Raw genomic sequence first — 58,850 nt, forward strand, 5'->3', positions numbered from 1 at the left:
TCTGGTATCATCCTAGTAAATCTTTTTTGCACCTTCTTCAGTACAAGTTTAGCATAATCTCTCTGCTTTTCAATTCTATCCCTCTAGAGATGAACTCCAGTACTTGGTTTGCTTTTTTTATGGTCTTATTAACCTGCATTGCTACTTTTATTGTTTTGTGTATCTGAACCCCTAAGTCCCCCTGCTCCTCCACCCCGTTTAGACTCTCATTTTCCAAAGAGTATGTGACCTCCTTATTATTCCTACCAAAATGTACCACCTCATACTTACTTATATTGAAATTAATTTGCCAATTGCATGCCTATTCTGCAAGTTTATTAATGTCTTCCTGTATTTTGTCGCAGTCCCCCTCAGTATTAACTATGTCCCCCAATTTGGTGTCATCTGCAAATTTTGAAATTGTACTTCCGATTCCCAAGTCCAAATCGTTTATGTATATGGTGAACAACAGTGGTCCCAGCACCATTCCTTGTGGAACATCACTTCCCACCTTTTGCCAGTTTGAGTAACTATCTTTAACCCCTACTCTCTGTTTTCTGTTTTGTAGCCAGCTTGTTATCCATTCTGCTGCTTGTCCCCTGATTCCACATGCTCTGACCTTAGTCATGAATCTACTATTTGGTACCTTATCGAAGGCCTTTTGAAAATCTAAATATATTACATCTGCTACATTGCTCTTGTCTACACTTTCTGTTACTTCTTCAAAGAATTCAATAAGTTTGCTCAAGCATGACCTTCCCTTTTGAAATCATGTTGACTATTCTTTATTATATTTTCAGTTTCTAGATGTTTTTCTATTACATCTTTGAATAAAGATGCCGTTATCTTTCTTACCACTGATGTTAAGCTAACTGGTCTATAATTCCCTGGACTTGTTCTGTTTCCCTTTTCAAATATAGGAATCATATTAACTGTCCGCCAGTCCTCGGGCACTATTCCCTTTTCTAATGAATGTTTATACATGTGTAATAGTGCCTCTGCTGTCTCTTGCCTAACTTCTTTCAATATACGCAGATGCAATCCATTCAAACCAGGGTTTTATTCTCTCTAAGTTTGATTAGTTTATCAATTATCTCCCCCCTTTCTATCTTAAATGTCTCGACATCTTCTTTGATCTCTTCTTCTAATGTCATGCCCATCATATTAGTCTCCCTGGTAAATACTGAAGCAAAGTAATTATTTAATATTTCTGCCATTCCGCTCATTACCTGTGAGTTTATCGTGTGTATCTCTTAATGGCCCTATCCCTATCCTGATTTTTCTTTTGTTATTTATTTTTGGATATTCCATGATAATTTAATTTCGTAGTTTCTCTTTGCCTTCCTAATTGTTTTTTGACGTTTTTCCTAACCTTTTCGTATTCCCTTTTGTCATCCTCTCCCTTTGCTGTCTATGTACTTAGTGAATTCCTTTTTCTTTAGTTTCAATTTTACCCTTATTTCTTTATTCATCCATGGTGTGTCATTACTGGCTAGTTTGTTCTTGCTTTTTAGTGGGATATATTTCTCCTGGACTCTGTTGATCACCGTTTTAAATGTTTCCCACTTTGTTTGTCAGTAATTTTTTTCCAATTTATTTTCCCTAGTTCTAGTCTCATTCCCTTAAATTCAGCTTTTTTCCAATTTATTACTTTGGTCTTTGCCTTATGTCCTTCTCGATCTTTATTTTAAACCATATTATGTTGTGATCACTATTGCCTAGATGTTTTCCTATGCTTACTTCTCTTACCTGATTGGGTTCACTTCCCATTACTAGATCCAGCAGTGCTTACTCTCTTGTTGAACTTCTTATATACTGGGTGAGAAATGAGTCCTGCACACATTATAAAAACTCCATTCCCTGTTCCCCTTTACCTACCTCTTCTTTCCAATTTATTTGGGGGTAGTTAAAATCTCCCATGATTATTATTCTATGCCCTTTACTTATTTCACACATTTGCTTACATACTTCTTCCTCTACCTCCTTTTCACTATTAGGTGGTCTGTAGTATACCCCTACTAGTGTGGTCAATCCCTTATCTTTTATTTCAATCCATATGGATTCTGTTTCCATCCTACTGTTAGTTATGTCCCTTTTTTCTACTGCCATTGTTATCCCTAATTAGTACAACTACTCCACTCCCTTCTTCCTTTCCCGTTCGTCTGATTAAGTTATAACCTGCAATATTTAATTGCCAGTCTTATTCTTTATATAGCCATATTTCAGTTACTCCTACAGCATCTGGTTCCTCACTTCGGATTATTTTGGATGCTGGGTACATTGCTGTATAGACAGTTTAAATCGTCTTTAGCAGTTGCTCCTTTTACTTTTACACTTTTTACCTGATCATTTTTCTTATTTATCACTCCCACTGTATTTATTTCAGTTATTTTATTGTTTCCCAGACCTAGAGTATTGATGGTTTCTACAGCACTGGCCTGGACTTTACTCTGGTCCCTTTTTCTTCCTCTTGTTTTATCTTTTTTACTAATATTTTTGCCTGAACCCTCCTGCGTAAGCATGAGGTTGCGGAGCGTGGGGATATAGATCGTCTCGCAAGATCATCCACTTCTGTGGCTAGCGAGGGGGGGGGTGGGGAAATATACAAGGCTCTACTTTTCTCCCAGGTTGCTAACAGCACTCCCCGGGAGAATCATCACCCATTCTGGCATTCAGGAAGGTTGACAACCCTAACTTTCTGCCCATTCTACCCATAGGCAGTGTTGGGTCTGACTATACATGCAATGCCTGTTGGTCCCAGATCCCCCCCTCCCAATCCCCTAGTATTCAGCATCTGGGATTCGATGGGATTCTGGCTTGAGTTCTGATGATTGCTTTGCTGATGGTGAATCTTTTTTTATTATTCGTTCATAGGATGTGGGCGTCACTCGCAAGGCCAGCATTTATTGCCCATCCCTAATTGCCGTCAAGAAGCCTTCTTAAACCGCTGCAGTCCGTGTGGTGAAGGTTCTCCCACAGTGCTGTTAGGAAGGGAGTTCCAGGATTTTGACCCAGCGTGGATGAAGGAACGGCGATATATTTCCAAGTCGAGATGGTGTGTGACTTGGAGGGGAACGTGCAGTTGGTGTTGTTCCCATGTGCCTGCTGCCCATGTCCTTCTAGGTGGTCGAGGTCGTGGGCTTGGGAGGTGCTGTCAAAGAAGCCTTGGCGAGTTGCTGCAGTGCATCCTGTGGATGGTACACACTGCAGCCACTGTGCGCCGGTGGTGGAGGGAGTGAATGTTTAGGGTGGTGGATGGGGTGCCAATCAAGCGGGCTGCTTTGTCCTGGATGGTGTCGAGCTTCTTGAGTGTTGTTGGAGCTGCACTCATCCAAGCAAGTGGAGAGTATTCCATCACACTCCTGACTTGTGCCTTGTAGATAGTGGAAAGGCTTTGGGGAGTCAGGAGATGCGTCACGTGCCGCAGAATACCCAGCTTCTGACCTGCTCTTGTAGCCACAGTATTTATGTGGCTGGTCCAGTTAAGTTTCTGGTCAATGATGACCCCCAGGATGTTGATGGTGGAGGATTCAGCGATGGTAATGCCGTTGAATGTTAAGGGGAGGTGGTTAGATTCTCTCTTGTTGGAGATGATCATTGTCTGGCACTTGTCTGGCTCGAATGTTACTTGCCACTTATCAGCCCAAGCCTGGGTGTTGTCCAGGTCTTGCTGCATGCGGGCACAGACTGCTTCATTATCTGAGGGGTTGCGAATGGAACTGAACACTGTGCAATCATCAGCGAACAACCCCATTTCTGACCTTATGATGGAGGGAAGGTCATTGATGAAGCAGCTGAAGATGGTTGGGCCTAGGACACTGCCCTGATGAACTCCTGCAGCAATGTCCTGGGGCTGAGATGATTGGCCTCCAACAACCACTACCATCTTCCTTTGTGCTCGGTATGACTCCAGCCACTGGAGAGTTTTCCCCCTGATTCCCATTAACTTCAATTTTACTAGAGCTCCTTGGTGCCACACTCGGTCAAATGCTGCCTTGATGTCAAGGGCAGTCACTCTCACCTCACCTCTGGAATTCAGCTCTTTTGTCCATGTTTGGACCAAGGCTGTATTGAGGTCTGGAGCTTAGTGGTCGTGGCGGAACCCAAACTGTGCATTGGTGAGCAGGTTATTGGTGAGTAAGTGCCGCTTGATAGCACTGTCGACGACACCTTCCATCACTTTGCTGATGATTGAGAGTAGACTGATGGGGCAGTAACTGGCTGGATTGGATTTGTCCTGGTTTTTGTGGACAGGACATACCTGGGCAATTTTCCACATTGTTGGGTAGATGCCAGTGTTGTAGCTGTACTGGAACAGTTTGGCTAGAGGTGCGGCTAGTTCTGAAGCCCAAGTCTTCAGCACTACAGCCAGGATGTTGTCAGGGCCCATAGCCTTTGTTGTATCCAGTGCACTCAGCCGTTTCTTGATATCGCATGGAGTGAATTGAATTGGCTGAAGACTGGCTTCTGTGATGGTGGGGATATCGGGAGGAGGCTGAGTTGGATCATCTACTTGGCACTTCTGGCTGAAGATGGTTGCAAATGCTTCAGCCTTGTCTTTTGCACTCACGTGCTGGACTCCGCCATCTTTGAGGATGGGGATGTTTGCAGAGCCTCCTCCTCCCATTAGTTGTTTAATTGTCCACCACCATTCACGACTGGATGTGGCAGGACTGCAGAGCTTTGATCTGAACCTTAATGACCAACACCTCCATATCATAAGACATAGAAATAAGTGGAAAATATGGACTTCTATTTTAATTCCTGGACCATTCCTGTCTGATTTGCATTTTCAAAATATACACCCCTTCCTGTTGTCAGATAGCTCTCAAGCTGACCTGAAGTTGTACCTCTTGTTCAACAGTGGAGCCATTCCAGGATAGGCAGAGACACTCCTCATAATTGACCTCAGGCAGGGAGATCCTTTTCAAGGGTTTCATCGAATCATAGAATCATGCAGCACAAAAGGAGGCCATTCTGCTCATCATGCTTGTGTCGGCTCTTTGAAAGAGCTATCCAATCAGTCCCATTCCCCCAGCTCTTTCCCCGTAGCCCTGCAAATCTTTTCCCTTCAAGTATTTATCCGATTCCCTTTTGAAAGTTACTATTGAATCTGCTTCCCCCACCCTTTCAGGCAGTGCGTTCCAGATTACAACAATTTGCTGCATACATTTCTTTTCCATGGCAATGATAAACGTGACTGGGAAATTTAAGGAGTGAGTGTTATTTTCTTATACAAAATGGAAGAGTGCATTAAACAAATCGTACTCCTCTTCAACAGTCGCTCCCCTTCAACTGACTTTGAAACACGGACTCACACGCAAAAAAATGTTGAACAGAACTGGTTTTGCCAGTTCCCAAACCCAAAGAGTTTTGCAAACTTCAATTGCATTTTTGAGTTTAGACTGCGGTCATTCTCGTCTCCTGCAGGGAGACTGAAGGGAGGTTTTGCATACCACCAGGTGCTGCCACATTCAGTTGTTGTTGCATATACATGGATCAGCTTGTGTTCTTTTTAAAAAGAAAAGCCATAAGGTGTGCAGCTCTTCAATGGTTAATTATAAGGGACTTTCTCAGTGTGAGAAACTGTGAGCTGTTGTTTGACCCGCCAGTGTTACATGGCTAACAACCAGCCCAATTTTTCTCAGTGCGCCTTCATTAAATATTCACGACGAGCTCCTTGTGGTATCAGTGGCCTCTATAGGGAGGCCACATCGGGTGGGGGTGGGAGGAGGTAGAAACAGGGTAAATCCTGTGCTGCTACAGCAGGTGAAAAGGCCAAGGCAGCCGTTTGGTGTCGGTAACAATATGGCTCATGGCAATGTCCGAGGCTGGTGCTTCTTCAGGGCACCAAACGCATCAATTTAAAGACTTTTCCGTTGAGGTAGGAGGCTCGGATTGAAAGGGTGCACAATAGTAGGCACCAAGGGGAGGCACGGTGGTCTTAAAACAGTAGAAGCCTTGTCCGAATTGTTTTCAGTGAGCTGTCTGTTACTGATGGGACATATGCGGAACAATTTGGGCAGAAGTAAGGGAATGCCCGTGCGAAGGAACAGCAGAATGATCTTCATACGGGACGCCTGGTAGCTGTGGAAAAGTGCTCGATGTTAACAGGCAACTAAGTTGAGCTTGTTGCCGTCACCATGATGGCAGCAAGCACGTGGCAATGGGCTCCGCTCCGCAGCACCTGCGGCCTGTCTCAAATGCCTCTTCACTGGGGCATTCTTTTCAGGGCAGTAGTAAGGTGGATGGGCTGCTGGGCTAAGCCATGAACCCGGGCTGTTGTCATTTACTTGCAACGGAACAGGAAAGCAGTGGGCAATTGTAGTAGTCCAGCCGCAAGGGAGGCAGAAGAAAATCTTGAAGACAGTTTTTTTGGAGCAGACCTGGCAATAGGCCTCCACTGACCCACTTTCTTCCATTTTGCGCTTTGGCACCATTCAAGAATTGGCGGATTGCCAAATGAAAATATAGGCTGAGGTGTCCTGAGTCTCTAAAACCCTCGTTTACACTTGCGCTTGGTTAGCTCATATTCCAGGGACTGGTGTCCATGAGCTGGCTCCACATCATTCATACTGCCAGATCCAACTTCCTTAATGTGGCTCGTTGATAGCACTCTCACCTCTGAATGGAAGGTTATAGGTTCAAGTCCCACTCTAGGGACTTGAGCAGAAAATCTAGGTTGACGCTCCATTGCAGTACTGAGTGAGTGCTGCGCTGTCTTTCAGATGATGTTAAACCGAGGCCCTATCTGTCCTCTCAGGTGGAAGTAAAAGATCCCATGGCACTATTTCGGAGAAGAGCAGGGGAGTTATCTGGTCATTATCACATTGCTATTTATGGGACCTTGCTGTGCGCAAATTGGCCACAGCGTTTCCCACATTATAACAGTGACTTCAAAAGTCCTCTGGGATGTCCTGAGGTCATGAAAGGTGCTATATGAATGCAAGTTCTTCCTTCTTTACTTTGATGCAGAGAGCTAAAGCCAAGAAATTACTGTTGCTGATTTTAGCAGACAAGTACTTAACATGTTGATATGACATTCCTCTATCTTTAATGAAAAATAAACAGTTTCGCCTCTGCACTAGCAGATAATGGCATGTCATACAAATGTGTAAATCATGCATCTACTAACATTCTCAACAGCAATTTCTTATCCTGTTCTAAATAACGGTTTATTCATTATTAGGATTGCCAACCCTCCAGGATCATCCTGGAGTCTCCAGGAATTAAAGATTAAACTCCTGAACACTGCTGCGAGCAACCCGGGAGAAAAATCATTGGGGAATTAATAAAAAAATGGTGTCTTTTTTTATTTTCTTTGAACACTCTTGTTTATGAGTTATAAAAATAATGGAGATGGGGGGAAAAGGCAGTCACTCTCACCTCACCTCTGGAATTCAGCTCTTTTGTCCATGTTTGGTCCAAGGCTGTAACGAGGTCTGAAGCCGAGTGGTCCTGGCGGAACCCAAACTGAGCATCGGTGAGCAGGTTATTGGTGAGTAAGTGCCGCTTGATAGCACTGTCGACGACACCTTCCATCACTTTGCTGATGATTGAGAGTAGACTGATGGGGCGGTAATTGGCTGGATTGGATTTGTCCTGCTTTTTGTGGACAGGACATACCTGGGCAACTTTCCACATTGTCGGGTAGATGCCAGTGTTGTAGCTGTACTGGAACAGCTTGGGAGACACAGTCTGATTACAGTACAGGGACTGTGAGGGACAGTTTGCTTACAGTACAGGGACTGTGGGACACAGTCTGCTTACAGTGCACTGACAGTGGGAGACACAGTCTGCCTACAGTGTAGGGATTGTGGGTGACATGGTCTGCCTACAGTACACAGACTGTGGGGAACAGTCTGCTCACAGTGCAGGGACTGTGGGAGACGCAGTCTGCTTACAGTACAGGGACGTGGGGGACACAGTCTGCTTACAGTACAGGGACTGTGGGAGACGCAGTCTGCTTACAGTACAGGGACTGGGGGACACAGTCTGCTTACAGTACAGGGACTGGGGGACACAGTCTGCTTATAGTACAGGGACTGGGGGACACAGTCTGCTTACAGTACAGGGACTGGGGGACACAGTCTGCCTACAGTACAGGGACTGTGGGAGACGCAGTCTGCTTACAGTACAGGGACTGGGGGACACAGTCTGCTTACAGTACAGGGACTGTGGGAGACGCAGTCTGCTTACAGTACAGGGACGTGGGGAACACAGTCTGCTTACAGTACAGGGACTGTGGGAGACGCAGTCTGCTTACAGTACAGGGACTGGGGGACACAGTCTGCTTACAGTACAGAGACTGGGGACACAGTCTGCTTACAGTACAGAGACTGGGGGACACAGTCTGCTTATAGTACAGGGATTGTGGGGGACACAGTCTGCTTACAGTGCAGGGATTGTGGGGACACAGTCTGCTTACAGTGCAGGGACTGGGGGACACAGTCTGCTTACAGTGCAGGGATTGTGGGGACACAGTCTGCTAACAGTGCAGGGACATGGGGGACACAGTCTGCCTACAGTGCAGGGACATGGGGGACACAGTCTGCTTACAGTACAGGGATTGTGGGGAACACAGTCTGCTTACAGTACAGGGACGTGGGGGACACAGTCTGCTTACAGTACAGGGACGTGGGGGACACAGTCTGCTTACAGTACAGGGACGTGGGGGACACAGTCTGCTTACAGTACAGGGACTGGAGGACACAGTCTGCTTACAGTACAGGGACTGGGGGACACAGTCTGCTTACAGTACAGAGACTGGGGGACACAGTCTGCTTACAGTACAGGGACTGGGGGACACAGTCTGCTTACAGTACAGGGACTGGGGGACACAGTCTGCTTACAGTACAGGGACTGTAGGGGACACAGTCTGCTTACAGTACAAGGACTGTGGGACACAGTCTGCTTACAGTACAGGGACTGGGGGACACAGTCTGCTTACAGTACAGGGACTGTAGGGGACACAGTCTGCCTACAGTACAAGGACTGTGGGACACAGTCTGCTTACAGTACAAGGACTGGGGGACACAGTCTGCCTACAGTACAAGGACTGTGGGACACAGTCTGCTTACAGTACAGGGACTGGGGGACACAGTCTGCCTACAGTACAAGGACTGTGGGACACAGTCTGCTTACAGTACAAGGACTGGGGAACACAGTCTGCCTACAGTACAAGGACTGGGGGACACAGTCTGCCTACAGTACAAGGACTGGGGGACACAGTCTGCTTACAGTACAGGGACTGTGGGGGACAAGGTCTACCTACAGTACAGGGACTGGGGGACACAGTCTGCTTACAGTACAGGGACTGTGGGACACAGTCTGCTTACAGTACAGGGACTGGGGGACACAGTCTGCCTACAGTACAAGGACTGGGGGACACAGTCTACCTACAGTACAAGGACTGGGGGACACAGTCTGCTTACAGTACAGGGACTGTGGGACACAGTCTGCCTACAGTACAAGGACTGGGGGACACAGTCTGCCTACAGTACAAGGACTGGGGGACACAGTCTGCCTACAGTACAAGGACTGGGGGACACAGTCTGCCTACAGTACAGGGACTGTGGGGAGACACAGTATGTGCACAGCACATGAATTGCAAGGGCGTGGTCTACTTATGGTAACTGTTGTGTAAACATTGAAAGAGAAACTCAGAACTGTAACAGTTTTTGTTAATGTTTACACAGGTCTGGCTGATGCCTTTGTACATGATCTTGAATCCACCACATTTGCCTTGTGACAGAGGGAGGTATACATCTCCAAATATCGAGTAGCAGATACAATGGGGTGGAAATTCGTTTCGGCCCATTTGTAGGCCTGAAATAGGCGCTGCGCAGGGTATGCACAGCAAAAGCCCAAGGCTCACCTGAAATTGTGCTTCGGGCCTCATCGTCATAATGCTGGTGACCTGCACATGCCAATTGAAGGCCCAGAGACAACTTGCCGAAGTTGGGCTGGCTGCATTCCTGGCAGCAGCCCTCAGTGAGGTCCTGAGAGGGAGCAGGGAGGTGATTGGGAGGGAGGGTAGTGATCAGGAGAAAGTAAGGGAGGGGCGATCGGGACGAATGCATGCCTGGACTGTAGCCGAGCTGATAATACATAGATCGTCCGTGGCTGCCTGAAGAGCCTGCGCCATGAAGTGCGGTGATCACCTTCATACTCACAGAGAGAGCAGTGCTGGATGATGACTGTGGCTGCAGGTCCTAGGACAGAGCTGCCCTATTGCATCTTTGGTGAAGCCCACTCTTATACCCATGTCCTCAGTAAGTCCTTCATATTATCTGTGCTATCTGTATATTCTATAGAGGTGGGGGTGAGTGATATCTGGTGCATCCTCCTTAAATGCTGCCTGACTCTCCTTTGCTTTTTCCTATGCTGCTCCTCCTCCATGTCAATGGCAGACAAGGCTATGCCCATGGGTAGTGCCATACTTGTTCCTGAGAAGCCCTCACTGGAGGTAGCGACAACTTCCAGCATATATGGTGTTGACATGTAGGATCCTCTGTATGTTGTCACACACAATCTGCATATTCAGGTAGTGGGTCGAAAATTGCCCGTGCTCTGACCCTGTCAGAAGCAGTGAAAAGCAAGCCCCAGGCCTGTATAGGCAGAATGCCAAAAAAGAAATCACTGCAAAAGGTGTTTCCCAGCTGCAGAAATCGTTAGTGAAACTCTCCAAACTCCGCGGGCTCAGAAATTCCTTGCTTCCACCTGTCTCCGCTGATTCAGCCGGCAGTTACACCTCATAATTCTCAGCCAGAGTGCATTGCGAGTGCATTTTCCTCTCACAAGAATTGACTTACCTCAATTATGCACCGGAAATACGCCAAAAACAGTGAGGGGGTTCACCTGCTAGCTGTGCCCATCCCTGGAGTTAGACATTTGGGATGGAGCTGGCAAATGACCAGTTCATCTGTTTGCTATTAAGTGGTGCTATTCAGGTAGAAATGCTGACCCGGAAACGCTTCCATAATCTTCTAATAGTGGCATAGGATCTTTTACAGCCACCTGAACAGGTGGACAGGGACTGAGTTTAATGGATCATCTGAAAGTCAGTACCTCTGACAATGCAGCACTCCATCAGTATCACAATGAAGCGTCAGTCTAGATTGCTCAAGTCCTGGAGTGGGGATTAAACCTACACCCTTCTGACTCAGAGGCAAGAGTGTGACCAACTGAACAAAGTTGCCATCTACGAAAGTGCAAGTTGTTTATTTTTCTGGTCCCCCTGAAGTTCACTTCCTGCGGAGGATACATAGTCACACAAGGTGACCTAAAAACAACCGCACGTGTGCAACTCGCACGCCAACAGTCTGATTTTACGTTCCCTCTGGCTGCTATGGAATCCTTTCTGCAGTAGTCCGGAATGGGGCAGATTTCACGGCACTCGGGACCTGAGTTGCCATGAATGGTTCTGCAATATAAACACTCAAAGAACCACTCCGTAAAAGGTGACTAAGGTATGAGATTTAGGATAACAGCTGCAGGAGTGTGCACCCATAAATTCCTTCATAGCTTGTAAATCTCTCATGCTAATTCAAAGGAATGTTTGGGAAGTGGCAAGACCTGTTCTGTGGAATGTTTTGTGTGTGTGTGTCTGTGTGTGTTTGCTTTTTCTCTTGAGATGTCTTAAATCTTCCATCACCACAAATTTAGATTTGGGGCAGAACAACGTATCAGTATGATTAATGTGAATCTACAAAGCAGTCTTAGCATTGGCTTTGGTAAGTATCTCTTACCAAAGAGTGTGATTTGCTAAGTCTGTGCAATTTCCTGGAACCAAGGTTCACAACTGAGCTTGTGTGGCTGCCTCAGGATGTGTGTAGAGCCCCAGTACACAAACACCAAGTGTCACCACCTGTCCAACACCCTGAGAAGGCTGAGTCTGACCACGCTGGCCGAGCAGATGCAGGACATCCCGTCCAGCTGGACCATCCCCCACCACCTGTCCCAGGTGGAGAAGTTCCTGAGGGGGAAGCCCTTCGACCACAAAGCCGTCAGACAGTGGTCGGCATGGAATGTTCTGAGATCCCTGCAGGAAAAGGAGAGGGTGGATCCAATCGGGCAGTTCCCCGACCAGACGGTCGATGCCATTTGGCAGAAGGTCTTGTCTCCAGAACTGACCAACAGGCACCAGGATGTAGCCTGGATGGTGGTGAGAAAGGCCCTCCCAGTGCGGTCCTTCCGACACACACGGAACCTCAGCGCCTCGGCGAGCTGCCCTCGAGGCTGCAGCGGGGACGAGACCATCGTCCATCTCCTGATGGACTGCCCCTTCGCGCAGAAGATGTGGAGAGAGATGTTTTGGTCTCTGTCCCGGTTCATCCCCAGCAGCTCGGTAACACAGGGCTCTGTGCTCCACAGGCTGTTCCCCGGGACACACACCGAGACAGATATCACCTGCGGCTGGAACACCATCAACTCGGTCGTTTAGTCCGCCTGAAACCTACTGGTCTTCCAGCTGAAGGAGCTGTCCACGACCGAGTGTTGCCAACAGGCACAGTCCAAGCTCCAGGAGTACGTGCTGCGGGACGCACTGAAGCAAGGTGCGGCCTACACAAAGGATCTATGGGGAAAGGCCACTGAGAAAGGTCACCCCGCTTTGTATTGTACAGAATGTTTTAGAAGACATGTACCGTGTTTTGAATTGTAATAATGGGATCATAGTGAGTATGATCTGTATTGTATTGGTTCGAACTATATCACTTGGAATTGTATCCTTTTATGTTGAACTGTGTGTATCTTTAAATTTTATGAAATAAAGTATATTTTGAAATGTAAAGAAGTGAGAAGGCTATGGGTCTGAGTCTCACATTAAAGATTAAATACACAGAGGGTGAAATTTCTTGCTGCTATTCACGTATTCCCGGTGCTCCTCCCTTACCTGCTCGTCCCCTAGTCTGCTGCTGAAGTCTTCAGGCAGAGCTGTCTTTTTTTTTTAAAGGCTTCACTCTAATTTCCACATTCTCTGACAAATTACACCCGTTTGTACACAGAATTCACGCCAATTACTAACCCAGTGGATTTGTAAATAAGCTCACCCAGAAAACCCTTGTGTGAATACCTCCAGTCCACCAGTGGCGCAAATCATTATGTAGAAATTCTAACCTCCCAAATCCAGGCTGAGAGTGCAGTGCAATATTGAGGGAGTGCGGCGTTGTTTGAGGCCACAGGTAGAATACTGTATCTTGTTTTGGGCGACTTACTTCAGGAAGGATGCTGAGGCATGGAAAGGGTGCAGAAGAAATTCAGTAAGATGATAACAGGGTATCAGAGGCTTCAGTTGTGAGGAAAGATGAGAAACTGGGTCTCTTTTCTTGTGGGATTAAAAATAAAATCGTTGGACTATAACTTGGTGTTGTAAAATTGTTTACAATCTTTTCATTAGAGCAGGGAAGGCTAAGAGAAGATCTAATAGAGGTGTTCAAAATTATGAGGGGATTTGATAAGGTACTTTGGGAAAAACTTTCCCCTGATTGATGAGTCAGTAACCAGAGGATATAAATTTAAGATCATCACCAAAAGAACAAAGGGGTGATTAGGAGAGATATTTTTATGCAGAGGTTTGTTAGACATGAAATGCCCAACCAGAAGCAGTGAGGGAAGCAGAATCCAGAATAGCTTTTAAAAGGGAAGTTGATAAATATTTGATAAAGTAAAATTCAAACGGATACTGGTATTGGGCAGGCAATTATGATGATGTGCATAGCTCTTTCAAAGAGCTGGCAGAGGCAGAATGGGCTGAATTACCTCTTTGTGCTGTAAACGTCTATGATTCCAGGCGTGGCCCTTCAGAGGTGCCGTCTGCTTGTTCTGGTGTTTCATGCAAATGTTAAGATATCCTGTCAACACTCCTCCCTCAACCAAAACTCCCTCGAAGTAAATTAACTGGTCACTCATCTCATTGCTGTTTATGGGATCTTGTACAGATTGACTACCATGTTTGCTACATAACAACTGCACAAAGTAATTCATTACATGTTAAACTCTTCGAGACGTTTCTGAGAGATGTGATAGGGTGCAATCTAAATAAGCTACTGGGGACCGAGACAGTTTCAATGCTCAATGAGCAAATGTTTCAGTTAGATTCATTCACTTAGTGGGAAGGCAGGATTTGATACTATCAAATTATTGTGCATGGCTAAATTTTTCTTACTTTTCATGCAATTGAATATGTAAGAGTACCTGTGAAAGCTTTACTGGACCATTATGGGGCTCTGAACAACACAGACTTGGCCTTTGTTCCATCATGTTGGCTACAATTAATTTCCGTTACCTGAAAGTTGAAGTCAGCCTCATTAGCATTAAGGGTGCTCTGGTAGTGTTTACTCAATTTTGTGGATAGCACGTTTCAGGAGGTGGTCACCCCACAGCTGCAGAGTGTTCAGACGGAGAGGGAGTGGATGGCGACCAGACAGACAGGCAGGCAGTGCAGGAGTCCGCTGGGAGTGTGGCACTCACAAACCGGTATTCAGTGTTAAATACCAGTGAGGGTGTTGACACCTCGGGGGAGTGCAGTCAGGAGCAAATCCACGGCACCGTGGGAGACTCAGCTGCACAATGGGGCAAAAGAAATGCAGTTATTATAGGGGGTTCGATAGTCAGGGGATAGACAGGCGTTACTACAACCACCGATGTGAGTCCCGCCTGGTGTGTTGCCTCCCTGGTCCCAGGGTAAAGGACATCACAGAGGGTGCAGAACATTTTGAGGGGGGAAGGGGAACAGCCAGAAGTCGTGGTCCACGTGGGAACCAATGACATAGGAAGGAAAAGGGTCGCGATCCTGCAGTCAGACTTTCAGGAGCTAGGGAGGAAGTTAAAAAGCATGAACTCAAAGTAGTAATCTCTGGATTACTCCCAGTGCCACGCGCTAGTGAGTATAGGAATAGCAGGATAACACTGGTTAATGTGTGGCTGGAGGAATGGTGCAGGAGGGAGGGCTTCAGATTCCTGGGGCATTGGAACCAGTTCTGGGGCAGGAGGGATCTGTTCAAAATGGACGGGTTGCACCTCAGCAGAGCTGGGACCAATGTCCTCCCGGGCAAGTTAACTGGTGCTGTGGGGGAGGGGTTAAACTAATTTGGCAGGGGGATGGGCACCAGGATGAAACATAAGAGTGGAGAAACAAGGTGCATGGGGGACTGGGAGGGACAAGTAACACTACAGTAAAGAATTAGGAGGAATCAGACAGGGGGCAAATGCGAGGCAGTCTAAAATGAGTTTAGAGTGCATGTCCGTAAACGCACGTAACATGGTAAATAAGGTTGGTGAGCTGTAGGCTCAAGTCGCCACATGGGACGATGATGTAGTGGCAATAACAGAGACTTGGCTCAAAGAAGGGGAGGATTGGGTACTTAATATTTCTGGCTACAAGGTATTCAGGAAAGATTGGAAAGGAAAAAAAGGAGGTGGGTGAGTGAGTGGCAGTATTGATCAAAGAAACTATTGTAGCACTGGAAAGGAATGATGTAATGGAGGGGTCAAAGTCAGAATCTATTTGGTTAGAATTAAGAAACAATAGAGGAGTTATTACGCTATGGGTGTGTATTACATGCCACTAACTAGTGGGAAGGAGATAGAGGAACAAATTTGCACGCAAATTACAGAAAGATGCAAAAACTATAGAGCAGTGATAATGGGGGACTTAACAGTGTAAAGGGCAAAGGAAGGGAGGAAGTCCTGAAATGTGTTCAAGAGAACTTTCTTGAACAGTGTGTTTCCAGCCCAACCAGGAAGGAAGCAGTGCTGGATCTAGTTCTTGAGAATGAAGTGGGGCAGATGGAGCATGTTTCAGTGGGGGAGCATTTGGAGAACAGTGATCATAATATCACTAGGTTTTGAATAGTTATGGAAAAGAACAAGGAACAATCAAATGTGAAAATGCTTAACTGGAGGAGGGCTAACTTCAGTGAGTTAAAAAGGGATCTTGCTCAGGTGGATTGGAATCAAAAATTGGTAGGCAAAACAGTATTTGAACAATGGGAGGCCTTCAAGGAAGAGTTGGTTTGGGTACAGAATAGACACATTCCCAAGAGGGGGAAAGGAAAGGCAACCAAAGCTAGAGTTCCCTGGATGATTAAAAATATAGAGATTAAAATGAAACAGAAAAAGGAGGCTTATAACGAATGTAAGATTCATAATACAGTAGAGAACCAGGCTGACTACAGAAAGTACACAGGAGATTTAATAAAGGGAATAAGAGGGGCAAAGAGAGAGTATGAGACTAGATTAGCGGCTAACATAAAAGGGAACCCAAAAGTCTTTTATAAACATAGAAATAATTAAAGAGTAATCAAAGGAAGGGTGGGACCGATTAGGACAAAAAAGGAGATCTTCTTGTGGAGGCAGAGGGCATGGCTGAGGTACTAAATGAATATTTCGCATCCGTCTTCACCAGAGAAGAGGATGCTGCCATTGTAGCAGTAAAGGAGGAGGTAATAGTGAAATTGGATAAGATAAAAATAGATAAAGAGGAGGTACTTAAAAGACTGGCAGTACTCAAAGTAGAAAAGTCACCCAGTCCAGATGGGTTACTACAGGAAGTAAGGGTGGAAATTGCGGAGGCTCTGGCCACAATCTTCCAATCCTCCTTAGATATGGGGATGGTGCCAGAGGACTGAAGGATTGCAAATGTTACACCCCTGTTCAAAAAAGGGGAGAGGGTTGTACAGAGGCCAGTCAGCCTAACATTGTTCGTGGGGAAATTTTCAGAGACAATAATCTGGGACATAATTAATTAGCACTTGGAAAAGTATGGGCTAATAAATGAAAGTCAGCAGGGATTTGTTAAAGGAAAATCATATTTGACTAACTTGATTGAGTTCTTTGATGAAGTAATGGAGACGGTTTATGAGGGTAGTGCGGTTGATGTGTATATAGACTTTCAAAAGACATTTGATCAAGTATCACATAATTTACGCAGCGAGTTGTAATGATCTGCAAAGCACTGCCTGAAAGGGTGGTGGAAGCAGATTCAATAGTAATTTCAAAAGGGAATTGGATAAATACTTGAAGGGAATAAATTTACAGAGCAATGGGGAAAGAGCAGGGGAATGGGACGAATTGGATAGCTCTTTCAAAGAGCCAGCACAGGCACGATGGGCCTCCTCTTGTGCTGTACCTACTATGATACTATAATACTATGGAGTCTCAGTACACATCCCGAGTTGTCCTTGAGAAGGTGGTGGTGAACTTCTTCTTGAACCACTGCAGTTCATGCAGTTTAATGATGTCACTAGATCAGCAAAGGTGAATGGCTGTCATGTGAATAACAAGACCAATAACTGAATCATAGAAAAGCAAATGAGTATTCTTTGGCACAATATTCAAGCACTGCACTTTCAGGTATCACATGAGACCATGTTCCTTGTCCCAGAAGCTAAGTCATTTGGTAGCATTCATACCAATTGTCTTACATCTTGTAACTCACGTTAGCACACTCAAGTCTCGCATCCTAATTCCTTGCTCCCTTCCACCTACCATTAGTATCATCCATTCCACGAATCCTGTTAGATTTTGACTGCAGGGTCTGGAACTAGAACACAGGAACAGGAATAGGCCTCAAGCCTGTTCTGCCATTCAATCGGATCATGGCTAATCTGTACCTTAACTCCATTTACCCGCCTTCGCTCCATTTCCCTTGATACCCTTACCTAAGCAAAATTTCAGTCTTGAAAGCTCCAATTGTCCCAGCATCCACAGCCGTTTGTGGGAGAGAGTTCCAGATTTCCCCTACCCTCTATGTGAAAAGGTGCTTCCTGATTTCAGTCCTGAATGGCCTAGCTCTAATTTTAAGATTGTGCCCCCTTGTTCTGGATTCCCCAGCCGAACAGTATCTATCCTATCAAATCCTTTTGTCATTTTAAATCCCTTGATTAGGTCACTCCTTAACCTTCTAAACTCAAGGGAATATAAGCCAACTTTATGCAAGCTGTCCTCATAATTTAACCCTTTAAGACCCGGTATCATTCTGGTGAATCTGTGCTGTACTCCCTCCAAGACCAATATATCCTCCCTGTGGTTCGGTGCCCAAAACTGAATGCAGTACCCCAGATGGGACCTGACCAAGGCTCTGTACTACTGAAGAATCATTTCCTCACTTTTGTATTCCAGCTCCCCTGAGCCGTTAGTTAGACTTGACCTTGCCCCTTTAATCTCGGTGACATTTTGTGCCACAAGTTGCAGGAAGTGGGAGACGGAAATGACCCGCCATCCTCCACAGAGCATCTGGGACCTGAGTGAACAGGGCAAGCAACTGTGTATCTCCTTAACTAATCAGATTGAAGGACTGTAAAATTAACAGCACAAGGACTGAGAAGGAACTGTAATTAGAGTGGGTGAATTCAACGTTAAATTCATAAGAACATAAGAAATAGGAGCAGGAGTAGGCCAATCGGCCCCTCGAGCCTGCTCCGCCATTCAATAAGATCATGGCTGATCTGATCCTAACCTCAAATCTAAATTCATGTCCAATTTCCTGCCCGCTCCCCATAACCCCTAATTCCCTTTACTTCTAGGAAACTGTCTATTTCTGTTTTAAATTTATTTAATGATGTAGCTTCCACAGCTTCCTGGGGCAGCAAATTCCACAGACCTACTACCCTCTGAGTGAAGAAGTTTCTCCTCATCTCAGTTTTGAATGAGCAGCCCCTTATTCTAAGATTATGCCCCCTCGTTCTAGTTTCACCCATCCTTGGGAACATCCTTACCGCATCCACCCGATCAAGCCCCTTCACAATCTTATATGTTTCAATAAGATCGCCTCTCATTCTTCTGAACTTCAATGAGTAGAGTCCCAATCTACTCAACCTCTCCTCATATGTCCGCCCCCTCATCCCCGGGATTAACCGAGTGAACCTTCTTTGTACTGCCTCGAGAGCAAGTATGTCTTTTCTTAAGTATGGAGACCAAAACTGTATGCAGTATTCCAGGTGCGGTCTCACCAATACCTTATATAACTGCAGCAATACCTCCCTGTTTTTATATTCTATCCCCCCAGCAATAAAAGCTAACATTCCGTTGGCCTTCTTGATCACCTGCTGCACCTGCATACTAACTTTTTGATTTTCTTGCACGAGGACCCCCAGATCCCTTTGTACTGCAGTACTTTCCAGTTTCTCGCCATTAAGATAATAACTTGCTCTCTGATTTTTCCTGCCAAAGTGCATAACCTCACATTTTCCAATATTGTATTGCATCTGCCAAATCTCCGCCCACTCACCCAGCCTGTCTATATCCCCCTGTAGGTTTTTTATGTCCTCCTCTCTCTCCACTTTCCCTCCCATCTTTGTATCATCTGCAAACTTTGATATGTTACACTCGGTCCCCTCCTCCAAATCGTTAATATAGATTGTAAAGAGTTGGGGACCCAGCACCGACCCCTGCGGAACACCACTGGCTACTGGTTGCCAGTCCGAGAATGAACCATTTATCCCAACTCTCTGCTTCCTGTTAGATAACCAATCCTCCACCCATGCCAGAATATTACCCCCAATCCAGTGATTCTTTATCTTGAGCAATAATCTTTTATGTGGCACCTTGTCGAATGCCTTCTGGAAGTCTAAATACACTACGTCCACTGGTTCCCCTTTATCCACCCTGTACGTTATGTCCTCAAAGAACTCAAGCAAATTTGTCAGACATGACTTCCCCTTTGTAAAGCTATGCTGACTTTGTCCTATTAAATTATGTTTATCCAAATGTTCTGCTACTGTCTCCTTAATAATAGACTCCAAAATTTTACCCACCACAGATGTTAGGCTAATTGGTCTATAATTTCCAGCCTTCTGCCTACTACCCTTTTTAAATAAGGGTGTTACATTAGCAGTTTTCCAATCTGCCGGGACCTTTGCCGAGTCCAGAGAATTTTGGAAAATTATTACCAAAGCAGGTACAGAAATTAGGTACAGAAAGAGAAAAAAGAGAGGGAAAGAAAGATTGGATTAAGAGAGAGAGAGAGAAAAGGGACAGAAAGGAAAAGTAAAAAAACACTTTAATTTTTTTAAAAATCTCCAACAACAATTAAAAGCTAAAGGAATGAGACTCCACAATTGTAATAGTTTTCAGTGCCAGAGAGGTTGACTGGCAGTAATTAATGTTTATCACATTGTTAAAAGGGTACTTAGACTAGAAATGACTTGATTTAACTTTCTGTGGCGAGTTTAGTTCATATCTCTGTGCAAATACAGCAACTTCATGCTGTTCAATGCATTTCAATGGCAAGGCAGGAAACAAGATGTCGTTCTCGTGAAGCTAACGGCAGAACGACGCATCTCAGACAGCAACTTTTGGATTTCCACGTCTAACCGCACATCTATCCTCACCTGAAGTTGCTGTGCGATTTGCGCATAAATAACAGTGAGCGACATTAGCCTCATCGTTATTTTGACAGCAAATTCTTGGCCATTATGACTTGTCTTTCTTGGATCCAAAGTAGAGACCTCACACTTCTCCACATTGAACTCCATTTGCCACAGTTTTGCCCATTCACTTAATCTATCTATGTCCCTTTATAACTTCCTGGTCCCATCTGAAAAATTTACTGGACCTCCTAACTTAGTGTCATCTGTAAACTTGGATATACAGCTCTGAATTTCTTCATCCAGGTCATTAATATATGTGGTGAAAAGCTGAGGCCCCAGCTCAGATCCCTGGGGAATACCACTTGTCACATCCCACCAACCAGAATACGTTCCCTTTATCCCCACTCTCTGTCTCGGATAGATAACATCCATAGACACTCCCTTATCCACCGTGTTAGTGACCTCAAAAAATTCAACTGGATCAGTCAAAGATGACCTACTCTTTACAAATCTATGCTGCACTCTCTGATCAGCTCATACTTGTCCAAATGTTTTTTTTTGTTTTTTTTTTACAACATGGAAACAGGCCCTTCGGCCCAACATGTCCATGTCGCCCAGTTTATACCACTAAGCTAGTCCCAATTGCCTGCACTTGGCCCATATCCCTCGATACCCATCTTCCCCATGTAACTGTCCAAATGCTTTTTAAAAGACAAAATTGTACCCGCCTCTACTACTGCCTCTGGCAGCTCGTTCCAGACACTCACCACCCTTTGAGTGAAAAAATTGCCCCTCTGGATCCTTTTGTATCTCTCCCCTCTCACCTTAAATCTGTGCCCCCTCGTTATAGACTCCCCTACCTTTGGGAAAAGATTTTGACTATCGACCTTATCTATGCCCCTCATTATTTTATAGACTTCTATAAGATCACCCCTTAACCTCCTACTCTGTTCGGTCACCCTGTCCCTGATGACAGATTCCAGTAACTTTCTCACAACTGTTATTAGGTTGATAGGTCTGTAGTTACCTGCGGTTTCTCTCTCCATCTCTTCCTAAATAATGGAGTGACATTTGAAATTTTCCAATCCAGTCCAAGAGATCTTTGGAAAATTATGACTATCGCATCTGCAATTTCCCCACCTGTTTCTTTTAATGCCCTAGGGTGGAAACCAACAGGTCCTGGAGATTTGTCTGTTTCAAGACCCATTATTTGCTCCATTACCATATTTTTATAATCTAATAAGTTCCTCCCCTTGACCTATTTTTAGTTTCCCTTACAGCACTGGTATTTTATCTTCTTCCTCTGCTGTGGAGATGGATATAAAGTATTCATTTAACAAGTCTTCCATTTCTTTACTTTTGATTACAGCATCACCTGTATTTAATAGGCCCACATTTCCCTTTACCACTCTCTTTCTCTCAATACATTTCTAAAGGCTTTTACTGTTGGCTTTGATGTCCCTTACATGTTTTTTCATATTTCTTTTTTGCACCTCTTAATAGTTTCTTTGTATCACTTTTTGCTTTTTACAGCTCTCCCAGTTCCCTGGATTTTGACTTTTCCTTGCATTTGCGTAAGCCTTTTCTTTTAGCTTGATACTGTCTCTTACCTCATTTATCGACCATAGATGTTTAACCTTTTGCCTTTTGCCTTGAACTTTTGCCTTTTAGGGGTATGTTCTAGTTTTGTATTGTACCAAATACTTATTTGAATACTTCCCCTTGTCTATCTGGAGGTTTACCCATTAACCAAGTTTAGCCCAGTTTAGCTTGGTCAATTCATTTCTCATCTCTTCGAAGTTTGCCTTACTTAAATTGAAAACCTTGGTTTGTGACTCTTCCTTCTCCTTCTCAAACCTAATATCAAATTCGATCATATTATGGTCACTGTTTGCAAGATGCTACCTTACAGTTAGATTGTTAAATAATTCCAGTTCATTACTCATCACATTCTTCTCTGACTTCAGCAGGTTGTGCGTTCAACTCCAGAGACTTGAACACAATATCTAGGCTGACGCTTTAGTGCAGTACCGAAGGAGTGCTGCACTGTCAGAGGTATCCTCTTTCCGAGGCCCCGCCTGCCCTCTCAGGTGGACGTAAAAGATCGCATGACTATTTCGAAGAAGAATAGGAGAGTTCTCCACAGTGTCCTGGCAAATATTTATCCTTTATTCAACATCACTAAAAACAGATTATCTGATCATTGTTACCTTCCTGTTTGTGGGACCTTGCTGTGCGCAAATTAGCAGCTGCGTTTCTTCCATTACAGCAGTGACTACACTTCAAATGTACTTAATTGATTGTAAAGTGCTTTGGGACATCCTGAGGCTGTGAAAGATGATATATAAATGCAAGTTATTTCTTTCTTGCACTCACCATTTTGTAATTTTCATTAATGATCTTTATTTTTTTAAATGTAAGAAAACACATACATAGAAAGAACAGCTAATGTGTTGGCAACACATTTTTATGCATTTTATTAACAAGTAATGGAAACCAAAAAAAAATTGCTTTATGCATATAACAGCAAGGCTAAAGTAAGGATATTCGATACAAGTCAACTAATCTTACAGCCCAAATGTAAAGGCTCAAATCTGCAACAATATATGTGGACAAAATAACAAATTGTTGTGAATCAATTAAACAAAATAACAAGTGATAGATTACCAGATTATTAAAAAAATCAGAATTAACACAGTAAGGTTATTATAAATGCAAGGGTAAGGGTTAAAAAAAAATGGGCAGATTTTTCTCTTGCATTGCGTAGGTGTAAAGACTCTCGTGGGTGAACCACATGGAGGAAAATTAGGTGGAGAAGGTTGCACTCATGGAGCTTCCCTGGTTTTCCATCCACTTGTTAATGGGCAGAGGATCAGACAGGCTCCTTTCCGGGTGTGCTATCTTTACTGACCTATTTTGCTCCACCCAGGCTATCCTTTACACCCAAACACTGTGAGAGGAAAGTCCACCCTATATCAATTGGACCACACTTCTAGTCTCTGAGGCGACAAGGTAAACCATTCATTGGGAATTCCTTCCATATTCTCAACCCTTGAGAACCATATCCACACAAAAATCTTTGGAGTGAATTGCTAACAGCTTAAAAACTTCTTGCGGAGTCTCTTGACCTTTAACCCACTTCATTAAGAAGTGTGGCATAAACAAGATACAAGCTATCCATGGGATACGGAACATAGGAACAGGAGTATGCCATTCAGCCCCTCGAGCCTGTACTGCCATTCAATTAGATCATGGATGTTCTGTATCTTAACTCCATCTACCTGCCTTAGTTCTGTAAACCTTGCCAAACAAAAATCTATCAATTTCGGTCATGAAATTTTCAGTTGACCTAGCCTCAACAGCATTTGGGGGAGAGAGCTCCAGATTTCCACTTCTCTATGGAACTTTTAGCACAACCAACCGTTACATATTAAATACATTTCATTTACCGTTGGTTCTATTGTGTAAGGTTTTAGTTATATATCAATGCTGTAATTACAGTTACAAACGAGAATGATGTAAAACAATATTAAGGAAAGAGCAATCAGCAATTTTGAGAAGGGGGCAAAAATCTTCTGGTAAGACGTTGACACAAGCTGCTTGACTTGATGTTCATGAGGAGGATTTCCATCTCAATATTGACAATATCGCATGTATCGTGTAAAGTAAGGTGGCCAAGAATGCGAAAACCTGAAACAGCGAGACACAAAAATGTTTGATAGGAAAACAATATCTTAATTAGAAAGCTATACCCAAAACAGATTTATACTATTTTAGAACTGAATTTAGATCTACATTCCATTCTGCACCTAGAGATATTCTTGAAATATCTTCCAACTCAAGAAAGCACACAAGTGGTCCAGAGGATTACCCAGTGGGCAGCTAAGCCTCACAGACCAGGCCGGTGCCAGCTTTGATCCTGTTCTCAGTTAGCTGATCTCATTTAGGGTGGCAGTTCGGGTGCTACAATTGCCCAAAATGCCCCTGTGCTCCAAAGGGGAAAAAGCTCAGGGGCATTTTGGAGCACAGGGGCATTTTGGACAATTGTAGCACCCGAACTACCTGGAGCTGTTAACTTGGCACAGAATAGGCAAGGGAAGAATTTAATTTCACCTTCAATTATGAAGAAAGAAATTTGTATGCACTTCTGTACTCGTTAAGGTGAACACTATCGTAGAATCATAGAAAGTTACGGCACAGAAGGAGGCCATTCGGCCCATCGTGTCCGTGCCAGCCAAAAAAAAGCTATCCAGCTAAATCCCACTTTCCAGCACTTGGTCCGTAGCCTTGTAGGTTATGGCATTTCAGGTGCACAGCCAAGTATTTTTTAATGAGTTGAGGGTTTCTGCCTCCACCACCCTTGCAGGCAGTGAGTACCAGACCCCCACCACCCTCTGGGTGAAAAGATTTCTCTTCAGCTTCCCTCTAATCCTTCTACCAATTACTTTAAATCTATGCCTCCTGGTCACTGACTCCTCTGCTAAGGAAAATAGGTCCTTCCTATTCACTCTATCTAGTCCCATCATAATTTTATATACCTCAATTAAATCTCCTCTCAGCCTCCTTTGTTCCAAAGAAAACAACCCCAGCCTATCCAATCTTTTCTCATTGCTAAAATTCTCCAGCCCTGGCAACATCCTCGTAAATCTCCTTTGCACCCTCTCTAGTGCAATCACATCTTTCCTGTAATGTGGTGACCAGAACTGTAAACAGTACTCAAGCTGTGGCCTAACCAATGTTTTATACAGTTCTAGCATAACCTCCCTGCTCTTATATTATGTGCCTCGGCTAATAAAGGAAAGTATCCCGTATGCCTTTTTAACCACCTTACCTACCTGTCCTGCTACCTTCAGGGATCTGTGGACATGCACTCCAAGGTCCCTTTGTTCCTCTACACCTCTCAGTATCTTCCCATTTATTGTGTACTCCCTTGCCTTGTTTGCCCTCCCCAAATGCATTACCTCACACTTCTCCGGATTGAATTCCATTTGCCACTTTTCTGCCCATCTGATCAATCCATTGATATCTTCCTGCAGTCCACAGCTTTCCTCCTCACTATCAACCACATGGCCAATTTTTGTATCATCTGCAAACTTCCTGATCAAGGCCCCACACATTCAATCCAAATCATTAATATATACCACAAAAAGCAAGGGACCTAGTACTGAGCCTTGTGGGACCCCACTGGAAACAGCCTTCCAGTTGCAAAAACACCCGTCAACCATTACCCTTTGCTTCCCGCCACTGAGCCAATTTTGGATCCAACTAGCCACTTTCCCTTGGATCCCATGGGCTTTTACTTTTTTGACCAGTCTGCCATGTGGGACCTTGTCAAAAGCCTTGCTAAAATCCATGTAGACTACATCAAATGCATTATCCTCATTGACCCTCCTTGTTACCTCCTTAAAAAATTCAATCAAGTTAGTCAGACAGGACCTTCCCTTAACAAATCTATGTTGACTGTCCTTGATTACTCTGTGCCTTTCTAAATGACGATTTATGCTGTCACTCAGAATTAATTCCAATAATTTGCCCACCACTGAGGTTAGACTGACTGGCCTATAATCACTCGGTCTATTTCTTTCTCTCTTTTTAAACAACGGTACAACGTTAGCAGTCCTCCAATCCTCCAGCACCACGCCTACATCCAGGGAGGATTGGAAAATGATGGTCAGAGCCTCTGCTATTTCCTCCCTTGCTTCTCTTAACAGCCTGGGATACATTTCATGGGCCTGGCAATTTATCTACTTTCAAAGAGGCTAAACCCCTTAATACTTCCTCTCTCACTATGTTTATCCCATCCAATATTTCACACTCCTCCTCCTTAACTACAATCTCTGCATCGTCCCTCTCGTTTGTGAAGACAGACACAAAGTATTCATTACGAACCATACCCACATCTTCTGCCTCCATGCATAGGTTATTTTTTTGGTCTCTAATAGGCCCTACTTTTTCCTTAGTTATCCTCTTGCCCTTTATGTATTTATAAAACATTTTTGGGTTTTCCTTAATTTTACTTGCCAGTATTTTTTCATGCCCTCTCTTTGCTTTCCTAATTTCCTTTTTATTTTCACCCCTGCACTTTCTATACTCCTCTAGGCTTTCTGCAGTATTGAGCTCTCGGTGTCTGACATAAGCTTTCCCTTTTTGCCTTATCTTACCCTGTATGCTCCTTATCATCCAGGGGGCTCTAAATTTGGCAGCCCCTCCCTTTTTCTTTGTGGGAACATGTTTACTCTGAACCCCCTGAATCTCCCCCTTGAATGCCTCCCACTGCTCTGACACTGATTTACCTTCAAGTAGCTGTTTCCAGTCCGCTTTTGCTAAATCACTTCTCGACTTAGTAAAATTGGCCTTTCCCCAGTTTAGAACTTTTACTCCTGTTCTATCTTTGTTCTTTTGCATAACTATGCTAAATCTAACTGAATTGTGATCACTACCACCAAAATGCTCTCCCACTGATACTCCTTCCATCTGCCCAGCTTCATTCCCTAAAACTAAATCCAGAACTGCACCCCCCCCCTACCCCCACCAACCTTGTGTTGCTTGCTACGTATTGGCCAGACATTTTGCATTGATTAATATCCCCTACTATTACTGCCCTATTGTTTTTGCACTTCTCCGAAATTTGCCTACGTATTTGCTCTTCTATTGCCCTCTGACTGTTTGGGGGGGTCTATAGTACACTCCCAGCAGTGTGACTGCCCCTTTTTTTTGTTCTTTAGCTCAACCCATATGGCCTCATTTGATGATCCTTCTAACATATCATCCCTCCCCACGTAATTGTTTCTTTAGCTGCTATCAGTGCTGGAGAGGGGAAGACGTTTCTGTTTTGGGCATCCAGTGTCAGCATCATGCACTCCCAGGTCAGGTATGGCACAGTAGGATGCAGAGTACAGCTCCCTCTACTCAACCTCAAGACATACCTGAGACCCAACACAGATGAGCAGATCTTTGCAGCATTTCCATTTCCCATCCCGGACATCTCAGAGTGAGACCGCATTGACAAACAATATTGGCAATCTAACAAAAGCACTGAAAATAGTTCAGTCCACAGGCGAGGGTACCAGCCAATGTAGCACTGAGGCGTACAGACCAGAGGGTAACGGGTCTGATCTCTAGTCTATGCTGAGTTAGCTGATTTCAGAGATGCTACAATTGACCTCAGCACCAAGTGGTCCAGGGGGACGAGGAAGAAACAAATCAGCTGGTTTCCTGTTCCTGATCACTATCCGGAGACTCCAGCTGGGTATACGGAGGACGACCATCCAGGCTCACACATGAAGAACAGCACCAGGTCCCTGTGGAACCGAACCCCAGGGAGAGTCGGTACTTTCAGGATAGGAGGGGGGAATATTAGAGCAACAATATGCTCCCTGTGTGAAACCCAAAAAAAATCAGTCTCTAAACCATCAGGATTTATTTATCATTCATAATTCTGGGGCATTTAAGATCTTTAGCCTAGAAACTAATATCAGCGGACAAACATTTAAAGTGTTAAAATAACATTCCTCTATCCGTTATCTACTAGAATGCCTACATTAAAAATAGTGGAGAGAAGAATGGGATATGAACAGTTTCAATGTGCATCCACTAATGTCGCCAACATGCTTTGTCACTTAAATTTGCACTTTAAAAAAATAGTTGCAAAGTTGTTGGTTAATGTTCTGCTGCTTGATACCACTGATCCTTCACTCAGGACGATTGGACTTTTTTTGTCTGTATATTAAACATTGTACTGATCCCGTATACAGCACGGGTTCTGCACAAGTGAGAGAGAATATTTCAACAAATGAATGGTGACTTACTGTGGCAGCAATGTTGAGTTTGAATAATTTTGGATCAGCGCTGACTAAAAGCCGAAAGATCAATCTTGTGTCGCTAGCCTCCATAACGGCAACACTTAAATAAAACACAGCTGCAATGAAGTGGTAGAAGACATCCTGGAAGAGAAGAGGAAGCATAGAATGAGAAATCAATTCGCACAATCATTTTACAGTCGGCTCCCCCTGAGGTTCAGTTGGTAAATGCACTGCCCACTGAGAAAAGCCAAAGAGGTCCCAGTAGGGGCGCTGCAGTGGTTGTCCTTGAGCTTGGCACATCAATATCAGCTATGCTTCCTGCTCCAGTAGCTCCCACCTGCTGGGAAGTGGATGTCTGAGGACAGGACAATCAAAGAACCCACTGACCCTCATTGACCAGCCCCACAGGTGAATAATGGCTGAGATCCCAGAGGGCAGCAGGTACTCACAGAACTGTACCCCAGCAGACCTAACAGGACGAGGCGCCTGTTTTAGCACTGTTTACGCTATATGATTATCTCCGGGCACATATTTCTAACATTTAAGATTTCACAACCGTAATTTTTTTTCAGTTGTTCTTTTTTCCTCCCACTTTCTCTTGAAGGACTTTGAATATGTTCATATAAAAATAGCTGTGCAAAATTTGGGCAGTTATCTGGGGCTGAGGTACCTGGAAGGCGTGGGTTTCTAGATAAGCCCTTTCTGTTACTATCGACCATGGTAATCATAGGATTTTACAGTACAGAAGGAGACTAGTCGGCCTATCGTGCCTGTGCTGTCTCTCTGAAAGAGTTATCCACTTAGACCTTTCTTCATATCCTCTTAAATTTTATTTTTTTGAATATTTATCCATTTCCCTTTTAAAAGCTATTATAGATTCCGCTTTCACCACTGTTTCTGGTTGGGCAATCATTGTCCTGAACAAGTGTCTGCCTATATAAAATAAACATTCTCCTTCATTCATTTGGTGAAGATCTTATATTTATGCCTTTTAGTTATCAACTCACAAACCAAAGGAAATAGTTTTTCCCGATTTACATTATCAAAAAAACCTCATAATAAATGTAATAATAATGATATATATCACCCAACATGTTTCTTAGCAGTTTCTATCTTGTAATGCAAGTAAAATTGCTTTATATTTTCACGTAATCTTGAAGTGCTACTCATTGGGACATCAGCTCCATGAAAAGCTTTTCAAAAACAAAACCCCTGCAAATTATACACCACTTTACTCATCTGAATCTGTGCTACAAAACCCAGATAGGTCTATTACCTGTTCCTTTATCAACATATATATCTATTTTTTTAAGGATGGTGAGTCCTCAAGGCACAGTTTGCAATACTTGTTGGCATCATTGGATCGCAGGAGAAATGTCAGTCTCTGCGATTCCTCATACAGCCACTACTCGGGCTGCCAACGCTCATGGAGCTGTACCCCAGCATGAGCGGTATTGCCAACATTTGTGATTTTGTTAATGATTGGTTGGAGGGGATGGGTCTTTGAAATCGAGCGTTCAGCCTTACCACCCCGTTCTCACTGGAATCCAGCTGGTCACCATTTTTTTCCCATTTCCTGTCATCACTAAATGCATTCCAAGGACATGTAGCAGAGTCTATGATATGAGTGATTCTACCCTGCTGGACTGAAAAATCTTTAAAGTAAAGCATTCCAGCTTATAACTCGCACTTTTAGCTGCACACATCACAATTAGGGGAATCATTAGAAGATTACAGAACAGAAAATAATGCTTATGTTGCTAAAGTTGGAATATCGGAGCTGATTTGCAATGGGAACTGTTCTGTTGTGTAATACAGAGCTCATAGAAGGCCATAGACGTACCACTGCAGTCCATGCAGATGAACTGTTCTGGACTCCAGCCAGGTACAGTATGAGCAGCAACGTAGTTATAACAAAGCAGAAGACCGAAACAAACATCAACCAGCCTTGATCTTGTGGAAATGAAACTCGAGTAGAAGCCACAAGGATCCAAACTAGGCCACCAAAAACCTAGAACGACAAATACAAAAAAAAACAAAGTTAGATATAAAACCTCTACCCGGTCTGGCCCACATGTTATTTCAGTCCCACATTATGTGGTTTACTCATAATATGGACAACCAGGAACTGGACAACCAGGAACGACAACTGGACAACCAGGAACGACAACTGGACAACCAGGAACACTACAGACGGTTACCCGCAGATCCGACCAAAGAACACACCCACCAGCTCAACAAACTGATCAAGACCTTCGATCCAGACCTTCAAAGCATCCTACGCATTCTCATCCCACGTAATCCCCGCGTGGGAGACTTCTACTGCCTCCCAAAGATACACAAAGCCAACACACCCGGACGTCCCATCGTATCAGGCAACGGAACCCTGTGTGAGAACCTCTCTGGATACATCGAGGGCATCCTGAAACCCATCGTACAGGGAACCCCCAGCTTCTGTCGTGACACTACAGACTTCCTACAAAAACTCAGTACCCACGGACCAGTTGAACCAGGAACACTTCTCACCACGATGGACGTCTCGGCACTATACACCAGTATCCCCCACGATGACGGCATCGCTGCGACAGCATCAATACTCAACACCAACAACAGCCAATCTCCGGAAGCCATCCTACAACTCATCCGCTTCATCCTGGATCACAATGTCTTCACCTTCGATAACCAGTTCTTTACCCAAACACACGGAACAGCCATGGGGACCAAATTCGCACCCCAATACGCCAACATTTTCATGCACAAGTTCGAGCAGGACTTCTTCACTGCACAAGACCTCCAACCAACACTATACACCAGATACATCGACGACATTTTCTTTCTATGGACCCACGGCAAGGAATCACTAAAGAGACTACACGATAACATCAACAAGTTCCATCCCACCATCAAGCTCACCATGGACTACTCCTCAGAATCAGTTTCTTTCTTGGACACACGAATCTCCATCAAAGACGGGCACCTCAGCACCTCACTCTACCGCAAGCCCACGGACAACCTCACGATGCTCCACTTTTCCAGCTTCCACCCTAACCACGTCAAAGAGGCCATCCCCTATGGACAGGCCCTGCGAATACACAGGGTCTGCTCAGACGAGGAGGAACGCGATGGACACCTACAGACGCTGAAAGACGCCCTAGTAAGAACGGGATATGACGCTCGACTCATCGATCGACAGTTCCGACGGGCCACAGCAAAAAATCGCATAGACCTCCTCAGGAGACTAACACGGGACGCAACCAACAGAGTACCCTTTGTCGTCCAGTACTTCCCCGGAGCGGAGAAACTACGCCATGTTCTCCGCAGCCTTCAACATGTCATCAATGAGGACAAACACCTCGCTATGGCCATCCCCACACCTCCACTACTCGCCTTTAAACAGCCACCCAACCTCAAACAGACCATCGTTCGCAGCAAACTACCTAGCTTTCAAGAGAACAGCGTCCACGACGCCACACAACCCTGCCACGGTAACCTCTGCAAGACATGCCAGATCATCGACACAGATACCACCATCACACGAGATGACACCACCCACCAGGTGCATGGTTCATACTCCTGTGACTCAGCCAACGTTGTCTACCTCATACGTTGCAGGAAAGGATGCCCCAGAGCATGGTACATTGGCGAGACCATGCAGACGCTGCGACAACGGATGAACGGACACCGCGCAACAATCGCCAAACAGGAGGGTTCCCTCCCAGTCGGGGAACACTTCAGCAGTCATGGACATTCATCCACCGACCTTCGGGTAAGCGTACTCCAAGGCGGCCTTCGAGACACACGACAACGCAAAATCGTCGAGCAGAAATTGATAGCCAAGTTCCGCACCCATGAGGACGGCCTCAACCGGGATCTTGGGTTCATGTCACGCTACACGTTACCCCACCAGCGAACAAATGTTATCTGTTTTTAATATAATGGGTCATTTGCTGGCTCTCTCTGCCTTCCGGATGTTTCTGCCTCTCTCTGTGTTTTTTTTTCTCTGTTTTTTTTTCCCTGTTTGTTTTTTTATTGAATGTGTATTCGGAGGTTCTGCAGGTAACACCTCTCTGTCTGAACACGGTGATTGCCTTGGCAACGGGCAGTTGCAGAGGCAGTCTGTAAACACCATTTATTATTGTTCAATATGTATAAATGCGTAGGCTTCAAGGAGATCTTGAAACATTTGCCTGAGGAAGGAGAAAATCTCCGAAAGCTTGTGAATTTAAAATAAAATTGCTGGACTATAACTTGGTGTTGTAAAATTGTTTACAATTACTCATAATAACCTTTGATGTGGGCTAGCAAGCTACTTAGTTTCAGATGCAGTTTATGAAGTTCAGTAATATTAACACCATCGTGGAGCACCATCCATCACCACAAGGATTGCATCAGTCCAAGGTTCACCTTGTCCAGAACAGTAGAACCAGAGGACATGGGCATGGTGGTAAGTTCAAAACTATTCTGCGGAAACAATATTTTGGTGAGTGAATGGCAAATCTATGGAATAGACCCCTTAGGGAGATGATGAAAGCAGTTAGTATGGATTCATTCAAATGCAAATTAGATAGATTTCTTCCAGAAAATATCATTTTGGGATCCAGTACATGAGCAATTTAAGACATGACATGTGGTAAGTGTAGCATGCTTGAGAGGAACAAATGACTTTGGACCTATGGGTCCCCAAACTTTCCACCACTGGGGTGTTCATTGTGTCATTTCTGGGTCTGTTGTAGACTAATTGATAGAGATTGTTTACTATGAGTAGTTAATATCTCCATTATCATTGTATCATGCGACTACCAGAATGGTAGAAGACGAACTAGATGGATGAGTGAGAGTGCGAGGTGAGTTAGAACTCCGCCCACTGCAGCTGATAACAGGACTGGGCTATTTGAACTCCCAGGCCTCATTATCATGCTGCTGGTCCAGTTCCCACCCAGAACGAGCAAGAGATAGGTGGGAAGCGGCTGCTGGCCTTAAACAGGCAGACAGAAACTTTACAACTGGGCTTCCAAGGCATCACACAAGTCCTCCAAACTGTTCTCCAGCAGGGTGGCAGGAGTGATGTGGGTCTGGCCCAGGAAAGAGACGATGGCAAAAGGGGACATGGAAGTGGGGACGCCACTCAAAGCGCTCCCACGTCTCACCCGTTGCCCCCCACTCCCAACCAGAACCCGCAATGCTGCCTCCTCGCCAGGTGGCAGAGTCTGCCCCTGCACAGGGGCAGGTGGAGCAGTCTTTGGCGAGGCCCTCACGGGCTCCAAAACCCACAGGGTGTAGGCCGAAAGCATCTAGGCAGTCAGGACATGAACAAGAGCAACCTGCCACTACATCTGCTGCAGCCACAGGGGATGCACCACGTAGAAGTAGTCATAAGAGAAAGGCGAAGGATTAGTGATCACGAAAGGTATGCGCAAGGGTGTCTGACAGACTGTCATGTTTTTCATTTATATTTGGTTTTTATTAAATTCACATTAAATGTTATCATTCTCACCACTACTGCCACGTCTTGCCCATTCTTGACTGGCTTTTGTGATAGGGCCCTTTCATGTGCTTCATCATGAACGGCAAAACTTGATGCCACCCAGTGGGTGCGTTCATAGTGGGTGTGTTCATAGTGGGTGTATGTGTAGTTGTAGGACTGTTTTGTGCAGGGGTGGGGGGGTGCTGGTGTTGGCGCTGCTCTTTCCAGGTTGTCTGATGACAGGACTATCCTCACTTTGCAGATGTCCTCATCAGGATCGTTCAAATATTAGTGACTCCCTGGCCTCACAAGCAGCCAGGTGAGCCGTTGCTCTGCCGATGGGTTCCTCCCCCTCCTCTTCCTCCTCTTCTTCCTCGTTCTCTTCCTCCTCCTCGTCCTACTCCCGACGAAGGACGAAAGCTCCGAAAGCTTGTGATTTTCAAATAAAACTGTTGGACTATAACCTGGTGTTGTAAGATTCCTTACAGATGTTAGATGTGGATGCTGGATGGGGACATGGGGCGTCAACAACCAGTCACCCTCTCTGTTGCACCATGTTGTGCAGAACACAACAGACGACTATAATTTTACCCACTCTCGATGGTGTGTATTGAAGCACTCCCCCAGACCGATCCAGGCACCGAAATCGCATCTTCAGCAGTCCTATCGATTGTTCAATTATAGACCTGGTGGCGATGTGACTGTCATTGTATCGATGCTGTTCCTCGCTGATGGGGGTCCTCAGAGGTGTCATGAGCCATGTGTGCAGGGGGTATCCCTTGTCCCCGAGGAGCCAGCCTTTAAGGCTGTTTGGTGTTTGCAAGAGGGGCGGGATGTTGGATTCCGTCAGAATTAATGAATCATGGCAGCTGCCAGGGAATCTGACGCACACGTGAAGAAATCTTCTCCGGTGGTCACAAACGAGCTGAGTGTTGATGGAATGATATCTCTTTCTGTTGATGAACAGTCCTGGCTCGTGTGGAGGTGCTCGGACTGATATATACATGCAATCGATTGCACCCTGTACCCGTGGGAAGACAGGCGCAGAGTGGAATCCCACTGCCCTCTCCGTCTGGCTCAGGTCGTCCATGGGGAAGCTGACCTAGTGGGTCGCCCTGCGAAACAAACCATCGGTGACTTATAAGAACATAAGAACATAAGAAATTGGAGCAGGAGTAGGCCAATCGGCCCCTCGAGCCTGCTCCGCCATTCAATAAGATCATGGCTGATCTGATCCCAACCACAAATCTAAAGAACACAAGAAGTCGGAGCAGGACCCGGCCACATAGCCCCTGGGCCCTCTCCGCCACCCACAGGGCATTGACCGATCCGAACTCAGCTTCATGTCCAATTTCCTGCCCGCTCCCCATAACCCCTAATTCCCTTTACTTCTAGGAAACTGTCTATTTCTGTTTTAAATTTATCTAATGATGTAGCTTCCACAGCTTCCTGGGGCAGCAAATTCCACAGACCGACCACCCTCTGAGTGAAGAAGTTTCTCCTCATCTCAGTTTTGAAAGAGCAGCCCCTTATTCTAAGATTATGCCCCCTAGTTCTAGTTTCACCCATCTTTGGGAACATCCTTACTGCATCCACCCGATCAAGACCCTTCACAATCTTATATGTTTCAATAAGATCGCCTCTCATTCTTCTGAACTCCAATGAGTAGAGTCCCAATCTACTCAACCTCTCCTCATATGTCCGCCCCCTCATCCCCGGGATTAACCGAGTGAACCTTCTTTGTACTGCCTCGAGAGCAAGTATGTCTTTTCTTAAGTATGGAGACCAAAACTGTATGCAGTATTCCAGGTGCGGTCTCACCAATACCTTATATAACTGCAGCAATACCTCCTTGTTTTTATATTCTATCCCCCTAGCAATAAAAGCCAACATTCCGTTGGCTTTCTTGATCACCTGCTGCACCTGCATACCAACTTTTTGATTTTCTTGCACTAGGACCCCCAGATCCCTTTGTACTGCAGTACTTTCCAGTCTCTCGCCATTAAGAAAATAACTTGCTCTCTGATTTTTCCTGCCAAAGTGCATAACCTCACATTTTCCAATATTATATTGCATCTGCCAAATCTCCGCCCACTCACCCAGCCTGTCTATATCCCCTTGCAGGTTTTTTATGTCCTCCTCACTCTCTACTTTCCCTCCCATCTTTGTATCATCTGCAAATTTTGATATGTTGCACTCGGTCCCCTCCTCCAAATCGTTAATATAGATTGTAAAGAGTTGGGGACCCAGCACCGACCCCTGTGGAACACCACTGGTTACTGGTTGCCAGTCCGAGAATGAACCATTTATCCCAACTCTCTGCTTCCTGTTCGATAACCAATCCTCCACCCATGCCAGAATATTACCCCCAATCCCGTGATTTTTTATCTTAAGTAATAATCTTTTATGTGGCACCTTGTCGAATGCCTTCTGGAAGTCTAAATACACTACGTCCACTGGTTCCCCTTTATCCACCCTATACGTTATATCCTCGAAGAACTCAAGCAAATTTGTCAGACATGTGGGTAGACGACTGAGAGACCCCGGCGATGTCACCGGTGGCACCCTTGAATGATCCAGAGGCGAAGAAGTTAAGGGCATTGGTCACTTTAACATCAACGGGCAATGCGATGCCGCCAGGCCCATCCGGGAGCAGTTCAGCATGAAGGAGGCTGCAGATGTCTGCGACCACCTGGTGACTCACTCTCAGCCTCTGTATGCACTGCTCCTCAGAGAGGTCCAAGAAGCTGACCCTCGGTCTGTACACCCTCTGCCGAGGGTAGTGCCTCCTGCGACGTCGCTCCCTCTGTTGTTCCCCTCTGTACTCTTGTGCAGGTGCCTGTGGCGCAGCACCGTGTTGCGGAGTTGCAAGTGGCGGAGGTGCACGCCGTGCCTGGCGAGGATGGTGATGTTCCTCCTCCTCAGATGTACTGGTGAATGCAGCCATCGCGCCCCCCCATCCCGATGGTGTCAGTTTGAGGGGGTCCGAAAAGTAGGTAAATATGTGTAAACAGAACAATTCTGAGTGTGAACCATGAATTCTCAGTCTAAACCCAAAGATCGCCCAGCCAAAAATTTGTCTGAGAGAACTGACAGCCCTGCTGCAAAAACTCACTGTTTATCCCCATCTGTCAAAGAGGGATTTAAATGGCCAAATGGCTGCCGGCTGAAATCCGCCTAGTTTCCCATGGCGAGCTTCACACAGCACGGGAAAGACATCAAGGCAGCGTTGCAATCACTTGCCATCATCCTTAATTACATTCATGCACATTTCAAGTACTTTAAGTACTTCAATTGTTGGTTTAAATATCATCCCGCCGGCTTTAATTGCCAGCGGGACTTCCGGGTTCGGGAACGGCGCGCGCACCCAGATGGCTGTGGGTCGCGCGTGTTTTCCGGCGGGTTGGAGCCAGGATTCCTTCCTGCTCCAGAAAATACCGATTTTGTTTGCCCCCCACACTCCGCCTCCAATGCAGCTGCACTTTGCTTTTAAAATCGTGCCCCATGGAACAGAGGGCAGGAAAATGTTATTTGTGCAGGGAGTTGTGAGGCTGTGGAATTCATTACCAGTGTTACTGGCTGAGGCAGAAACCATGTCAACATTCAAGAATCGATTGGATAGGTGGATGAAGGTAAAGGCTTTGAAAAGATGTGAAAAGAGGGTGTGTAAATGTGATTAGAACTATTTGTTTATGAGGAGGGTAAACAGCAACATGGACTGGTTGGGCAAATGCCCTGTTTTCTGTTGTAACTTCTATATGTTTCTGTCTATTTTGCATATTTGTTCCTTGTTCATAAGTAAGGTGGCATGAGGCCAGATCGCATGACTAAGGCAAATTGCTCCACTTCATGAAAATGGAAATCAAAAAGATAATTAGTTCACACGTTTAATGCACCAATGCCTTCAGAGAGATGTTTAATTGTGACATTTTTTTCAAAAAATGATTTTGCCAATATTCTCCCTCCTCTGTTCCTGATTCCATCAATTCCTTTTGGGCACAGATCCACTATCACACTTCGGTATGCCATCCAAGAAACCTGTTCTTCAGGTTCTCTAAACATTCAGAGCAGGCAGGCTATTCAAGCCTATAAGCGACTGCCTGTATTAAGCGTGGATGTTTTAAGTGGTGGGGACTTTCTGCGGAACCATTCCTATGGTGAGATGCAATTGTTTTCAGCAGCTGGGGCCAATGAGTTCAATAATCCTTCAGACTGGCCCGCGTCCTTTTTTCATTCTATTGCGTTCTTTCAGCAAGTAGGACAAACTTAAAATACCTCAATTCTTTTTTTCCCAGCAGATTAATAATATAGCTCCTTCTTATCTAAATCAATCAGTGTTTTTACAAATGGCCAGTTTGCAATCTGTAAAACTGCGATTCACCTGTAACCTGTTGCTGTGAACACTAACACCAGAAAAAACAGCTTTTCTCTCTTTTACAGGCGTAGGCTCAACATACACAGATTAGTTGAGAGAGTACAGGAATTACTGTGAACATTTAGTTTTCAACCATTTATGTTTAGTTTTATGTACTGAATTTACAGTAAGCTGCCTCATGAACAGCATTATTTGCCTCTCTTTCCCTTCTCCTCTTTCTCTCTGTCCCTCTCCTTTTGATCTAGACGTCTCTTTTCTGTGCATGTTTTTTTTCCCACTGTCTCTTTCATTCCTTTCTCTCTGCCTGTTCTTCTCTGTTCTTGTGTCTCTCCCTTTCTGCCTTTTGCCTCTCCGTTTCCTCTCTCTTTTCCTGTATTCTCTGTTTCATGTACCCCAGTTATCCATTACATACTCTCTATACACCTATAGGAATATCAAAGATCCTGGAAACGTCACACTGCAATTCAAAGTATAAATACAGAAATACATTTTTAGCAGTAACTTAATAAAACAGCGTAATGTTACTCACAAATTCACCTAGCATCAGGATCTCTGGAAATGATGTACACACTTTCCCCCCAGATGGTATGGGACTGGTTGAAGCAGCTGGAGTTGACATGGTGTTATTAGCAACAGACATGAAATTGCAAAAAAGATTGCCTGGCTAGTGCAAGCACAGTCACAGTTAGGTGACACTCTGAAGTCTAGCGTGTGTCAGGATTGATATACTAGAGGCTGGTTGAAGGTATGTCACTCAGACTTAATCATTCCTCCATGAGAGTGTCACAGATGTGGTGGGAGTTATGAGAGGGTCAGAGATGTGATGGGAGGTATGAGAGGGTCAGAGATGTGATGGAAGGTGTGAGAGGGTCAGAGATGTGGTGGGAGGTATGAGAGGGTCAGATGGAGGGATGAGGTATCTGAGGTGTCGGAGATTTGGGCAGAAGTATGAGAGGGTCAGAGATGTGGGGATGGCAGTATGAGAGAGTCAGAGATATGGGGGGTGGACAGTATGAGAGTCAGAGATGTTGGAGGGGGTATGAGCAGATCAGAGATATGGCAGGAAATATGGGAGAGTCAGACATTGAGAGCCAATATAAACTAAATGGTACTATTTTGAGGGGGGGTGCAAGAGCAGAAGAGCCTGGGGGTGCATATTCACAAATCTTTGAAGTTGGCAGGACTTGTACATTTGGCTTTGTAAATAGGGGAATTGAATACAAAAACAAGGAAGTTATGCTAAACCTTTACAAATGAGTAGTTACGTCTCAGTTGGAGTATTGTGTACAATTCTGAACACCACACCTTAGGAAGGATGTCAAGATCTTGGAGTGGGTACAGAGGAGGTTTACCAGGATGATACCGGGGATAAGGGACTACAGTTTTGTGGAGAGATTGGAGAAGCTGGGATTGTTCTTCGTAAAGCAGAGAAGGTTAAGGGGAGACCTAATAGAGGTATTCAAAATAATGAGGAGTATTGATAGAGCAATTAGGGAGAAACTGTTTCCTCCTCCAAGCGGGTCGGTAACCAAAGGTCATCGATTTAAAATAATTGGCAGAAGAACTAGAGGGGAAATTAGGAGAATTTTTTTCACACAGAGGGTTGTTAAGATCTGGAACGCACTCCCTGAGTGGGTGGTGGAAGCAGATTGCAGTGTGTGGAGCCTCGTACAACATGCTACACGCTGCAGTAAAACTGACAACGGGCAGTGGATTGGGGACGCGTTGCCCGTTTTTACATTTTAACCCCCCCCTCCTCCAGCCTCTACCACCTATTGTTGGGGGGGGGGAAGGGGGATTAATATCGAGGTCAATATTTCATTGAGTGAATGGTAAATCTCTGGAATAGACTCTGTGGGGAGAAGGTGGAAACTGTTAGTATTGAGCATTCAAATGCAAATTAGATAGATTTCTTTCAGAAAATAACATTTTGGGATCCAGTATAGGAGTAATTTGAGACATGACAGGTGGTAAGTGTAGCATACTTGGGAGGAACAAATGTTGGGAGGAACTATTGTTCCGAAAGCTTTCCACCAGTGGGGTTTTCCTTGTGCCATTTCTGGGTATGTTGTAGACTAATTGATAGAGATTGATTGCTATAATTAGTCAACAACTCCATTATCAGTGCTCAACAGCACTAGTGAACCTCCCAGCGAGTCCATCGGTCCCAGCTCTGTTGAGATGCAACCTGTCCGTCTTGAATAGGTTCCTCCTGCCCCACAATGGTCCCAATGCCCCAAGAATCTGAAGCCCTCCCTCCTGCACCATGTCTCTGGCCGCAAGCCTCTAGTCTTGAGTTTTTTGATAAGGTAACAGAGAGGGTCGATGAGGGCAATGCAGTTGATGTTGTGAATATGGACTTTCAAAAGGCATTTGATAAAGTGCCACATAATAGGCTTGTCCGCAAAGTTGAAGCCCATGGAATAAAAGGGGCAGTGGCAGCATGGAAATGAAACTGGCTAAGAGACAGGAAACAGAGAGTAGTGGTGAACTGTTGTTTTTCGGACCGGAGGGAAATATACAGTGGTGTTCCCCAGGGATCAGTACTAGGACCACTGCTTTTTTTGATCTATATTAATGACTTGGACTTGGGTGTACAGGGCGCAATTTCAAAATTTGCAGATGACGCAAAACTTGGAAGTGCAGTGAACAGTGAGGAGGATAGTGATAGACTTCAAGAGGACATAGACAGGCTGGTGGAATGGGCGGACACATGGCAGATGAAGTTTAATGCAGAGAAGTGCGAAATGATACATTTTTGCAGGAAGAACGAGGAGCGGCAATATAAACTAAATGGTACAATTCTAAAGGGGGTGCAGGAACAGAGAGATCTGGGGGTATATGTGCACAAATCACTGAAGGTGGAAGGACAGGTTGAGAAAGCAGTTAAGCGGGATCCTGGACTTTGTAAATAGAGGCATAGAGTACAAAAGCAAGGAAGTTATGTTGAACCTTTATAAAACACTGATTCGGCCACAACTGGAGTATTGTGTCCGATTCTGGGCACCGCACTTTAGGAAGGATGTGAAGGCCTTAGAATGGGAGCAGAAGAGATTTGCTAGAATGGTTCCAGGGATGAGGGACTTCAGTTACGTGGATAGACTGGAGAAGCTGGGGTTGTTCTCCTTAGAGCAGAGAAGGTTGAGAGAAGATTTTATAGATGTGTTCAAAATCATGAAGGGTTTAGATAAAGTAAATAAAGAGAAAATGTTCCCATTGGCAGAAGGGTTGAGAACCAGAGGACATAGATTTAGATTGGCAAAAGAACCAAAGGCAAGGTGAGGAAAAACTTTTTTACGCAGCAAGTAGTTATGATCTGGAATGCACTGCCTGAAGGGGTGGTGGAAGCAGATTCAATCGTGGCTTTCAAAAAGGAATTGGAATAAATATTTGAAGGGAAAAAATTTTCAGGGCTACGGGGAAAGAGCTGGGGAATGGAACTAACTGGATTGCTCTTACAAAGAGCCGGCACGGGCTCGATGGGCCGAATGGCCTCCTTCTGTGATGTAACGATTCTATTATTCTATGATTATCATTGTATCATGCAACTACTAAGAAGGCGAACTAGATGGACCTTGGTCTTTTATCGTCCAACAAATCCTATGTTCCTACAAATGCCCACTACCTTCTTCTCTGGGTAACCAGGGTTGGGCAATGATTGCGACCTTGCCAACGTCGCCCATTTCACGTAAACAGAAAAAAAAACGTAGTTTGAAACTCCTCTGAAGGCTTGGTGAGTTTATGCAATGAGTAGTTAGCCACACACACCCAGAAAATCACAGCTTTAACAACTGATCTATGTTGAGATAGCTCAACTCAGCTGGGATTGTGATAGGGACGCTACAATTGGCATCAGTGTATCTAGGCTTAGGAGGGGAAAATTGCCTGGGATTCCCACTCCTAATCACTATTAGTGACCACTGCACATGTGTGTGGATGTCATCTGAGAACAGGATTGTGTTTGGCCAGATTGTCCCTTAAGTTGAATGGCCTGCCAGCATTTACAGGTAAGGCTCCCATCTGAGTAATTGTGTGAGGGAATGGGAAGGCGACTGGCATCTATGGAACTGAACCTCAACCTCAAATGCTACCAGATCTTCAGCCGTGACTACAATTCAACCTCAACCTTAAATTCCCCCTTAGCTTTCAATTCAACCTCAGCTTTCAATTCAACTGCAGCCTCAAATTAAGTATCAACTTCAAACTTAGTCACATCCTAATCTTATATTCAGCCTCAACCTCAGCTTCAGTTTCAGCTTTAAATTTAATCTCTGCCTCAACTTTGACTTCAAACTGTTCTTTGTCTTCAGTTTCATCTTCAGCCTCAACCTCACTTCAATTCCGATCTGAAATTCAGCCTCGACCTTCACCTTGAGTTCAGCTTTATCTTCAACCTTAACTTTAAATTCAGCTTCACTCATAGTCACAACCTCAGCCTCATGTTTCACATGAGTCTCAGCTTGAATCTCACTTTCAATTTCAGTTCAGCCTTCTCTTCAATCTTAATTTCAAACTTCAGCCTTAACTCTAAAAAGAGTAAACTCTAATTCAATGATTGAGAACAAAATGATCGTCTACAATGGTCGCCTGATAATGAGGAAATACAAATAAGACTTGAAAAACTGGGATTTTTCCGTTTGAACAATACTGGTTATGGGGCGATATGACAGAAGTGTTCAAAATTATGAAAGGGTGGCACAGGGTAGTTTGAAGCTTCTTGTTTCCAATAGTTGAGGGGTCAAGAACAAGTGGCCATAGATACAAGATGGCGGTCGATTTTAGTACCCGGCAGGTTTTGGATGGGTGAGGGTGCGAGGTGAGTTAGGACCTCGACCACTGCAGCAGATAACAGGACTGGGCTATTTGAACTCCCAGGCCTCATTAACATGTCGCTGATCCAGATCCCGTCCAGAATGGGCCTGCTGGCATGAAGATAGATATGGGAAGAATATTCCAGGCGGATCTCATGGAAGGGAAGGCGAGGGGGCGAGGGGAGTGCAGGGCAGGGGAGGCCGCGACTTTCCTCGTGAAGCCCAGAGGAGCACACTTGCCCCTCCAGGCTCCACAAAGGAAAGTAAAAAAAACTTGGCTGTCTTCATCTTCCCAGCAGGTCCCGACATTCTTCAGCCTGGCAGGAAAGTTGCGGCAACTTCCCTTCTTAGGCCTTAGTTAAAATCGCAGTCAGGGCCTGATAATGTCATTGGACCCCGAATTGTATATTTAAGGAAGGATCCTGATGGTTTCGGGCAGGCAACTTAGCCGCCCATTCAGAAGTCCAAGCAAAAATCATAGTCGGTGGTCCACAGGTTAGTAACCCGGAGGATTTTAACTGCCCACCCACCGGGTTTCCTCCGGATGAGTAGGGTTAAAATCGGCCCTTAAATGTGAGAGATATGGAACAGAGAGCAGGCAAATTTCTTTGTACAGGGAGTTATGAGGCTATGGAATTCATTTCCAGTGCTAGTGGCTGAGGCAGAAACCATGTCAACATTCCAGAATCGATTGGATAGGTGGATGAAGGAAAAGGCTTTGCAGGAATCTGAAAAGAGGGTGTGTAAATGCGATTAGAGCTATTTGTTCATTTGAAGGGTAAACATCAACATGGACTGGTTGGGCAACTGCCCTGTTTCCTGTTGTAACTTCTATGTATTTCTGTCTATTTCTATGCAATGCTTCTTGTTTGCATATTTGTTCTTTATTGGTAAGTAGGGTGGCATGAGGCCAGCTCGCATGACCAAGATGTCTGTAATGTCCCAACTTCATTTAAATGGAAGTCAAAAAGATAATTAGTTCACACCAATGTAATGGGAAATGAACCACAGCAGATTAGAGAAGTAAGCGTTGGGGAACATCTAGGCAATAGCGATCGTGACATAATAAGTTTTAAAATAATGAATGAGAAAGACATAAGTAAGACAAAGATTGGAAAAAAAGCGAATTTCGAGGGGATTACATTGAAATTAGGGAAGATAAATTGGGAAACAAATTTGACAGACAAAGGGATAGTAGAGCAGTGGGAAATATTCCAAACAACAACAACTTGCATTTATATAGCGCCTTTAACGTAGTAAAACTTCCCAATACATTTCACAGGATCATTATCAAACAAAATTTGACAGCAAGCCATGTGCGGAGATATTGGGCATGTTTTTAGCCTGGAGAAATCTAAAACCGGCCTCCAACTCGCCCGTTTCCCATTTTCCCGGGGGCGGGACGAGAAGGCAGGCAACCAACCGGCTCTCAGGAGGTGGGTTAGGAATTAAAAGGAGGCTGCAGGTCTCCATTTTGACAGGTTTGTTTGATTCTAGCCTCTGGGGGCTGGGATTCTGGGGCCTTCTACTTCATGCCACGTGAGACGAGGTGAGAAGGCCCGAAACAGCAGGTAAATACTTTATAGCACAGCTTGTGGGCCTGGAGGAGCAGGGGTGCTTCCCCCAGGCCCAATAAGCCTACCTGCAGCGACCCCTACCACGATCTCTGACCCCCCCTATGATCTCTGATCCCCCCATACAATCTCCGACTGCCCCACGATCCCCAACTCCACGATGTCCCCTGACCCCGGCCCCCCGATGACTGACCCCCCCCCACCCCGATGACCCCTGAACGTCCCCCGGTGAGCCCCGAAACTCCCCCCGGTGACAGACCCCCCCCCCAACCCCTCCATGGTCCCCGACCCCCCGGTGACCCCCTCGATGACCGCCTCCCCCCCCAATCTAACATTTACCTGTTTACGTCCTCTTCCTTCCTCTTCTCTTGTCCGACTGAGAGCCAGCCTGTCAATCAGGCTGGCCTGACTGGTGGAAAACCAGAAAAAATAAACAACGTCCTTACTTATGGGAAAGCTGTACTTCTGGGTTTCCTGTTAGGAATTCTACTCCCGGCCGTCTTCCTGGCTCCAGGCTAAAATCATGCCCATTAGGACAGATGGCCAAAAGCTTGATAAAAAAGGTAGGTTTTAAGGAGCGTCTTAAAGGAGGAGAGAGTGTTAGAGAGGCGGAGTGTCTTTAGGGAGGGAATTCCAGAGCTTAGGGGCTAGGTAGCTGAAGGCGTGGCCGCCAATGGCTGAGCAATTAAAATAAGGGATGCGCAAGAAGCAAGAATTAGAGGAGCACAGAGATCTCGGAGGGTTAATAAGAATATAAGAAATAGGAGCAGGAGTAGGTCATACGGCCCCTCGAGCCTGCTCCGCCACTCAATCAGATCGTGGCTGATCTTCTACCTCAACTCCACTTTCCCGCCTGATCCCCATATCCCTTGATTCCACTAGAGTCCAAAAATCTATCGATCTCAGCCTTGAATATACTCAACGACTGAGCATCCACAGCCCTCTGGGGTAGAGAATTCCAAAGATTCACAACCCTCTGAGTGAAGAAATTCCTCCTCATCTCAGTCTTAAACAGCCGACCCCTTATCCTGAGACTATGCCCCCTAGTCCTAGACTCTTCAACCAGGGGAAACAACCTCTCAGCAACTACCCTGTCAAGCCCCCTCAGAATCTTATATGTTTCAATGAGATCACCTCTCATTCTTCTAAACTCCAGAGAGTATAGGCCCATTTTACTCAGTCTCTCCTCATAGGACAACTCTCTCATCCCAGGAATTAATCTAGTGAACCTTTGTTGCACCCCCTCCAAGGCAAGTATATCCTTCCTTAGGTAAGGAGACCAAAACTGTACATGGTACTCCAGATGAGGTCTCACCAAAGCTCTGTACAACTGTAGTAAGACTTCCTTACTCTTGTATTCCAACCCCCTTGCAATAAAGGCCAACATGCCATTTGCTTTCCTAATTGTTTGCTGTACCTGCATGCTAACTTTCTTGCAAGAGAACACCCAAATCTCTCTGAACACTAATATTTAATAGTTTCTCACCATTTAAAAAATGTTCTGTTTTTCTATTCTTCCTACCAAAGTGAATAACCTCACATTTCCCCACACCCATTACTCCATCTGCCACCTTCTTGTCCACTCACTTAACCTGTCTATATCCCTTTGCAGACTCTTTGTGAATTTCTCACAGCTTACTTTCTCACCTAGCTTTGTATCATCAGCAAACTTGGATACATTACATACGGTCCCTTCGTCTAAGTCATTAATATAGATTGTAAACAGCTGAGGCCCAAGCACTGATCCTTGCAGCACTCCATTAGTTACAGCCTGCCAACCCGAAAATGACCCATTTATCCCTACTCTCCGTTTTCTGTCCATTAACCAATCCTCTATACATGCTAATATATTACCCCCAACCCCATGAGCCCTTACCTTGTGTAACAACCTTTTATGTGGCACCTTATTGAATGCCTTTTGAAAATCCAAATATACAACATCCACTGGTTCCCCTTTATCTACCCTGCTAGTTACATCCTCAAAAAACTCTAATAAATTTGTCAAACACAATTTCCCTTTCATAAAACCATGTTGACTCTGCCTAATCATATTTTGATTTTCTAAGTGCCCTGTTACCACTTCCTTAATAATGGATTCCAGCATTTTCCCGATGACTGATGTCAGGCTAACTGGCCTGTAGTTCCCTGTTTTCTCTCTCCTTCCTTTCTTGATAGCGGTCTTACATTTGCTACCTTCCAATCCCCTGGGACCGTTCTAGAATGTAGGGAATTTTGAATGATCACAACCAATGCAGCCACTATCTCTGCAGCCACGTCTTTTAGAACCCTAAGATGTAGGCCATCATCAGGTCCAGGGAATTTATTGGCTTTTAGTCCCATTAGTTTCTTCAGTACTTTTTCTCGACTGATATTAATTACTTTAAGTTCCTCACTCTCATTAGCCCCTTGGTTCCCAAATATTTCTGATATGCTTTTAGTGTCTTCTACTTGTTGATAACACAAGTGAGAACAAGGCTGAATATAGAAAGTACAGAGGGGAAGTGAAAAAGGGACAAAGAGAGAGTATGAGAATAGATTGGCGGCCAACATAAAAGGGAATCCAAAAGTGTTCTATAGGCATGTAAACAGTAAACGGGTAGTAAGAGGAGGGGTGGGGTCGATTAGGGACCATAAAGAAGATCTACTCATGGAGGCAGAGGGCGTGGCCGAGGTACTAAATGAGTACTTTGCATCTGTCTTTACCAAGGAAGAAGATGCTGCCAGAGTCTCAGTAAAGGAAGATGTAGTTGAGATACTGGATGGCCCAAAAATTAATAAAGAGGAGGTACTAGAAAGACGAGCTGTACTTAAAGTAGATAAATCACCCGGTCCGGATGGGATGCATCCTAGATTGCTGAAGGAAGTAAGGGTGGAAATTGCGGAGGTACTGGCCATAATCTTCCAAACATCCTTAGATACAGGGGTGGTGCCAGAGAACTGGAGAATTGCAAATGTCACACCCTTGTTCAAAAAAGGGTGTAAGGATAAACCCAGCAACTACAGGCCAGTCAGTTTAGCCTGGGGAAACTTTTAGAAATGATGGTCCAAGACAGAATTAGCAGTCACTTGGACAAGTGTGGATTAATTAGGGAAAGCCAGCACGGATTATTAACGGCAAATCATGTTTAACTAACTTGATAGAGTTTTTTGATGAGGTAACAGAGAGGGCTGATGAGGGCAATGCGGTTGATGCTGTGTATATGGACTTTCAAAAGGCGTCTGATAAAGTGTCACATAATAGGCTTGTCATCAAGATTGAAGCCCATGGAATAAAAGGGGCAGTAGCAGCATGGATACAGAATTGGCTAATTAACAAGAAACAGAGAGTAGTAGTGAAAGGCTGTAAGGCTGTTTTTCAGACTGGAGGGAGGTGTACAGTGGTGTTCCTCAGGGGTTGGTACTAGGACCACTGCTTTTCTTGATATATATTAATGTCCGATAAAAGGCGGGATTTCAGAGCGCTGAGAGGAGCCGAGCGGAGCAGAGGGAGCGTCCGATAAAAGGCGGGATTTCAGAGCGCTGAGAACAGCTGAGAGGAGCGGATCGGAGCAGAGGGAGCGTCCGATAAAAGGCGGGATTTCAGAGCGCTGAGAACAGCTGAGAGGAGCCGAGCGGAGCAGAGGGAGCGTCCGATAAAAGGCGGGATTTCAGAGCGCTGAGAACAGCTGAGAGGAGCCGAGCGGAGCAGAGGGAGCTGAGACCGAATTCGAAGTGACGTCAGGAATCAGAAAGGGACGTGACACAGGGGAGGCACCTGATTGGTGAATAGGTTCAGGTGAGTATTTCTACTTATCTACAGTAACTAAAGTAAAAAGAAAGGGAAGGTCTGCAGGTCTTAAAGGAAGTAGCGTTTTTTTTTAGTGAATCAAGGTCCCTAGTGTAGTTAACATTCTCTAAATTAAGAATAATTTAAAGGAGTAAACTCCTTAAAGGGAGTGGTAGGTAGTTTTTCTTTCCTTTTTTTCCTCTTGATATTGTAGTTGTTGTTAAGCTAACTTAAGGGTTAAGTCATGGCAGGAGATCCCAGAGCCATGTCATGTTCCTCTTGTGGGATGTGGGAATTCAGGGATCCTTCCTATATCCCTGATTCCTTCACCTGCGGGAAGTGTGTCCAGCTGCAGCTACTGTTTGACCGCTTGACGGCTCTGGAGCTGTGGATGGACTCACTTTGGAGCATCCGCGATGCTGAGAAAGTCGTGGATAGCACGTTCAGTGAGTTGGTCACACCGCAGATAAAAATTACTGAGGGAGATAGTGAATGGGTGACCAACAGACAGAGGAAGAGTAGGAAGGCAGTGCAGGGGTCCCCTGCGGTCATCTCCCTCCAAAACAGGTATACCGTTTTGGATACTGTTGGGGGAGATGGCTCACCAGGGGAAGGTGGCAGTGGCCAGGTTCATGGCACCGTGGCTGGCTCTGCTGCACAGGAGGGCAGGAAAAAGAGTGGCAGAGCTATAGTGATCGGGGACTCGATTGTAAGGGGAATAGACAGGCGTTTCTGCGGACGCAACCGAGACTCTAGGATGGTATGTTGCCTCCCTGGTGCAAGGGTCAAGGATGTCTCGGAGCGGCAGCAGGACATTCTGGAGGGGGAGGGTGAACAGCCAGTTGTCGTGGTGCATATAGGCACCGACGATATAGGTAAAAAAACAGGATGAGGTCCTACAAGCTGAATTTAGGGAGTTAGGAGTTAAACTAAAGAGTAGGACCTCAAGGGTAGTAATCTCAGGATTGCTACCAGTGCCACGGGCTAGTCAGAGTAGGAATGACAGGATAGCTAGGATGAATACGTGGCTTGAGAGATGGTGCAAGAGGGAGGGATTCAAATTCCTGGGCCATTGGAACCGGTTCTGGGGGAGGTGGGACCAGTACAAATTGGACGGTCTGCATCTGGGCAGGACTGGAACCAATGTCCTAGGGGGAGTATTTGCTAGTGCTGTTGGGGAGGGTTTAAACTAATGTGGCAGGGGGATGGGAACCGATGCAGGAAGTCAGTGGGAAATAAAGTGGTGACAGAAACAAAAGGCAGTAAGGGAGAGTGTACAGAACATGACCGGACAGATGGTCTGAGAAAGCAGGGCAAAGATCAAGGGAAGTCTAGATTAAACTGCATTTATTTCAATGCAAGAAGTCTGATGGGCAAGGCAGATGAACTCAGGGCATGGATGGGTACATGGGACTGGGATGTTATAGCTATTACTGAAACATGGCTAAGGGAGGGACAGGACTGGCAGCTCAATGTTCCAGGGTACAGATGCAATAGGAAAGATAAAGCAGGAGGTAAGAGAGGAGGGGGAGTTGCGTTCTTGATTAGGGAGAACATCACGGCAGTAGTGAGAGGGGATATATCCGAGGGTTCGCCCACTGAGTCTATATGGGTAGAACTGAAAAATAAGAAGGGAGAGATCACTTTGATAGGATTGTACTACAGACCCCCAAATAGTCAACGGGAAATTGAGGAGCAAATATGTAAGGAGATTACAGACAGCTGCAAGAAAAATAGGGTGGTAATAGTAGGGGACTTTAACTTTCCCAACATTGACTGGGACAGCCATAGCATTAGGGGCTTGGATGGAGAGAAATTTGTTGAGTGTATTCAGGAGGAATTTCTCATTCAGTATGTGGATGGCCCGACTAGAGAGGGGGCAAAACTTGACCTCCTCTTGGGAAATAAGGAAGGGCAGGTGACAGAAGTGTTAGTGAGGGATCACTTTGGGACGAGTGATCATAATTCCATTAGTTTTAAGATAGCTATGGAGAAGGATAGGTCTGGCCCAAAAGTTAAAATTCTAAATTGGGGAAAGGCCAATTTTGATGGTATTAGACAGGAACTTTCAGAAGTTGATTGGGAGAGTCTGTTGGCAGGCAAAGGGACGTCTGGTAAGTGGGAGGCTTTCAAAAGCGTGTTAACCAGGGTTCAGGGTAAGCACATTCCTTATAAAGTGAAGGTCAAGGCTGGTAGAAGTAGGGGACCTTGGATGACTCGGGGGATTGAGGCCCTCGTCAAAAAGAAGAAGGAGGCATATGACATGCATAGGCAGCTGGGATCAAGTGGATCCCTTGAAGAGTATAGAGATTGCCGGAGTAGAGTTAAGAGAGAAATCAGGAGGGCAAAAAGGGGACATGAGATTGCTTTGGCAGATAAGGCAAAGGAGAATCCAAAGAGCTTCTACAAATACATAAAGGGCAAAAGAGTAACTAGGGAGAGAGTAGGGCCTCTTAAGGATCAACAAGGTCATCTATGTGCGGAACCACAAGAGATGGGTGAGATCCTGAATGAATATTTCACATCGGTATTTACGGTTGAGAAAGGCATGGATGTTAGGGAACTTGGGGAAATAAATAGTGATGTCTTGAGGAGTGTACATATTACAGAGAGGGAGGTGCTGGAAGTCTTAACGCGCATCAAGGTAGATAAATCTCCGGGACCTGATGAAATGTATCCCAGGACGTTATGGGAGGTTAGGGAGGAAATTGCGGGTCCCCTAGCAGAGATATTTGAATCATCGACAGCTACAGGTGAGGTGCCTGAAGATTGGAGGGTAGCAAATGTTGTGCCTTTGTTTAAGAAGGGCGGCAGGGAAAAGCCTGGGAACTACAGACCGGTGAGCCTGACATCTGTAGTGGGTAAGTTGTTAGAGGGTATTCTGAGGGACAGGATCTACAGGCATTTGGAGAGGCAGGGACTGATTAGGAACAGTCAGCATGGTTTTGTGAGAGGAAAATCATGTCTCACGAATTTGATTGAGTTTTTTGAAGGGGTAACCAAGAAGATAGATGAGGGCTGTGCAGTAGACGTGGTCTACATGGACTTCAGCAAAGCCTTTGACAAGGTACCGCATGGTAGGTTGTTACATAAGGTTAAATCTCATGGGATCCAAGGTGAGGTAGCCAATTGGATACAAAATTGGCTTGACGACAGAAGACAGAGGGTGGTTGCAGAGGGTTGTTTTTCAAACTGGATGCCTGTGTCCAGCGGTGTGCCTCAGGGATCGGTGCTGGGTCCGCTGTTATTTGTTATTTATATTAATGATTTGGATGAGAATTTAGGAGGCATGGTTAGTAAGTTTGCAGATGACACCAAGATTGGTGGCATTGTGGACAGTGAAGAAGGTTATCTAGGATTGCAACGGGATCTTGATAAATTGGGCCAGTGGGCCGATGAATGGCAGATGGAGTTTAATTTAGATAAATGTGAGGTGATGCATTTTGGTAGATCGAATCGGGCCAGGACCTACTCCGTTAATGGTAGGGCGTTGGGGAGAGTTATAGAACAAAGAGATCGAGGAGTACAGGTTTATAGCTCCTTGAAAGTGGAGTCACAGGTGGATAGGGTGGTGAAGAAGGCATTCGGCATGCTTGGTTTCATTGGTCAGAACATTGAATGCAGGAGTTGGGATGTCTTGTTGAAGTTGTACAGGGCATTGGTGAGGCCACACTTGGAATACTGTGTACAGTTCTGGTCACCCTATTATAGAAAGGATATTATTAAACTAGAAAGAGTGCAGAAAAGATTTACTAGGATGCTACCGGGACTTGATGGTTTGACTTATAGGGAGAGGTTAGACAGACTGGGACTTTTTTCACTGGAGAGTAGGAGGTTAAGGGGTGATCTTATAGAAGTCTATAAAATAATGAGGGGCATAGATAAGGTAGATAGTCAAAATCTTTTCCCAAAGGTAGGGGAGTCTATAACGAGGGGGCATAGATTTAAGGTGAGAGGGGAGAGATACAAAAGGGTCCAGAGGGGCAATTTTTTCACTCAAAGGGTGGTGAGTGTCTGGAACGAGCTGCCAGAGGCAGTAGTAGAGGCGGGTACAATTTTGTCTTTTAAAAAGCATTTGTACAGTTACATGGGTAAGATGGGTATAGAGGGATATGGGCCAAGTGCAGGAAATTGGGACTAGCTTAGTGGTATAAACTGGGCGACATGGACATGTTGGGCCGAAGGGCCTGTTTCCATGTTGTAACTTCTATGATTCTATGATTCTATGACTTGGACTCAGGTGTAGAGGGCACATTTTCCAAATTTGCAGATAACACAAAATTGGAAGGGTAGTGAACAGTGAGGAGGATAGCGATAGACTTCAAGAGGGTATCGACAGGCTGGTGGAATGGGCGGACACGTGGCAGATGTAATTTAATGCAGAAAAATGCGAGGTGATATATTTCGGTAGGAAGAATGAGGCGAGGCAATATAAACTAGAGGGCACAACTCTAAAAGGGGTGCAGGAACAGAGAGATCTGGGGATATATGTGCACAAATCGTTGAAGGTGGCAGGGCAGGTTGAGAAAATGGTTAAAAAAAGCATACCGTATCCTGGGCTTTATAAATAGAGGCATGGAGTACAAAAGCAAGGAAATCATGATGAACCTTTATAAAACACTGGTTCAGCCACAACTGAAGTATTGAGTCCAGTTCTGAACACCACATTTTAGGAAAGATGTGAAGGCCTTAGAGAGGGTGCAGAAGAGATTTACTGGAATGATTCCAGGGATGAGGGACTTCAGTTACATGGATAGACTGGAGAAACTGGGGTTGTTCTCCTTAGAACAGAGAAGGTTGAGAGGAGATTTGATAGAGGTATTCAAAATCATGAAGGGTCTAGACAGAGTAAATAGAGATATACTGTTCTCATTGGAGGAAGGGTCAAGAACCAAAGGAAACAGATTTAAGGTGATTGGCAAAAGAACCAAAGGTGACTTGAGGAAAAACTTTTTTTTACACAGCGAGTGGTTAGGATCTGGAATGCACTGCCTGAGGTGGTGGTGGGGACAGATTCAATCATGGCTTTCAAAAGGAACTGGATAAGTACTTGAAAATAAAAAATTTGCAGGGCTACGGGGATATGGTGGGGGAGTGGGACTAGCTGGATTGTTCTTGCATAGAGCCAGCACAGACTCGATGGGCCAAATGGCCTCCTTCAGTCCTGTAACCTTTCTATGATTCTATATATAAAAATTCATTCGTAAAGGGAATAATGCCAGCGGGCTGGCAGACTGCCAATATTATTCCTATGTCTAAAAAGGGAAATAGAACAAGTCCAGGGAACTGTAGACTAGTTAACTTAATATCAGTGGTAGGGAAGATAATGGCATCTTTACTCAAAGATGTAATAGTAAAACATGTAGAAAACAAAAATATAGTAAAGAGTAGTCAGCACGGATTTCAGAAGGGATCGTCATGCTTGACCAACCTTATTTAATTCTTTGAAGAAGTAACAAAGCGTAGACAAGAGTAATGCAATAGATGTAATACATTTGGATTTTCAAAAGGCCTTTGATAAAGTACCACATTGTAGACTCATGACTGAGGTTAAGGGACAGATGGCAGAATGGGTAGCAAACTGGCTACAAAACGGAAAACAGAGAGTAGGTGTTAAGGGTAGCTACTCAAACAAAAGGTGGGAAGTGGTGTTCCACACAGGGATCGGTGCTGGGACCATTGTTGTTCACAATATACATTAATGATTTGGATTCGGGAATCAGAAGCACAATTTCAAAATTTGCAAATGACAGCAGATTGAGGGGTATAGTTAATACAAAGGCAGAATGCACCAAAATGCAAGAAGACATTAATAAACTTGCAGTATGGGCGTGTAATTGGCAAATGAATTTCAATATAGACAAGTGTGAGGTGGTGTATTTTGGTAGGGAGAATGAGGAGGCCACATACTCTGCTTGGATAATAAGAGTCTAAATGGGGTAGAGGAGCAAAGAGATCTCGGGGTACAGATACACAATTCTCTAAAAGTAGCGACGCAGGTTAATAAGGCCATAAAAAGGCAAACCATGCACTGGGGTTCATTTCTAGAGGGATAGAATTGAAAAGCAGAAAAATTATGTCTGGAACCTTGGTTAGACCACACTTAGAGTACTATGCACAGTTCTGATCTCCATATTATAAAGAGGATATAGAGACATTGGAGAAGGTGCAAAAAAGATTCACAAGGATGATACCAGAAATGAGAGGATATACTTATCAAGAAAGGCTGAACAGACGGGGGCTCTTTTCTCTAGAAAAGAGAAGACTGAGGGGTGACCTGATAGAGGTCTTTAAGATAATGACAGGGTTTCATATGATAGACGTAGAGAAAATGTTTCCACTTGTGGGAGAGTCCAAAAGTAGAGGTCATAAATATAAGGTAGTCAGTAATAAATCCAATAGGGAATTCAGGAGATACTTCTTTACCCAAAGAGTGGTTGGAATATGGAATGAGCTACCACAAAGTGTAGCAAATAGCATAGATGCATTTAAGGGGAATCTAGATAAACACATGAGGGAGAAAGGAATAGAATGGTATGCTGATAGGGTTAGATGAAACAGGGATGGGAGGAGGCTCGTATGGAGCATAAACGCCTGCATAGACCTGTTGGGCCGAATGGCCTGTTTCTGTGCTGTAGACCCGATGTAACTTGATGTAATACCCTCAGAAAGATGTTTGATTGTGACTTTTTTTGAAGCCTTCAAAAAAATTTCTGCCAATATTCTCCCTCCTCTGTTCCTGATTCCATCAATTCCTATTGGGCCACAGTTCCACAATCACCTCTGGTACCTCGTCCAAGTAACCTATTCTTCCAGTGTGACTCGAAACAATCAGAGCTGGCCAGCTATTCTAGCTTGGGGGCCAGTCAGACATCATGCAAAGCATCAGTAAACCTGGGTGCTGCCTTTACTCTCCTGGAAGCCATTTGTGTTCTTCCTCCTTTCTCCTCCAAAATCCATTTTTGCTTTGTCCCTTTAAATAGTTGGCTTCAGGTCACGTCATGCAGGTGCGCAGTACGCCCGCTGTGCAGCTTGGAGACGCAATAATTTACCCACCCACTGAGTTCCCAGCTCCAGGTAAAAATCATGCCCAAGAGTCAAACCTGAGACCTTCTAGACCAAATAATTCAGCTATTTTCATCCTTTACCAACTGAACCATTAGCTGGGACCTCTGATTGTGAGTTTACTCAACTTGTGACTGTTGTGTAATAAATCAGAAGAAATGCGTAATCTAATGGCTTTAATTGGCATCACCTTTACTTAGTATTGTTCTTCTATACTTTTACTTAGCAAGTAAGACTACTTTAGCCAGCGACAATATTTAAATAAGTACACTTAAATCCCACAAACATCTTGTAAACCTTTCACTGGAGAACAACTTTTCTATTTGTTAATCCTCTGCCATTGCTCAGCCCCACCTCACCCTAAGGTGGAGCTGACCAGCACTGTCAATATGTACTCAACTGCAAACGCAGATTTAAAAAAGAAAATCGATTGTCTACACCCCACAGGTAAGCAACCTGATGTTTTTAAGGTGCTTTTACGTTGATTCTCCCTCCGTGTGCTGAACTACAAACAGCAGGACCTGCAGGGTAACGATGGCAACATAGACCCGCAACGAATCCGCTGTCAGTGGAGCCTGTGACACTGAAGTGAATGCAGAGAGCCAGTCTCATGCGTTTGCACTTGGGGACAGGGGGAGTGGTAATTTTGACTTTGGTTGGTAGCGTAAAACGGGTGATATCAATTCAGTCTCCTGTTATGCATTTCTCCCGAATTTAATTTCCATTCAATAGAGAGATGTATAACGGGTGGCTGAATCGATATCGCCCATTTTACACTATTGCTTAAAATCAAATTTACCCCGGGTCTTTATATTACACTGCAGTAAAAAAGATCAGAGACCAGCGCCCATGCTGAATGTATAGCAAGGCAAAAGTCTTATACAAAGGACAACTCTTCCTGCAGAAACAAGAAAACCTGGTACTAGCCCCATCGCTTATAGTGGGCGGGGGGGGGGGGCGGTGGGGGCATGCAAATGGATAATGATTATCGGTTTTTATCCAATATAAGTGACTGTCTGGTTTAAATGTGGATGTTTTAAGTGGTGGGGACTGTAATGGAAAACATCTTCACGCTGTTAGAGCTGCAGTAACCCTTCCCGCATGTTCTTCTCCATTTAGTTCTCTGGTGCTATATTTCATTTGCCCTAAAGGCGAACAGGTGACCTGTTCTCAGCCTCCTTTCAATGCTGCTGATTTGCAACTGGGACTTTCTGCCAAACAATTCCTATAGTTACACGCAATCGTTTTCAGCGCTAGGGGCCAAAGAGTTCAATAATCCTTCAAACCGGCTCACGTACTTTTTGCAAGCAGAATAATAATACATCCTCTTCTTATCTAAATCGATCAGTGTTTTTACAAATGGCCAGATTGCAATCTGCAAAACTGCGATACACCTGTAACCTGAAGCTGTAAACACTTACACCAGAAAAAACAGCTATTCGCTCTTTCACAAACGTAGGCTCAACATACACAGATTAGTTGAGCAAGTACAGGAATTACTTGTAAACATTTATTTTCAATCATTTGTGTTTAGTTATATCTCTTGAATTCGGAAAAAGTTGCCTTGTTAACAGCATTATTTCAATTTTAAACCACTCTCTCTTCAGAAAAGATATATTTTTCATTGTCTATCTGTCCATCCCTTTCATCTCTTGTTTTCCTCCCTTCTCTCCATTCCCTTATGCCTTTGTGTCTATCCGTTCTCCTCTTGTCTCACTCCTCTCCTGCTTTTTCTCTCCCTCTGTCCCTCCATTTCTCTATCCTTTTTCTCCCTCTATCTATGTGTATGCCACTTTCTCCCTCTCTTTCCCTTCTCCTCTTTCTCACTGTCTCTGTCCCTCTCCTTTTGATCTGGACATCTCATTACAATCCACGTTTTTTTCACCCTTTCTGTTTCATTGCTTTCTCTCCATCCATTCTTCTCTGTTCTTGTGTATCTCTCTTTGTCTTTTACTTCTCCGTTTCCTCTCTCTTTTCCTGTGTTCTCTGTTTCATGTACCCCAGTTATCCATTACATACTCTCTATACACCTATGGGAATATCAAAGATCCTGGAAAAGTCACACTGCAATTCAAAGTATAAATACAGAAATACATTTTTAGCAGTAACTTAATAAAACAGCGTAATGTTACTCACAAATTCACCTAGCATCAGGATCTCTGGAAATGATGTACACACTTTCCCCCCAGATGGTATGGGACTAGTTGAAGCAGCTGGAGTTGACATGGTGTTATTAGCAACCGACATGAAATTGCAAAAAAGATTGCCTGGCTAGTGCAAGCACAGTCACAGTTAGGTGACACTCTGAAGTCTAGCGTGTGTCAGGATTGATATACTAGAGGCTGGTTGAAGGTATGTCACTCAGACTTAATCATTCCTCCCCAAACTTTTTATCATTGCATCAACACCGCCTCTCAAGTGAGACTGCAGACAAGGGGGAAGGGAAGGGGAGTGATTGTGCTAAATGTTTGTAAGTATTTGCTCACGTGCTTCTCCTTTTACTTCTCCGTGGCTCAATGCAAGATTATTCAGTCTGTTATGTCGCTGTGAAAGATAAAAGCTGCTGAATTGAATTAATTATTATCTTACTGAAACTTGTGGACAGTGTGTTTTTGTTTCTGTAGGTGTCTATTGCGTAACATAAATATATCTGCATGAAGACAAATCCATTAAATCAATAAGTGAGTCAAAGCCTCGAAGGTCCCTTTTCATTGCTACAGAAGCATGGTCAAGCCTGTTAGAAAACGGACGCTACTGTTGCCAGTCACCACTTCCTCACTGTAGCACTCAGTAATGCACTCAAACCTCTACAGCACATGTCGCAAAACTGTTTAAATCACCCTTTCTATGGCACGCCCTCCCCCCCCCCCCCCCCACTTCACTGCCCACTTTGGGGTAAGTGTCATTTATGATGTATCACTTCACCTGGGCACTTTGCAGCACACTCCAGGGACTGTATTTGGAGATTTTAGTCAGAAGCTCAAGGCGTCGTCTTTGCATTACCGAATAACTGTTCAGGGTTCTCCATGTGGAACAGTTCCCAGCATGCCTTCACATTCATCCATCCGAATTACATGACGGTTCACGGAGCAAGTGGCCTGACCTGGTGCAGCGTGAATACTGAGGCCAATTCCCCTCCCCCACCCAGTGAAAAATAACAGTCAGAGACGCAAAGAAAATAGTTGATCTTGATTTTTCAATACCTGATTCATTGAGGTCAGATATATGGAAGTTATTAATAAGATTGAGAACCATCTTCAGATGTGGCATGTTGCTCAGAAAAAATGCCATCCAATTGCCAAGATTTTACCATTTCAAGTGAGTCCGATTTTTAATCGGACAGCATTACTCATGAGCATGAATGGGTCTAAGGCAGATTGGAATTTGTACTTGTTGAAGCGCATGAGTCAGTAGAAACAATGGGATGGTCGTAATGTCACCAGAGCCTCACATTAATGCTAACTCCAACCCTCCATGCCAGCATTCCCCTAAAAGAGTGCAGGCACGGGTGGCACGGAGACAGAACAGCTCACAATATTTTCACCACATCACCGGCAGCACCTTTGGAAGTGACTTATGTTGAGTTTCTGAAACCAGATCATCACTGTACTTAAAGGAGCGGTGATGAGATAGGAGGGAATTCGAGATGTGGGGGGAGGTATGAGAGAGTCAGAGATGTGGGGGGAGGTAAAAGAGAGTCAG

At 44.8% G+C, this 58,850-nt stretch overlaps 1 protein-coding gene across 2 annotated transcripts; it reads right to left on the reverse strand.

Moving 5' to 3' along the window:
• Positions 1-22,753: 22,753 nt before the first annotated feature.
• On the reverse strand, positions 22,754-57,547 carry malb (mal, T cell differentiation protein b). Of its 2 annotated transcripts, none has more exons than XM_067985079.1 (4): positions 57,285-57,547; positions 29,937-30,104; positions 28,100-28,234; positions 22,754-23,981 (listed from the first exon to the last, which is right to left on the reverse strand). In XM_067985079.1, exons 1-4 carry the CDS (start codon positions 57,393-57,395, stop codon positions 23,904-23,906), a joined length of 492 nt encoding a protein of 163 aa, XP_067841180.1. In that variant the 5' UTR covers positions 57,396-57,547; the 3' UTR covers positions 22,754-23,903. The 2 variants fall into 2 exon arrangements, with proteins under 2 accessions (XP_067841180.1, XP_067841179.1); XM_067985078.1 differs by lacking the exon at positions 57,285-57,547 and adding an exon at positions 38,462-38,657.
• Between the last annotated feature and the right edge of the window lie 1,303 nt (positions 57,548-58,850).

This window comes from Heptranchias perlo, chromosome 5 (genome assembly GCF_035084215.1).
Source record: "Heptranchias perlo isolate sHepPer1 chromosome 5, sHepPer1.hap1, whole genome shotgun sequence".
In the NCBI taxonomy this organism is placed as follows: domain Eukaryota; kingdom Metazoa; phylum Chordata; class Chondrichthyes; order Hexanchiformes; family Hexanchidae; genus Heptranchias; species Heptranchias perlo.

Bases quoted from the DNA above. Each gene is read 5' to 3' on its own strand.
- malb (XM_067985079.1), bottom strand. From the start codon at position 57,395: ATGTCGGTTGCTAATAACACCATGTCAACTCCAGCTGCTTCAACTAGT. The intron at 28,235-29,936 runs GTACGTCTATGG...CTTCTCTTCCAG, and splicing joins CATCTGCATGGACTGCAGTG to GATGTCTTCTACCACTTCAT. The intron at 23,982-28,099 runs GTAAGTCACCAT...TCGCTGTTTCAG, and splicing joins AACTCAACATTGCTGCCACA to GTTTTCGCATTCTTGGCCAC.